This window comes from Triticum urartu, chromosome 6A (genome assembly GCF_056163025.1).
Source record: "Triticum urartu cultivar PI428250 chromosome 6A, HENAU_Tu73, whole genome shotgun sequence".
Lineage (NCBI taxonomy): Eukaryota > Viridiplantae > Streptophyta > Magnoliopsida > Poales > Poaceae > Triticum > Triticum urartu.
The window spans coordinates 542,442,051-542,514,139 of NC_141878.1; the positions used below are offsets into that span (position 1 = coordinate 542,442,051).

At 45.6% G+C, this 72,089-nt stretch overlaps 3 protein-coding genes across 3 annotated transcripts; 1 reads left to right on the forward strand and 2 right to left on the reverse strand.

Moving 5' to 3' along the window:
• Positions 1 to 22,272: 22,272 nt before the first annotated feature.
• Positions 22,273 to 23,166, forward strand: LOC147966178 (uncharacterized). The gene has a single exon (XM_087530744.1). It carries the CDS (start codon positions 22,273 to 22,275, stop codon positions 23,164 to 23,166), a length of 894 nt encoding a protein of 297 aa, XP_087386870.1.
• Positions 23,167 to 37,482: 14,316 nt separating this feature from the next.
• Positions 37,483 to 40,975, reverse strand: LOC125512620 (lysM domain-containing GPI-anchored protein LYP6). Its single transcript, XM_048677720.2, has 5 exons — positions 40,051 to 40,975; positions 39,105 to 39,222; positions 38,846 to 39,007; positions 38,730 to 38,761; positions 37,483 to 38,083 (listed from the first exon to the last, which is right to left on the reverse strand). The coding sequence occupies exons 1-5, from the start codon at positions 40,829 to 40,831 to the stop codon at positions 37,794 to 37,796; spliced, it is 1,383 nt and encodes a 460-aa protein (XP_048533677.1). The 5' UTR covers positions 40,832 to 40,975; the 3' UTR covers positions 37,483 to 37,793.
• Positions 40,976 to 49,973: 8,998 nt separating this feature from the next.
• LOC125512621 (auxin-responsive protein SAUR32-like) lies at positions 49,974 to 50,780 on the reverse strand. The gene has a single exon (XM_048677721.2). The coding sequence runs from the start codon at positions 50,684 to 50,686 to the stop codon at positions 50,309 to 50,311; it is 378 nt and encodes a 125-aa protein (XP_048533678.1). The 5' UTR covers positions 50,687 to 50,780; the 3' UTR covers positions 49,974 to 50,308.
• Positions 50,781 to 72,089: the final 21,309 nt, after the last annotated feature.

The window sequence follows — 72,089 nt, forward strand, 5'->3', positions numbered from 1 at the left end:
ATGCCGCCCATACTGAAAGTGTTATCACTGTATAAACCTTGGAGCAAAATAATAATATCAGGGATACTAAGGTTTCCATAGTTTCCGCGACCAATTAAGCAATGACTAGCAAATAATGCAAAGTAACGTAAAACAGGAAAATGTATGCTAGTGATTCGTGCATCAGAAACCTTCCTAGTTTCCCCTACAGTGATAGTACTAATAAATCCCTCCACATCATCATGATGTGGTTCTTCTGTCTTGCCCCCAAAAGGGACTAAACAAATCCGACAGAAATCATAAAGTGACATCTCCTTATGCTCATCATATAAATGAACTCCACCATAGGTGGTGAGTTCCTAGAATGAAAATGAAACTTTTGCACAAAGGTATTTGTGAGTAAGAGATACTGATCGCATTGGTCGTGGAGGAAAGGGGTGACGCCTGCATTATGAGCCAATTCATGAAAATCTTCATAAATCCCGGCTGCTCTCAAGAAATCCTCGGAAGGCCATTCACACGCCCGAACCTCCGTGGTGCGCGGCAAATTATACTTAGGCTTCGGTGCCTTTTCCTTCAAGCTTTGGCTCGATGAGCCCCTCAATAATCTCCTCATCATTTTCTGAAAAATTCTGAAATTTTTAGTAACTTCAAAATAAAAGTAAACCAAACTCAATAATATTGATAGCAACTACTCCTACAAGTGCCTAGAGCCTATATCATGCATCAAAACTACTTTTGACCATATAAATTTGACATGCAAGCTCAAGAACAGGGTTAAGCAGCAAAAATTTGCAATGAATAAAGCACTAGAACAAAAACTAATTGGACCAATGGAGGAGTCACATACCGAGGAACAATCTCCCCAAGCAGTTTTGCGAGAGGTGCTTTGAGCAAGGATATCGAAAATGGCAGCAAAACGAGCTTGGACTCGGGTTTGAGCTGGTTTTTCGTGTTTGGGGGAGGAAGATGAAGTGTGTGGCTGAAAGAATAAGTGGAGGAGGGCCACCATGGGCCCACAAGGCAGGGGGCGCGCCATAGGGGGGCGCCCTCCACCCTCGTGGCAAGGTGGTTGGCCCCCCTGGTGTGTTCTTTGTTCCATAAATCCTCAAATATTCTATAAAAAATCATATTTAATTTTCAGGGCATTTGGAGAACTTTTATTTTCGAGGTATTTTTATATTGCATGGATAATCAGATAACAGACAGAAAATTATTTATTTTTACTTTATTTTAACTAAATAACAGAAAGTATAGAGAGGGTACAGAAGGTTGTGCTTCTAGTTTCATCCATCTCATGCTCGTCAAAAGGAACCCACTAACAAGGTTGATCAAGTCTTGTTAACAACTCATTCCGATTAACATGAAACCGGAGAAATTTCGAATTACACTAGGTTACCTCAACGGGGATATGCACATCCCAAATAATAAGTATATCATATTTCTTCTTGACAGTAGGAAGAGGAAATTCAAAACCTCCAAATATAATCGATGAAATTTTTCTGATAGAATTGATACTATGAACTTGAGGTTGTTTCCTCGGAAAGTGTACCGTATGCTCATTACCATTAACATGAAAAGTGACATTGCCTTTGTTGCAATCAATAACAGCCCCTGCAGTATTAAGAAAAGGTCTTGCAAGAATAATAAACATACTATCATCCTCGGGAATATCAAGAATAAAAAAGTCCGTTAAAATAGTAACGTTTGCAACCACAACAGGCACATCCTCACAAATACCGATAGGTATAGCAGTTGATTTATCAGCCATTTGCAAAGATATTTCAGTAGGTGTCAACTTATTCAAATCAAGTCTATGATATAAAGAGAGAGGCATAACACTAACACCGGCTCCAAGATCACATAAAGCAGTTTTAACATAGTTTCTTTTAATGGAGCATGGTATAGTAGGTACTCCTGGATCTCCAAGGTTCTTTGGTATTCCACCCTTAAAAGTATAATTAGCGAGCATGGTGGAAATTTTAGCTTTCGGTATCTTTCTTTTATTTGTAATAATATCTTTCATGTACTTAGCGTAAGGATTTGTTTTAAGCATATCAGTTAATCGCATACGCAAAAAGATAGGCCTAATCATTTCAGCAAAGCGCTCAAAATCCTCATCATCCTTTTTCTTGGATGGTTTGGGAGCAAAAGGCATGGGTTTTTGAACCCAAGGCTCTCTTTCTTTACCATGTTTCCTAGCAACAAAGTCTTTCTTATCATAACGTTGATTCTTTGATTGTGGGTTATCAAGATCAACAGCAGGTTCAATTTCTACATCATTATCATTACTAGGTTGAGCATTATTACGAACATCATCATTAACATTTTCATTAGGTTCATGTTCATTACCAGATTGTGTTTCAGCATCAGACATAGATATATCATTTGGATTATCAGGTGGTTCAGCAATAGGTTCACTAGAAATTTGCGCAGTTCTATCATTCTTCTTTTTCTTCCTTTTAGAAGAACTAGGTGCGTCAATATTATTTCTCTGAGAATCTTGCTCAATTCTCTTAGGGTGGACTTCAGGATACAAAGGTTCCTGAGTCATTCTACCAGTTCTAGTAGCCACTTTAACAGCATAATCATTTTTCTTACTATTCATCTCATTGAGCAATTCCTTTTGAGCTTTAAGGACTTGTTCTACTTGAGTGGTAACCATAGAAGCATGTTTGCTAACAAGTTTAAGTTCACCTCTGATATTAGCCATATAGTCACCCAAGTATTTAATCATATCAGCATCTTGTTTTAATTGTCTACCAAAATAAGCATTGAAGTCTTCTTGCTTAGACATAAAATTATCAAACTCATCCAAGCATTGACTAGTAATTTTAGTAGGAGGGATTTCAGCTTTATCATATCTATAGAGAAAATTTACCTTTACTACCTGTGTCGGGTTATCGAGGTCTGGAGGTTCTTCGATAAATAAAGGATGAAGATCATATGTTTCTTCAACAGGCAGTAAATTAAGACCATGTATTTCTTCAATAGGAGGTAAATTCTTAACATCTTCAGCTTTAATACCTTTTTCTTTCATAGATTTCTTTGCCTCTTGCATATCTTCGGGACTGACAAATAGAACTCCTCTCTTCTTTGGAGTTGGTTTAGGAATAGGATCAATAATTGGAGCAGGAGCTGGCTCTGGAGCTGGCTCGGGAGGTGCCCAATTATTTTCATTTGTCAACATATTATTCAATAAGATTTCAGCTTCATCCGGTGTTTTTCCCTGAAAAGAGAACCATCACAACTATCCAGGTAATCTCTGGAAGCATCGGTTAGTCCATTGTAAAAGATATCAAGTATTTCATTTTTCTTAAGAGGATGATCAGGCAAAGCATTAAGTAACTTGAGAAGCCTCCCCCAAGCTTGTGGGAGACTCTCTTCTTTAATTCGCACAAAGTTGTATATTTCCTTTAAAGCAGCTTGTTTCTTATGAGCAGGGAAATATTTAGCAGAGAAGTAATAGATCATATCATGGGGACTACGCACACAACCAGGATCAAGAGAATTAAACCATATCTTAGCATCACCCTTTAATGAGAACGGAATTATTTTAAGGATATAAAAGTAGCGAGATCTCTCATCATTAGTGAACAGGGTGGCTATATCATTTAATTTAGTAAGATGTGCTACAACAGTTTCAGATTCATAGCCATGAAAAGGATCAGATTCAACCAAAGTAATTATATCAGGATCAACAGAGGATTCATAATCCTTATCAGCAACACATATAGGTGAAGTAGCAAAAGCAGGGTCAGGTCTCATCCTAGCATTTAGAGATTGATTATTCCATTTAGCTAATAACCTTTTGAGTTCATATCTATCTTTGCAAGCTAAAATGGCTAAAGAAGCATCTTGATCAAATAAATAACCCTCAGGAATAACAAGTGATTCTTCATTATCACTTTCATCTTCATAATCAGATTCAATATTTTCAATCTCTCTAGCCCTAGCAAGTTGTTCCTCGAGAAAATCACTAAGTGGCATAGTAGTATCAGGCATAGAGGTAGTTTCATCATAAGTATCATGCATAGCAGAAGGAGCATCATCAATAACATGCGACATATCAGAACGAATAGCAGAAGCAGGTGTAGGTGTCGCAAGCTTACTCATAACAGAAGGTGAATCAAGTGCAGAGCTAGATGGCAGTCCCTTACCTCCCCTCATAGTTGAGGGATAGATCTTGGTTTTTGGATCTCTCAAGTTCTTCATAATGATAAGCAGATATAAATCCCAAGTGACTCAAAGTATAGAGCTATGCTCCCCGGCAACGGCGCCAGAAATTAGTCTTGATAACCCACAAGTATAGGGGATCGCAACAGCTTTCGAGGGTAGAGTATTCAACCCAAATTTATTGATTCGACACAAGGGGAGCCAAACAATATTCTCAAGTATTAGCAGCTGAGTTGTCAATTCAACCACACCTGGAAACTTAGTATCTGCAGCAAAGTGTTTAGTAGCAAAGTAATATGATAGTGATGGTAACGGTAACAAAAGAGTAACGAAAGCAAAGTAATGTTTTTGGTATTTTGTAGTGATTGTAACAATAGCAACGGGAAAGTAAATAAGCGTAAACAAGTATATGGAAAGCTCGTAGGCATCGGATCAGTGATGGATAATTATGCCGGATGCGGTTCATCATGTAACAGTCATAACATATGGTGACACAGAACTAGCTCCAATTCGTCAATGTAAAGTAGGCATGTATTCTGAATATAGTCATACGTGCTTATGGAAAAGAACTTGCATGACATCTTTTGTCCTGCCCTCCCGTGGCAGCGGGGTCCTAAGGGAAACTAAGGGATATTAAGGCCTCCTTTTAATAGAGAACCGGAACAAAGCATTAGCACATAGTGAATACATGAACTCCTCAAACTACGGTCATCACCGGTAAGTATCCCGATTATTGTCACTTCGGGGTTAACGGATCATAAAACATAATAGGTGACTATAGACTTGCAAGATAGGATCTAGAACTCTCATATATTGATGAAAACATAATAGGTTCAGATCTGAAATCATGGCACTCGGGCCCTAGTGACAAACATTAAGCATAGCAAAGTCATAGCAACATCAATCTCAGAACATAGTGGATACTAGGGATCAAACCCTAACAAAACTAACTCGATTACATGGTGAATCTCATCCAACCCATCACCGTCCAGCAAGCCTACGATGGAATTACTCATGCACGGCGGTGAGCATCATGAAATTGGTGATGGAGGATGGTTGATGATGACGACGACGAACCCCCCCCCCCTCTCTGGGGCCCCGAACGGACTCCAGATCAGCCCTCCCGAGAGGTTTTAGGGCTTGGCGGCGGCTCCGTATCGTAAAACGCGATGATTTCTTCTCTCCTATTTTTTCTCCCCGAAAGCAGTTATATAGAGTTGGAGTTGGAGTCGGGGGGTCTCCAGGGGGCCCACGAGGTAGGGGGCGCGCCCTAGGGGCGGCACCCTCGTGAGAAGGGTGTGCCCCCCCTGGTCTTCATCTTTGGCGAGGATTTTTTATTATTTATTGTAAGGTATTCCGTGGAGTTTCAGGTCATTCCGAGAACTTGTGTTTTCTGCACATAAAACAACATCATGGCAATTCTGCTGAAAACAGCGTGAGTCCGGGTTAGTTCCATTCAAATCATACAAGTTAGAGTCCAAAACAAGGGCAAAAGTGTTTGGAAAAGTAGATACGACGGAGACGTATCACTTGGACAAGCATCCCACTTATTATTAACCTCTATTGCAAGCATCCGCAACTACAACAAAAGTATTAAGGTAAACCTAACCATAGCATGAAACATTTGGATCCAAATCAGCCCCTTATGAAGCAACGCATAAACTAGGGTTTAAGCTTCTGTCACTCTAGCAACCCATCATCTACTTATTACTTCCCAATTCCTTCCTCTAGGCCCAAATAATGGTGAAGTGTCATGTAGTCGACGTTCACATAACACCACTAGAGGAGAGACAACATACATCTCATCAAAATATCGAATGAATACCAAATTCACATGACTACTAATAGCAAGACTGCTCCCATGTCCTCAGGAACAAACGTAACTACTCATAAAGCATATTCATGTTCATAATCAGAGGGGTATTAATATGCATAAAGGATCTGAACATATGATCTTCCACCAAATAAACCAACTAGCATCAACTACAAGGAGTAATTAACACTACTAGCAACCCACAGGTACCAATCCCAGACTTGGAGACAAGAATTGGATACAAGAGATGAACTAGGGTTTTGAGAGGAGATGGTGCTGGTGAAGATGTTCATGGAGATTGCCCTCTCCCGATGAGAGGAGCGTTGGTGATGACGATGGCGATGATTTCCCCCTCCCGGAGGGAAGTTTCCCCGGCAGAACAGCTCCGCCAGAGCCCTATATTGGCTCCGCCAAGGTTCCGCCTCGTGGCGGTGGAGTCTCGTCCGGAAAGATGGCTTATGATTTTTTTTTCTCATCGAAAGACTCCATATAGCAGAAGATGGCCGTCGGAGGGCCACCAGGGGGCCCACGAGGTAGGGGCGCGCCCCCCACCCTCGTGGGCAGGGTGTGGCCCCCCTGGTGAACTTCTTGCGCTCAGTATTTTTTATATATATTCTGAAAACGTCTTCCGTGAAGTTTCAGGACTTTTGGAGCTGTGCAGAATAGGTCTCTAATATTTGCTCCTTTTCCAGCCCAGAATCCCAGCTACCGGCATTCTCCCTCTTTATGTAAACCTTGTAAAATAAGAGAGAATAGGCATAAGTATTGTGACATAATGTGTAATAACAGCCCATAATGCAATAAATATCGATATAAAAGCATGATGCGAAATGGACGTATCAACTCCCCCAAGCTTAGACCTCGCTTGTCCTCAAGCGAAAGCCGAAATCGAAAAATATGTCCACATGTTTAGAGATAGAGGTGTCGATAAAAATAAAATACGGACATGAGGGCATCATGATCATTCTTAGAACAGCAACTTATATAATTCTTGTCATATGATCTCTTATGCTAAAGTAACAATTCAATCACAATTTCAAGTATGAATCATAAACTTCATTGAAAAACTAACAAACTATAATCTCAGTCATTGGAGCAATTGCAATTTATCATAACATAGGAAAGAGTCAATATAAGAGCTTTTCAGCAAGTCCACATACTCAACTATCATATAGTCTTTCACAATTGCTAACACTCACGCAATACATATGGGTATGAAGTTTTAATCGAACACAGAGAAAGATAGGGGCTTATAGTTTTGCCTCCCAACGTTTTACCTCAAGGGTAATGTCAACAATAATAGTTCATGAAAACTCACATCTAATTAGCCATATATACCAGGATCCTTCCAACATGTTGTGCTTGCCAAAAGATAAAATGTAAAAAGGAAGGGTGAAGATCACCATGACTCTTATGTAAGGTAGGAGATAAAGGTAAAAGATAGGCCCTTCGCAGAGGGAAGCAGAAGTTGTCATGCGCTTTTATGGTTGGATGCACAAAATCTTAATGCGAAAGAACGTCACTTTATATTGCCACTTGTGATATGGACCTTTATTATGCAGTTTGTCGCTTTTATTTCTTCCATATCGCACGATCGTATAAAGCTTATTTCCTCCACACCAATCAATCATACATATTTAGAGAGCAATTTTTATTGTTTGCACCCATGACAACTTACTTGAAGGATCTTACTCAATCCATAGGTAGATATGGTGGACTCTCATGGCAAAACTGGTTTAAGGGTGTTTGGAAGCACAAGTAGTATGTCTACTTGGTGCAAAGGATTTGGCTAGCATGAGGGGGAAAGGCAAGCTCAATCATGTTGGATGATCCAACACGATATAATTTATCTCAGATGTAAGAAAACACAACCCATTACATTGTCCTCCTTGTCCAACTTCAACTCTTTTAGCATGTCATATTTTAATGAGTGCTCACAATCATAAAAGATGTCCAAGATAGTATATTTGTATGTGAAGACCTCTCTTTATTACTTTCTATTAATTGCAATGATGACCAAAACATTGTTTGTCAACTCTCAACAGCTTTTATTCATCATACTTTTTCTATGTGATCTCATTACTCTCCATAAGATCCATATGATCTCTTTGTTTATTTTTATTTCTTTCTCTTTTCTTTTATTCACTTAAGATCACGGCAAAATAATCAAGCCCTTGACTCAACACTAATCTTTATTATATATAGCTCACAGACTCGATTACATAGAAGGATCATAAAGCAAAACTCACAACTGGATCATACTAAAAACTTTTATTCTACTAGATCAAAATATTATCAAAGGGATCGAACTAAGAAAAACGGTAAAGATAAAAGTGATGGTGATACGATACCGGGGCACTCCCCCAAGCTTGGCAATTGCCAAGGGGAGTGCCCATACCCGATGCTCAGTTCTTCTTTGTTGGTGAAGAAGGTGATGGTTTTGTTGATGGCGTAGGCTTCTTCTTAATTTACGCTAGAGGACAGAATTTTGGTCCCTTAGGTCATCGATCTCCTGCTCCAGGCTTATTATATTTTTGCATAGTTCCTGCTTGTTTTCATGTCCCCAGGTTGAGGTAATGGGACTTCATCTTCTTCTGAGCTCGTCTCCTCCCTTCCCTTGGGTTCATAGTCCTCTTCTTCTTCTGTAGTCCAACCACAATGCTCCACATCCCCATAGAACTTAGGATCTGCAAGGTAATCAACCACATAGCTTTCTCCTTTCGAATCTTGGACGACATGTTTCTCTAATCTACAGTAGGACAACTCGAAACAAAGACAAGAGATATTTGCGTGATACAGGAATCAAAACCTTCGGGAGATTATATAATGAATTTTTACCGACCAAAATACGTAATGTGTAAGAAAACGAAGTTCGAAGAGCACACGAGGTGCCCACGAGGTAGGGGCGCGCCCTCCACCCTCGTGGAGCCCTCGTGTCCTTCCCGGACTGCTTCTTATTTTTCTATTTTTCTAAATATTCCAAAACGGAAGAAAATTGTCATTAGAACTGTTTTGGAGTCGGTTTACTTACCGTACCACATACCTATTCCTTTTCGGAGTCTGAAACGTTCCGGAAAGTGTCCCTTATGTATTCCTCCGGGGTTACGGTTTCAATAACATTGGTTTCAACATTTATAGGATTACCTGAGATATAATGTTTAATTCTTTGACCGTTCACTACCTTCGGATTTGTGCCTTCGAAGTTGTTGATTTTTATGGCACCGGAATGATAGACCTCCTCGATAACGTAAGGACCTTCCCATTTAGAGAGAAGTTTTCCTGCAAAAAATCTTAAATGAGAGTTGTATAGCAATACATAGTCACCTACATTAAACTCATGCTTTTGTATCCTTTTGTCATGCCATCTTTTAACTTTTTCTTTAAACAACTTGGCATTTTCATAGGCTTGGGTTCTCCATTCATCAAGTGAGCTAATATCAAATAATCTCTTCTCACCGGCAAGTTTGAAATCATAATTGAGCTCTTTAATAGCCCAATAAGCCTTATGTTCTAGTTCGAGAGGTAAGTGACATGCTTTTCCATAGACCATTTTATACGGAGACATACCCATAGGATTTTTATATGCAGTTCTATAGGCCCATAATGCATCATCAAGTTTCTTGGACCAATTCTTTCTAGATCTATTAACAGTCTTTTGCAAAATTAATTTGAGTTCTCTAGTGCTCAATTCTACTTGACCACTAGATTGTGGGTGATAAGGAGATGCAATTCTATGATTAACATCATATTTAGCAAGCATTTTACGGAAAGCACCATGAATAAAATGTGAACCACCATCAGTCATTAAATATCTAGGGACTCCAAACCTTGGAAAAATAACTTCTTTAAGCATCTTAATAGAGGTGTTATGATCAGCACTACTAGTTGGAATAGCTTCTACCCACTTAGTAACGTAATCAACAGCAACTAAAATATGTGTATATCCATTAGAGGAAGGAAAAGGTCCCATATAATCAAAGCCCCAAACATCAAATGATTCAATAACAAGTGAATAATTCATAGGCATTTCTTGACATCTACTAATATTACCAATTCTTTGAAATTCATCAAAAGACAAGACAAACTTAAGGGCATCCTTGAAGAGAGTAGGCCAATAAAAACCGGATTACAATACCTTATATGCAGTTCTATCTCCAGCGTGGTGTCCTCCATAAGACTCGGAATGACACTTGCGTAGGATATGTTCCTGTTCATGCTCAGGTACACAACGTCTAATAACACCATCTACTCCTTCTTTATAAAGGTGTGGGTCATCCCAAAAGTAATGTCTCAAATCATAGAAGAACTTTTTCTTTTGCTGGTATGTGAAACTAGGTGGTATAAATTTAGCAACAATATAATTAGCATAATCAGCATACCATGGAGCAGTATGAGAAGCATTTATGACATTTAATTGTTCATCAGGAAAACTATCATCAATAGATAGTGGGTCATCAAGAACATTTTCTAACCTAGACAAGTTGTCTGCAACGGGGTTCTCAGCTCCCTTTCTATCAATAATATGCAAATCAAATTTTTGTAGCAAGATAACCCATCTAATAAGTCTAGGTTTAACATCTTTCTTTTTCATAAGATATTTAATAGCAGCATGATCCGTGGGAATAGTTACTTTAGAATCAACAATATAAGGTCTGAACTTATCACAAGCAAATACAACTGCTAAGAATTCTTTTTCAGTAGTAGCATAATTTATCTGAGCATTGTCTAGAGTTTTACTAGCATATTGAATAACATTTAATTTCTTATCAACTCTTTGCCCTAGAACAACACCTACAGCATAATCACTAGCATCACACATAATTTCAAAAGGTAAATTCCAATCAGGTGGATGAACAATAGGTGCAGAGATCAATGCTTTCTTAAGTATTTCAAATGCTTCTACGCAATCATCATCAAAAACAAATGGTATATCTTTTTGTAATAAATTAGTAAGAGGCCGAGAAATTTTTGAGAAGTCCTTAATGAACCTCCTATAAAAACCGGCGTGACCAAGGAAACTTCTTATACCTTTGATGTCCTTGGGACATGGCATCTTTTCAATAGCATCAACCTTGGCTTTATCAACCTCAATACCTCTTTCAGAAACTTTATGCCCCAAGACAATACCTTCATTAACCATAAAGTGGCACTTTTCCCAATTCAAGACAAGATTAGTTTCTTCACATCTCTGCAAAATTCGGTCAAGGTTTCTTAAGCAATCATCAAAAGAGGATCCATAGACGGAAAAATCGTCCATGAAAACTTCACAAATCTTTTCACAAAAGTCAGAGAATATAGCCATCATGCATCTTTGAAAGGTAGCAGGTGCATTACATAAACCAAATGGCATACGTCTATAAGCAAAAGTACCAAAAGGGCAAGTAAAAGTAGTCTTTGATTGATCATTGGCCGACACAGGTATTTGAGAGAAACCAGAATAACCATCTAGAAAGCAAAAAATGTGTATGTTTGGATAATCTTTCTAGCATTTGATCGATAAAAGGTAAGGGGTAATGATCCTTTTTAGTAGCTTTATTTAATTTGCGGAAATCAATTACCATCCTATAACCTGTAATAATTCTTTGCGGGGTCAACTCATCTTTATCATTAGGAACGACAGTAATTCCTCCCTTCTTAGGGACACAACGGACAGGACTTACCCACTGACTATCAGCAATGGGATAAATTATACCTGCCTCAAGAAGCTTTAGTATTTCCTTTCTTACCACTTCATCTTAGGATTCAGCCGTCGTTGATGATCACGAACTGATTTGGCATCTTCCTCTAAATTTGTTTTGTGCTGACCCAGAGAGGGACTAATGCCCTTAAGATCATCAAGAGTATATCCAATAGCAGCACGGTGCTTCTTCAGAGTTTTCAATAATCTCTCTTCTTCATGCTTTGAAAGGTTAGCACTAATAATAACATGATATATATTTTTCTCATCAAGATAAGCATATTTAAGAGTATCAGGTAACGGTTTAAGCTCAAACACGGGATCACCCTTGGGTGGAGGAGGATCCCCTAGGATTTCAACAGGCAAATTGTGTTTCAGGATGGATTCCTGTTTAAAGAATACTTCATCTATTTCCCTTCTTTCATTCATAAACATATCATTTTCATGGTCTAGCAAATATTGTTCTAAAGGATCACTAGGAGGTACGGCAATAGAAGCAAGACCAATAATTTCATCTTTACTAGGCAATTATTCTTCACGGTGTTGTCTATGAAATTTAGAGAAATTAAATTCTTGAGACATATCACCTAAGCCAATAGTAACAACATCCTTTTTGCAATCTATCTTAGCATTAACAGTGTTCAAGAAGTGTCTACCAAATATAATGGGACAAAAGCTATCTTGTGGGAACCAAGAACAAGAAAATCAGCAGGATATTTAGTTTTCCCACACAAGACTTTAACATCTCTAACAATTCCAATTGGTGAAATAGTATCTCTATTGGCAAGTTTAATTGCGACATCAATATCTTCTATCTCAGCAGGTGCAATATCATGCATAATTTCTTTGTATAAGTCATGAGGTATAGCACTAGCACTGGCACCCATATCACCTAAGCCATGATAACAATGATCTCCTATTTTAACAGAAATAATAGGCATGCCTACCAAAGATCTAGGTTTATCTTTAGCACAAGGTTTAGCAATTCTAGCAGTCTCATCACGGAAATGAATAACATGCCCGTCAATATTATCAGACAAGAGATCTTTAACAATAGCAATATTAGGTTCAACTTTAATTTGTTCAGGAGGTGTATAAGTTCTAATATTGCTTTTATGAACCACAGTTGAAGCTTTAGCATGGTCCTTTATCCTAACAGGAAAAGGTGGTTTCTCAACATAAGCAATAGGAATAATAGGATCATTATAAGTGACAATATTTTCTTCAACTTTAATAGGTGCAGCTACTTTTACTTCTATGGGAGGATGATATTTAAACCACTTCTCCCTAGGGAGATCAACATGAGTAGCAAAAGATTCACAGAAAGAAGCTACTATCTCAGAGTCAAGTCCATATTTAGTGCTAAATTTATGGAAAACATCGGTATCCATAAAAGATTTAACACAATCAAACTTAGGTGTCATACCTGACTCCTTACCTTCGTCGAGGTCCCAATCTTCAGAGCTGCGTTTAATTCTTTCCAATAAATCCCATTTGAATTCAATAGTCTTCGTCATAAAAGAGCCAACACAAGAAGTATCGAGCATGGTGCGATTGTTATCAGAAAGCCGAGCATATAAATTTTGAATAATCATTTCTCTTGAGAGCTCATGATTGGGGCATGAATATGACATTGATTTAAGCCTCCTCCAAGCTTGAGCGATGCTTTCTCCTTCGCGAGGCCAAAAATTATATATATAATTGCGATCACGATGAACAAGATGCATAGGATAAAACTTCTGATGAAATTCCAATTTCAATCATTTGTAGTTCCATGACCCCGTATCATCACATAGCCTATACCATGTCAATGTATCTTCCTCCAAAGATAAAGGGAAGACCTTCTTCTTAATAACATCTCCGGGTACACCTGCAAGCTTAAATAATCCACAAACTTCATCCACATATATTAAGTGCTCATCAGGATGCGTTGTTCCGTCTCCTGCAAAAGGATTAGCTAGCAGTTTTTCTATCATACCCGAAGGAATTTCAAAGCAGACATTTTCATTTTCAGTAGGTTCAGTAGGTTGAGGAGCAACTCTTTGCTCTAGTGGTCGGGGTGAAGATACCCCGAACAAGCCCCTCAAAGGATTACTTTCCATAGTAACAAGTGACAGTAAATTTCAGCACACTATATAAATTTTTCCTTACCAAATTCCACCTACCAAAGGCGCTTCACTCCCCGGCAACGGCGCCAGAAAAGAGTCTTGACGACCCACAAGTGTAGGGGATCTATTGTAGTCCTTTCGATAAGTAAGAGTGTCGAACCCAACGAGGAGCAGAAGGAAATGATAAGCGGTTTTCAGCAAGGTATTCTCTGCAAGCACTGAAATAATAGGCAACAGATAGTTTTGTGATAGGATAATTTGTAACGAGTAACAAGTAACAAAAGTAAATAAAGTGCAGCAAGGTGGCCCAATACTTTTTGTAGCAAAGGACAAGCCTAGAAAAACTCTTATATGATGTAAAGCGCTCCCGAGGACACATGGGAATATAGTCAAGCTAGTTTTCATCACATTCATATGATTCGTGTTCGGTACTTTGATAATTTGGTATGTGGGTGGACCGGTGCTTGGGTGCTGCCCTTACTTTGAATAGCATCCCATTTATGATTAACCTTTATTGCAAGGATACGCAACTACAACAAAAGTATTAAGGTAAACCTAACCATAGCATGAAACATATGGATCCAAATCAGCCCCTTACGAAGCAATGCATAAATTAGGGTTTAAGATTCTGTCACTCTAGCAACCCATCATCTACTTATTACTTCCCAATTCCTTCCTCTAGGACCAAATAATGGTGAAGTGTCATGTAGTCGACGTTCACATAACACTACTAGAGGAGAGACAACATACATCTCATCAAAATATCGAACGAATACCAAATTCACATGACTACTAATAGCAAGACTTCTCCCATGTCCTCAGGAACAAACGTAACTACTCACAAAGCATATTGATGTTCATAATCAGAGGGGTATTAATATGCATAAAGGATCTGAACATATGATCTTCCACCAAATAAACCAACTAGCATCAACTACAAGGAGTAATTAACACTACTAGCAACCCACAGGTACCAATCCCGGACTTGGAGACAAGAATTGGATACAAGAGATGAACTAGGGTTTTGAGAGGAGATGGTGCTGGTGAAGATGTTCATGGAGATTGCCCTCTCCCGATGAGAGGAGCATTGGTGATGACGATGGCGATGATTTCCCCCTCCCGGAGGGAAGTTTCCCCGGCAGAATAGCTCCGCCAGAGCCCTATATTGGTTCCGCCAAGGTTCCGCCTCGTGGCGACGGAGTCTCGTCCGGAAAGATGGCTTATGATTTTTTTTCTCATCGAAAGACTCCATATAGAAGAAGATGGCCATCAGAGGGCCACCAGGGGGCCCACGAGGTAGGGGCGCGCCCAGGGGGTAGGGCGCGCCCCCCACCCTCGTGGGCAGGGTGTGGCCCCCCTGGTGAACTTCTTGCGCTCAGTATTTTTTACATATTCTGAAAATGTCTTCCGTGAAGTTTCAGGACTTTTGGAGCTGTGCAGAGTACGTCTCTATTATTTGGTCCTTTTCCAGCCCAGAATCCGAGCTGCTGGCATTCTCCCTCTTTATGTAAACCTTGTAAAATACGAGAGAATAGGCATAAGTATTGTGACATAATGTGTAATAAGAGCCCATAATGCAACAAATATTGATATAAAAGCATGATGCAAAATGAACGTATCACACTTCTCCATGATGGTTTCCTGCCAATGCTCGTGAGTTTCCCACATGGTCTCGTACCGAAAATCTTTTCATCCCAGAGGCATATTAGCCTCGTTAATCTCCAAGAAAATAGGGCAATGGTCCGATGTTGCAGCTGTTAGATGGGACAAGCTTGCTAGCGGAAGCTGAGCTCTCCACTCCGCCGACCCAAGGGCCCTATCTAATCTGACACGAGTAAAAGTGCCGCTGGCCACCCTCTTCTCGAAATTCTAGAAGCGGCCTCTATACCCCAAATCCATCAACATGCACACGTCGATGGTGTCTCAAAAACCCTGAATCTAGGCATTGCTGCGCTGGCCCACCCCTTCATGTTCATCCGGACGTAGGACCTCATTAAAATCACTGATGCAAAGCCATGGCAGAGCACTTAGGCTACTAATATTTTTCAGCACTGTCCATGTTTGGTGTCTCATATGAGTTTGTGCTTCCCCGTAGACACAAGTCAGACCCCATAGATCTTTTCCGGGTCTTGGATCGAGCAATCAATATGGCAAATAGAGTAACCCAAAATCTCCATTTTTATTGGATTGTTCCAGAAAATACCAATGCCTCCACTCCTCCCTTGGCTATCTATAGCGAAACTATTATCATATCCCAAAGTTCCAGCAAGTGCTTCTACCCTACCTCTCTCAGTCTGTGTTTCTACTATACAGAGAATAGGGGGAGGGCAAACTTCTTCGCTAGCTCGCGAAGCTCGTTAACTGTCGCGGCATTGCCCACTTCGCAACAGTTCCAGCATAGGGTATTCATTGCGCCCGGCGACCCTCCAGGTTGGAGGACGCCATTGTGTTGTCTTGAAACTTGGCTGCTAAAGACATCTTTGGAGCACTCTCTAAAACTACATATGTCTTGGCCCGCTTGGGTTCCTGCTTGGAGCTCGGGCTGATCGGCAAGGGCGGCGCTGGGAGCATGAGAGATGTCTCCCCCAGCGTCATACTTGGACCCGCAGGTGCTACCTGCGCCTGGGGGTTTAAAGTTTTATTCTTCTCCATCGGGTTGCCTTTGGTATGCTTGTGGTTGTCATCAACTTCTGTCATTGTGGTGTCCCGAGTCAGGTCTTCTTCGGAGTAAGCAGGCGGCGCTGAGGCTGAGCCCCGCCCGCCTGATTGGTTGGCATGTCCTGCGCCTCTACCTTGGTCGTCACACCCGCCCCTTCCAGCTGCGCGATTCTGGCCAGGGCCTGGGTCAGCCCCTCGAAACCAGTCTGCTCGAAGCTCCTTAAAAACAAGCGCCTATTTTGTGTGAATCCCATCTCCGTGTTCCTTGAACTGGTGCCCTAGGTGGCCGCAAACTGCACACATATCGGGGAGCCTCTCGTACTTGACCTTGAAAATCTGCCTTTCTTCCTTATGAACCAAGCTGACCGCATTCTTTAGGGGGTTAAACACATTGATTCTGACCCACACCCTGTAAAAATTCCACTCAAAATCTTGCGACTTAAGCTCCACATAGATGACCTCCCCCACTTTCCTGGCAAGAGCTTTCAGGAGCGGATAGAATCCATCCGGCAGACCGTGCACTTGCATCCATAGTTCCAAAGTATCCAGCTTCATCAGCGAGGGTTGTGTGAATCCGTCGTGCCCAGCCATGATCACCGCATTACCTTTGCAGTTCCAGGGTCCCTCTTGCATCGCGCGCTCCCAGTCGCCGAGGCAAGCAAATTGCATCGTGTACAAAGTTTCCTCAAGAGGGTGAATCTATATAGGCTGCAGGAGATCCCATGCCGCTCTCATTGTCTTGTAGAATCCTTATTGACTATACTTCTCCGTGTGGACTCGCGCTATGGCCATCCATCTAGTCGTCTCTGGCGGCAGTGGATCTTCTTGTTCCACCACCACATCGTCCATGTCCTCCTCTTGGAGGGCCAACTCGCTCATCAAGGCTTCCAAGTCTCTTGTCCTGGAGTTCGAAGCCTACGCTGCCATGTTGTTCCCTAACCCGAGAAAAGATTCAATCGGGTGTTGTGCGGAACCCTAGCCTAGCCCCAGACCGAAGGAGACTTGCACCAAGGCCGGGACACGCTGAGAGCGCCCCTTGATCGGCCATAGCACAGCCCTACGACGAAGGCGGAGGGAGGTGAAGGAAATATGCCCTAGAGGCAATAATAAAGTTTTTATTTATATTTCCTTATATCATGATAAACGTTTATTATTCATGCTAGAATTGTATTAACTGAAAACTTGATACATGTGTGGATACATAGACAAAACACAGTGTCCCTAGTAAGCCTCTACTAGACTAGCTCGTCAATCAAAGATGGTGAAGTTTCCTAACCATAGACATGTGTTGTCATTGATGAAAGGGATCACATCATTAGGAGAATGATGTGATAGACAAGACCCATCCATTAGCTTAGTATAATGATCGTTTAGTTTTATTGCTCTTGCTTTCTTCATGACTTATACATGTTCCTTTGACTATGAGATTATGCAACTCCCGAATACCGGAGGAACACCTTGTGTGCTATCAAACGTCACAACGTAACTGGGTTTATAAAGATGCTCTACAGGTGTCTCCGATGGTGTTTGTTGAGTTGGCATAGATCGAGATTAGGATTTGTCACTCTGTGTATCGGAGAGGTATCTCTGGGCCCTCTCGATAATGCACATCACTATAAGCCTTGCAAGAAATGTGACTAATGAGTTAGTTATGGGATGATGCATTACAGAACAAGTAAAGAGACTTGTCGATAATGAGATTAAACTAGGTATGAGGATACCGACGATTGAATCTCGGGCAAGTAACATACCGATGACAAAAGGAATGATGTATGTTGTTATGCGGTTTGACCGATAAAGATCTTCGTAGAATATGTAAGATCCAATATGGGCATCCAGGTTCCGCTATTGGTTATTGATCGGAGATGTGTCTCGGTCATGTCTACATAGTTCTCGAACCCGTAGGGTCTGCACGCTTAACGTTCGATGACGATTTGTATTATGAGTTATGTGATTTGATGACTGAAGTTTGTTCGTAGTCCTGGATTAGATCATAGACATGACGAGGAGTCTCGAAATGGTCGAGAGGTAAAGATTCATATATTAGAAGGTTGCATTTGGACATCGGAATGGTTCGGAGTGGTTCGGGCATTTTTCCGGAGTACCGGGAGTTTACCGGAACCCCCCGGGAAAGTTAACGGGCCTTAGTGGGCTTTAATGGAGAGAGGGAAGAAGGGCCACAAGGTGGCGCACGCCTCCCCCCTGCCCAAACTGAATTGGAAAAGGGTGGGGGCGTGGCCCCCCTCCTTCCTTCTCCTTCTCCCCTCCTTCCTTTTCCTCCGGTGGAAGAAAGGAAAAGGGGGGGGCGAATCCTACTTGGACTAGGAGTCCGTGTAGGACTCCCCCCTGGCGCGCTCCTCCTGGCCGGCCTCCTCTCTCCCTCCCTCCTTTATATACATGGTCAGGGGGCACCCTAACAGCACAACAGACAATCTCTTAGCCGTGTGCGGTGCCCCCCTCCACAGTTCAACACCTCGGTCATATCGTCGTAGTGCTTAGGTGAAGCCCTACGCCGGTAACTTCATCATCACCGTCGCCACGCCGTCATGCTAACGGAACTCTCGTTTGTCCTCAACTGGATCAAGAGCTCGAGGGACGTCATCGTGCTGAACGTGTGCTGAACACAGAGGTGACGTACGTTCGGTACTTGGATCATGAAGACATTTGACTACATCAACCGCGTTACTAAACGCTTCCACTTTCGGTCTACGAGGGTACGTGGACACACTCTCCCCTCTCGTTGCTATGCATCTCCTAGATAGATCTTGCGTGATCGTAGTAATTTTTTTGAAATACTGCGTTACCCAACAGTGGCATCCGTGCCAGGTCTATACGTAGATGTTATATGCACGAGTAGAACACAAAGAGTTGTGGGCGATAATAGTCATACTGCTTACCACCAACATCTTACTTTGATTCGACGGTATTGTTGGATGAAGCGGCCCGAACTGACATTACATGACCGCATTCATGAGACTGGTTCTACCGACGTGCTTCGCACATAGATGGTTGGCGGGTGTCTGTTTCTCCAACTTTAGTTGAATCGAGTTTGACTACGGCCGGTCCTTGTTGAAGGTTAAAACAGCACACTTGACGAAAAATCGTTGTGGTTTTGATGCGTAGGTAAGAACGGTTTTTACTAGAAGCCCGTAGCAGCCACGTAAAACTTGCAACAACAAAGCGGAGGACATCTAACTTATTTTTGCAGGGCATGTTGTGATGTGATATGGTCAAGACGTGATAAGATATAAATTGTTGTATGAGATGATCATGTTTTGTAAAATTTATCGGCAACTGGCAGGAGCCTTATGGTTGCCGCTTTATTGTATGAAATGCAATCGCCATGTAATTGCTTTACTTTATCACTAAGAGGTAGCGATAGTCGTAGAAGCAATAGCTGGCGAGACGACAACGATGCTACGATGGAGATCAAGGTGTCAAGCCGGCGACGATGGTGATCATGACGGTGCTTTGGAGATGGAGATCAAAGGCACAAGATGATGATGGCCATATCATATCACTTATTTTGATTGCATGTGATGTTTACCTTTTATGCATCTTATTTTGCTTAGTACAGCGGTAGCATTATAAGATGATCCCTCACTAAATTTGAAGGTATAAGTGTTCTCCCTGAGTATGCACGTGCCAGTGGTTATGCACGTGCCAATTGTATGTCAATCGCCCATGCGCAATTGCGTGCTCGTCATTTTTATGCAACCTTTTTTCTCAAAATTTTGTCATCTGGTCGCTCACACGTTGATCTCACGTAATTGCATGTCCGTCATCCGTGTGTAACTTATTGTTTTACTTAAAATATATTTTATTTTCCTGCGGATCACCTAAAACTAGTTATATACACTAAGAAAGAAGTAAATGGCCCCATACTAGGTATATGCAACATTAGTCTTGTTCCAAATTTTAAAAAAATTGATCAGAAAGTGACCTTCAGTTTTCTACTACCCGCTTCCCCTTTTTTAGCAGTTTTTACGACATGCACCAGGAAGCTCATTTTTAGTTCAACCAGAGATGTTCTTCAATTTATTTTTTTATTATCTTGTGTCAAAATTATGTGCTCAAAGTAATACAACCACACTATATTTCTTTATGCATTATCTTATGTTTCATGGAGACACACTCCACACCTGGGAGCGTTAACACGGACACTGATATATTTGTTAGGCCAAATACAAAAAAAAGTACGACGGTGCGCATGGACACTCCCTCGCCGCCGCCGCCTCCGCCCCCGGGCTCTGTTGGTGCGCACGACGCTGGCTCGCCTCCTCTACCCCTGCATTGCCCCGTCACCATGACTTCCCGCGGGCGCCTGGCCGCGCCTCCTCGGGCTCTTCCCGGCGCTCCGCCGGTCACGGCAACGTTGCTGGCTCCGATGACACGCGCCGCCGTGGCGCCCCTCCGGTGCGGCCCTGGCAGGGTGTGTTGGGTCCGTACCCTATCGTGGGCGTGGGGCCCCGGAGGGCCCCAGTCCACGCACGGTTGTCCTCCGCTGCTACGCTCCATGCCGGGTTGGTCCCCGAGGCGCAGCGTGACCAGGGCCACGACAGGCAGACCGATCAGCGTACTCCTGATCCTCGGCTGCTTTTGACCGGGTCAGGGTCCATTCCTGCCTCCTCGCGTGGATGCTCACCCAGCCCCGTCCGGATCGCCCAATGCACGGGCGACACTGATCTCAGGCCCACCCTGGAGGCTGCCATCCCCCCGACAACGCCTGCCCTTGATGATTCTGCTGCCCCTTCCCCTCCCTTTTGCAGCCTTCCCCCTCGGGTCCTGTGACCAATGAGGCCGCGGGCGATCCCTGCCCGCCCACTCCCGAGGCGCGCGCCAGCCCCATGGACCCCATCTCTGATCCCGTGACGGTGGAAAGTGTGTTTGTCCAATCCTCCGCGGCGCCCGAGGAGGATCTGGCCTGCTCTCTTGGGACCCGTGACCCTCCAACCGCATCTCTTCCTAGGCATGCACCGGCTGCGGCTGAGCTCGCGCCACGTCCTCAAGGCATGCATGCACCGGACCCTTCACCTTCTGCTGCCGCGCCTTCAGGCCCCAACGGTTACTTGGATTCCATTCGAACTGCCTTGGCGCCTATCCTCCCCACCCCACCCACGTGTCGCAAGCGGGGCGCAATCCCGCCTAACTTCACTCCGAGACGGAGTGGGCGCATTGCCGCCGCTGATCGTGGCCTGGATTCCGAGAACAAGGCCAAGCGCATCCTACTTCTACGTTTGGGCCTGCTTAAAGAGGACGAGCCCGTTTCTGCTTCCATTATTCAGCGCTACACCAAGCTATTCGAGGAACCCCTGGCGGTGGATGTCGTGCAGGCGTTCACTGACTTTTATGGTTGGCATGTACCCCCTGAGATGCTAGCGAACCTTCCTTCGCCTAGCATAGCTGTAGTCTAATCGTCCGGCTTGGCTGTGTTCCCTGTGCACCAACCCTTTTCCCGTGTTGAACAACATTAAAATTGTGTTCTCGAACATGCGTGGCCTGAACTGCCGTGCCAGGCGCGCTGCCATCCGCAGTATGGTTTCCTCCGCTGCGCCGTCATCATTTGTCTTCAAGAAACAAAGCTCTCCCTGGTCTCGCCTGATGTCGTTGCCTAGACTCTGGGTCCTGAGTTCGCCGATTACTACTAGCTGCCTACGGATGGTACGCGAGGCGGCATCATCCTTTCTTGGCGAGCGGATCACGTCTCCCTCTCTAACCGTGTTGTTGGCTCCTACCACGCCTCCGCCACTGTGATGCTTGCCTCGGGCGGCCCCCCTTGGTGGATTACGGGTGTCTATGGGCCGCAGGCCGATGCGGATAAACTTGAGTTTCTAGCCGAGCTCCACGATCTTCACTCCATGATGGTCGGCGCTTGGATCATTGGTGGGGATTTTAACATGATTGCGTGCATCGAGGACAAGAACAATGACAGAATTAACCACCGCATGATGAGCCAGTTTCGTCGGCTCATCTCCGACTTGGCTCTCCGTGATATCTACCTTCAGGGTTGGAGATATACCTGGTCAAACGAGCAGGTGATCCCCACCCTCGTTAAGAACGATCGCGTCCTTTGCACCGCGTCTTGGGTGACCTTATACGCGCACTGCTCTCTGCGCTGCCTGGCCTCCGCGGTGTCCGATCACTGCCTGCTCCTACTTGAGTGTTCGCCTCAAACTACCTCAAAGCGGTGCTTTCACTTCGAGAGATTTTGGATCAAGTTGGACGGATTTCACCAGTTGGTTGACGAAGCATGGAACTCTGTCGCCCCCGACGCCGACCCGTTTCGCACCATCTACTTCCGCCTCAAAGCTGCTGCGCACCGGCTGCAGGGCTGGAGTGCGCACACCGTTGGCCATGTTTCCACGCAAATCATGCTTGCCCGTGAGCTCATTCTCCGGTTTGACACCGCCCAGGACTCCCGCCCGCTTGCTCCACATGAGGCTTGGCTGAGGCGCGAGCTCAAACGCGCCTACCTCGGGCTCTCCTCCCTTGAACGCTCGATCGCCCACGAGCGGCCTCGCTTCTGCTGGCTCAAAGCTGGCGATACCAGCATAGCGTTCTTCAAAATCCATGCGGCGCATCGCAGCAAGAAGAATGCCATCTCCTGCTCGCGTGTGGGAGACGCGATCGTGTTCGATGACGAGGCCATGGCTCGGGCAGCCTTCGACCATTTCACTTCCATCATCGGCCGAGCTGCCGCACGCGATTTCAGCCTCAACCTTGGGGCCCTGGACCCATCACTTCGACCTTGCTGAGCTCGATCGGCCGTTCACCGAGGACGAGATTTGGGCTGCTGTGAAATCGCTCCCGCTCGGCAAAGCACCTGGACCGGGTGGGTTCACCGCTGAGTTCCTTCGGGCATGCTGGGGCACTATCGTGGGAGACATTTGTGCCGTTTTTGACAAGATATCCTCGATGAATGGTTGTGGCTTTCAGAAGTTGAACCAGGCTCTGATCACCCTTCTCCCCAAGAAGGCCGATGCTTCCAGCTTGTCTGACTATCACCCCATTAGTCTCATCCACCTAGTTGCGAAGATTTTCGCCAAGGTCCTGTCCCTGCGCCTTGCTCCGAGGATGGCGAGCCTCGTGTCTACAAACCAGAGAGCTTTCATCGCCGGCCGCGGCGTCCACGACAACTTCTTGCCGGTCCAGCAGACGGCGCGGTTGCTGCACAATCTCAAAGCACCTCGGATCCTCCTCAAGCTTGACATTGCTCGTGCTTTTGACACGGTCTCCTGGCCTTTCCTCCTCGGGACGCTCTCACACCTGGGTTTTGGGAGGCGCTGGTGTGCTTGGATCTGCATGCTGCTCTCTACTACGTCCACCCATGTGCTTATCAACGGCAACCCGGGGCCTCCAATCCAGCATGAGCAAGGCTTGTGCCAGGGTGACCCTGTTTCCCCCATGCTATTCGCCATCGTCATCGACACCCTTAACAGCCTGCTCCAACATGTCGTCTCCAAGGGCGTCCTTCAATGGCTCACCAACAGACATGCGGCCTCTAGCATCTCCCTTTTTGCCGATGACGTTGTGCTCTTCTGCCACCCGGACCCGGCCGAGTTGCGCACCATCCGCAAGCTCTTGGACACCTTTGGCAAATGCCTCTGGCCTTTGGACTAGTTTTCCCAAATGCTCGGCTACGCCTATCAGGTGCCCTCCCGAGGTGTTGCCCGACATTGCTTCCACCTTGGCCTGCCCCATCAAGCACTTCCCGATCAAATACCTTGGCTTGCAACTGTCCGTGTGCAAGGCCTCCTCTTCCGACTTGATGCCCCTCCTCGACAAGCTCCTCCTCAAGCTCGCAACGTGGAAGGCCGCGCTGCTCAACTGAGGCGAACGGCTCGCGCTCGTGAGGCATGTCCTCACCGCAATGCCGGCCCACATCCTTATGGCCATGGCTGTCTCCAAACCCATCTTGCGGCGAGTCACCCGCATCATTCGCGACTTCCTCTGGCAAGGATGCAAAGACGCACGCGCTGGCTGTTGCCTCGTTAGCTGGGCCAAGGTCTGCCGCCCTGTTGAGCTGGGCGGTCTCCGCATGCACGACCTACATCGCGCCGGCACCGCGCTGCGCACTAGATGGCTCTGGCTGCAGGCCATGGACCCGACGCGCCCATGGCACCACCTGCGCCTGCCGTATGATCATGAGGTTCAGCAAATCTTCAAAGCTTCTACGGTTTGGACACCTGGCGATGGCAATACTTGCAGGTTCTGGACGGATCACTGGCTCCACGGCCAATCTGTTGCCAAAATCGCCCCCACCCTCGTGGCCATGGTTCCGCGTAGAAGGAAGCGCACGCGCCTCATCAGCGACGGGTTGTGCAACCAGGGTTGGATCTCAGACATCGCCGGCGCCCTTGACCCGTTGGCAATCCTCGAGTACGTCGACCTTTGGCGCCGCCTGCGGTTGGTTTCCCTCTCATCCGCTCCGGACGCACTCTCTTGGCGTTGGTCTTTGACGGGAGTTTACACTGCCAGCACCTGCTACACCGCCCTGTTCGTTGGATCGATTACCGCACCCTTCTGGAAGCCGATCTGGCGTAGCTGGGCACCGCTCAACGTCAAGTTTTTCCTATGGCTAGCTTCTCAAAACCGATGTTGGACTGCCGATCGCCTGGCTCGCCTCGGGCTGCCGCACCCTGCCGCTTGCCTATTCTGTGACCAGGACGATGAAACCCTGCACCACATCCTCACCGGCCGTGTGCTTGCGCGTATCACCTGGCACGAGGCTCTCTCGTGGTGTAGACTACCGATTGCACCACCGGATGGCCAGGCTGAGCTCTTTGAATGGTGGTCCACTTGCACACTGGCCGCTCCATCCTACTTCCGCAAGGGCTTCGCTTCTTTGGTCACCATAACAGCCTGGGCCATCTGGAAGCACCGGAACAACATCGTCTTGTTGGGTCTCGTAGTAATTTCAAAAAAATTCCTACGCTCACGCAAGATCATGTGATGCATAGCAACGAGATGGGAGAGTGTTGTCTACGTACCCACGCAGACCGACTGCGGAAGCGTTGACGCAACATAGAGTAAGTAGTCGTACGTCTTCACGATCCAACCGATCAAGCACCGAAACTACGGCACCTCCGAGTTCGAGCACACGTTCAGCTCGATGACGATCCCCGGACTCCGATCCAGCAAAGTGTCAGGGAAGAGTTTCGTCAGCACGACGGCGTGGTGACGATCTTGATGTATTACAGCAGCAGAGCTTCGCCTAAACTCCGCTACAGTAATATCGAGGACTATGGTGGCTGGGGGCGCCGCACACGGCTAAGGAATAGATCACGTGGATCAACTTGTGTGTTCTTTGGGGTGCCCTGCCTCTGTATATAAAGGAATAGAGGGGGGAGGCTGGCCGGCCACAGGTGGCGCGCCAGGAGAGCCCTACTCCCTCTGGGAGTAGGATTCCCCCCCCCCCCCAATCCTAGTTGGAATAGGATTCCTTGAGGGGGGAAAGAGAGAGAGGGGGCCGGCCACCTCTCCTAGTCCTAATAGGACTAGGGGAAGGGGGGAGGCGCACAGCCACCTTGGGATGCCCCTTTCTCCTTTCCACTAAAGCCCAGTAAGGCCCATATAGCTCCCGGGGGGTTCCGGTAACCTCCCGGTACTCCGGTAAAATCCCGATTTCACCCGGAGCACTTCCGATATCCAAACATAGGCTTCCAATATATCAATCTTTACGTCTCGACCATTTCGAGACTCCTCGTCATGTCCGTGATCACATCCGGGACTCCGAACAACCTTCGGTACATTAAAATGCATAAACTCATAATATAACCGTCATCGTAACCTTAAGCGTGCGGACCCTACGGGTTCGAGAACAATGTAGACATGACCGAGACACGTCTCCGGTCAATAACCAACAGCGGGACCTGGATGCCCATATTGGCTCCTACATATTCTACGAAGATCTTTATCGGTCAGACCGCATAACAACATACGTTGTTCCCTTTGTCATCGGTATGTTACTTGCCCGAGATTCGATCGTCGGTATCCAATACCTAGTTCAATCTCGTTACCGGCAAGTCTCTTTACTCGTTCTGTAATACATCATCCCGCAACTAACTCATTAGTTGCAATTCTTGCAAGGCTTAAGTGATGTGCATTACCCAGAGGGCCCAGAGATACCTCTCCGACAATCGGAGTGACAAATCCTAATCTCGAAATACGCCAACCCAACATGTACCTTTGGAGACACCTGTAGAGCTCCTTTATAATCACCCAGTTACGTTGTGACGTTTGGTAGCACACAAAGTGTTCCTCCGGCAAACGGGAGTTGCATAATCTCATAGTCATAGGAACATGTATAAGTCATGAAGAAAGCAATAGCAACATACTAAACGATCGGGTGCTAAGCTAATGGAATGGGTCATGTCAATCAGATCATTCAACTAATGATGTGATCCCGTTAATCAAATAACAACTCTTTGTCCATGGTTAGGAAACATAACCATCTTTGATTAATGAGCTAGTCAAGTAGAGGCATACTAGTGACACTTTGTTTGTCTATGTATTCACACAAGTATTATGTTTCCGGTTAATACAATTCTAGCATGAATAATAAACATTTATCATGATATAAGGAAATAAATAATAACTTTATTATTGCCTCTAGGGCATATTTCCTTCAGTCTCCCACTTGCACTAGAGTCAATAATCTAGTTCACATCGCCATGTGATTTAACAGCAATAGTTCACATCACCATGTGATTAACACCCATAGTTCACATCGATATGTGATCAACACCCAAAGGGTTTACTAGAGTCAGTAATCTAGTTCACATCGCTATGTGATTAACACCCAAAGAGTACTAAGGTGATCATGTTTTGCTTGTGAGATAATTTTAGTCAACGGGTCTGTCACATTCAGATCCGTAAGTATTTTGCGAATTTCTATGTCAACAATGCTCTGCATGGAGCTACTCTAGCTTATTGCTCCCACTTTCAATATGTATCTAGACCGAGACTTAGAGTCATCCAGATCTGTGTCAAAACTTGCATCGACGTAACTTTTTACGACGAACCTTTTTGTCACCTCCATAATTGAGAAATATTTCCTTATTCCACTAAGGATAATTTTGACCACTGTCCAGTGATCTACTCTTAGATCACTATTGTATTCCCTTGCTTAACAAAGTGTAGGGTATACAATAGATCTGGTACACAGCATGGCATACTTTATAGAACCTATGACTGAGGCATAGGGAATGACTTTCATTCTCTTTCTATCTTCTGCCGCGGTCGGGCTTTGAGTCTTACTCAACTTCACACCTTGTAACACAGGCAAGAAACTTTTTCTTTGACTGTTCCATTTTGAACTACTTCAAAATCTTGTCAAGGTAGGTACTCATTGAAAAACTTATCAAGCGTCTTGATCTATCTCTATAGATCTTGATGCTCAATATGTAAGCAACTTCACCGAGGTCTTTCTTTGAAAAACTCCTTTCAAACACTCCTTTATGCTTTGCAGAATAATTCTACATTATTTCCGATCAACAATATGTCATTCACATATACTTATCAGAAATGCTGTAGTGCTCCCACTCACTTTCTTGTAAATACAGGCTTCACCGCAAGTCTGTATAAAACTATATGCTTTGATCATCTTATCAAAGCGTATATTCCAACTCCGAGATGCTTACACCAGTCCATAGATGGATCGCTGGAGTTTGCACATTTTGTTAACACCTTTAGGATTGACAAAAACTTCTGGTTGCATCATATACAACTCTTCTTTAAGAAATCCATTAAGGATTGCAGTTTTGTTATCCATTTGCCATATTTCATAAAATGCGGCAATTGCTAACATGATTCGGACAGATTTAAGCATAGATACGAGTGAGAAACTCTCATCGTAGTCAACACCTTGAACTTGTCGAAAACATTTTGCGATAATTCTAGCTTTGTAGATAGTAACACTACTATCAGCGCCCGTCTTCCTCTTGAAGATCCATTTATTTTCTATGGCTTGCCGATCATCGGGCAAGTCAACCAAAGTCCATACTTTGTTCTCATACATGGATCCCATCTCAGATTTCATGGCCTCAAGCCATTTTGCGGAATCTGGGCTCATCATCGCTTCCTCATAGTTCGTAGGTTCGTCATGGTCTAGTAACATAACTTCCAGAACAAGATTACCGTACCACTCTGGTGTGGATCTCACTCTGGTTTACCTACGAGATTCGGTAGTAACTTGATCTGAAGTTACATGATCATCATCATTAGCTTCCTCACTAATTGGTGTAGTAGTCACAGGAATAGATTTCTGTGATGAACTACTTTCCAATAAGGGAGAAGGTACAATTACCTTATCAAGTTCTACTTTTCTCCCACTCACTTCTTTCGAGAGAAACTCCTTCTCTAGAAAGGATCCATTCTTTGCAACGAATGTCTTGCCTTCGGATCTGTGATAGAAGGTGTACCCAACTGTCTCCTTTGGGTATCCTATGAAGACATATTTCTCCGATTTGAGTTTGAGCTTATCGAGATGAAACTTTTTCACATAAGCATCGCAACTCCAAACTTTAAGAAACGACAGCTTAGGTTTCTTGCCAAACCATAGTTCATATGGTGTCGTCTCAACGGATTTAGATGGTGCCCTATTTAACGTGAATGCAGCTGTCTCTAATGCATAACCCCAAAGCGATAGTGGTAGATCGGTAAGAGACATCATAGATTGCACTATATCCAATAAAGTACGGTTATGACGTTCGGACACACCATTATGCTGTGGTGTTCCATGTGGCATGAGTTTGTGAAACTATTCCACATTGTTTTAATTGAAGACCAAACTCGTAACTCAAATATTTGTCTCCGCGATCAGATTGTAGAAACTTTATTTTCTTGTCACGATGATTTTCCACTTCACTCTGAAATTCTTTGAACTTTTCAAATGTTTCAGACTTATGTTTCATCAAGTAGATATACCCATATCTGCTCAAATCATCTGTGAAGTTCAGAAAATAACGATACTTGCCGTGAGCCTTAACACTCATCGGACCGCATACATCAGTATGTATTATTTCCAATAAGTCAGTTGCTCGCTCCGGAGAACGGAGTCTTAGTCATCTTGCCCATGAGGCATGGTTCGCAAGCATCAAGTGATTCATAATCAAGTGATTCCAAAATCCCATCACCATGGAGTTTCTTCATGCGCTTTACACCAATATGACCTAAACGGCAGTGCTACAAATAAGTTGCACTATCATTATTAACTTTGCATCTTTTGGTTTCAATATTATGATTATGTGTATCACTACGATCGAGATCCAACGAACTATTTTCATTGGGTGTGTAACCATATAAGGTTTTATTCATGTAAACAGAACAACAATTATTCTCTGACTTTAATGAATAACCTTATTGCAATAAACATGATCAAATCATATTCATGCTCAACGCAAAAACCAAATAACACTTATTTAGGTTCAACACTAATCCTGAAAGTATAGGGGAGTGTGCGATGATGATCATGTCAATCTTGGAACTACTTCCAACACACATCGTCACTTCACCCTTAACTAGTCTCTGTTTATTCTGCAACTCCTGTTTCGAGTTACTAATCTTAGCAACTGAACTAGTATCAAATACTGAGGGGTTGCTATAAACACTAGTAAAGTACACATCAATAACATGTATATCAAATATACTTATGTTCACTTTGCCATCCTTCTTATCCGCCAATCACTTGGGGTAGTTCCACTTCCAGTGACCAGTCCTTTTGCAGTAGAAGCACTTAGTCTCAGGCTTAGGACCAGACTTGGGCTTCTTCACTTGAGCAGCAACTTGCTTGCTGTTCTTCTTGAAGTTCCCTTTCTTCCCTCTTCCCTTTTCTTGAAACTAGTGGTCTTGTCTACCATCAACACTTGATGTTTTCTTGATTTCTACCTTCGTCAATTTCCGCATTACGAAGAGCTTGGGAATCATTTCAGTTATCCCTTGCATATCATAGTTCATCACGAAGTTCTACTAACTTGGTGATGGTGACTAGAGAATTCTGTCAATCACTATCTTATCTGGAAGATTAACTCCCACTTGATTCAAACGATTGTAGTACTCAGACAATCTGGGCACATGCTCGCTAGTTGAGCGATTCTCCTCCATCTTTTAGCTTTAGAACTTGTTGGAGACTTCATATCTCTCAACTCGGGTATTTGCTAGAAATATTAATTTCAACTCCTGGAACATCTCATATGCTCCATGACGTTCAAAACGTCTTTGAAGTCCCGATTCTAAGCCATTAAGCATGGTGCACTAAACTATCAAGTAGTCATCATATTGACCTAGCCAAACGTTCATAACGTCTGCATCTACTCCTGCAATAGGTCTGTCACCTAGCGTTGCATGAAGGACATAATTCTTCTGTGCAGCAATGAGGATAAACCTCAAATCACGGATCCAATCCGCATCATTGCTACTAACATCTTTCAACACAATTTTCTCTAGGAACATATCAAAATAAACACAGGGAAGCAACAACGCGAGCTATTGATCTACAATATAATTTGCAAAATACTACCAGGACTAAGTTCATGATAAATTTAAGTTCAATTAATCATATTACTTAAGAACTCCCACTTAGATAGACATCCCTCTAATCCTCTAAGTGATTACGTGATCCAAATCAACTAAACCATGTCCGATCATCACGTGAGATGGAGTTATTTCATTGGTGAACATCACTATGTTGATCATATCTACTATATGATTCATGCTCGACCTTTCGGTCTCCGTGTTCCGAGGCCATATCTGTATATGCTAGGCTCGTCAAGTTTAACCTAAGTATTCTGCGTGTGCAAAAACTGGCTTGCACCCGTTGTAGATGGACGTAGAGCTTATCACACCCGATCATCATGTGGTGTCTGGGCACGACGAACTTTGGCAACGGTGCATACTCAGGGAGAACACTTCTTGATAATTTAGTGAGAGATCATCTTATAATGCTACCGTCAATCAAAGCAAGATAAGATGCATAAAAGATAAACATCACATGCAATCAATATAAGTGATATGATATGGCCATCATCATCTTGTGCTTGTGATCTCCATCTTCGAAGCACCGTCGTGATCACCATCGTCACCGGCGCGACACCTTGATCTCCATCGTAGCATCGTTGTCGTCTCGCCAATCTTATGCTTCCACGACTATCACTACCGTTTAGTAATAAAGTAAAGCATTACATCGCGATTGCATTGCATACAATAAAACGACAACCATAAGGCTCCTGCCAGTTGCCGATAACTCGGTTACAAAACATGATCATCTCATACAATAAAATTCAGTATCATGTCTTGACCATATCACATCACAACATGCCCTGCAAAAACAAGTTAGACGTCCTCTACTTTGTTGTTGCAAGTTTTACGTGGTTGCTACGGGCTTAAGCAAGAACCAATCTCACCTACGCATCAAAACCACAACGATAGTTTGTCAAATAGACTCCGTTTTAACCTTCACAAGGACCGGGCGTAGCCATACTTGGTTCAACTAAAGTTGGAGAGACAGTCGCCCGCAAGCCACCTGTGTGCAAAGCACGTCGGGGGAACCGGTCTCGCGTAAGCGTACGCGTAATGTTGGTCCGGGTCGTCTCATCCAACAATGCCGCCGAACCAAAGTATGACATGCTAGTAGGCAGTATGACTTATATCGCCCACAACTCACTTGTGTTCTACTCGTGCATATAACATCAACATAAATAACCTAGGCTCGGATGCCACTGTTGGGTTTCGTAGTAATTTCAAAAAAATTCCTACGCTCACGCAAGATCATGTGATGCATAGCAACGAGATGGGAGAGTGTTGTCTACGTACCCACGCAGACCGACTGCAGAAGCGTTGACGCAACGTAGAGTAAGTAGTCGTACGTCTTCACGATCCAACCGATCAAGCACCGAAACTACGGCACCTCCGAGTTCGAGCACACGTTCAGCTCGATGACGATCCCCGGACTCCGATCCAGCAAAGTGTCAGGGAAGAGTTCCGTCAGCACGACGGCGTGGTGACGATCTTGATGTATTACAGCAGCAGAGCTTCGCCTAAACTCCGCTACAGTAATATCGAGGACTATGGTGGCTGGGGGCGCCGCACACGGCTAAGGAATAGATCACGTGGATCAACTTGTGTGTTCTTTGGGGTGCCCTGCCTCTGTATATAAAGGAATAGAGGGTGGAGGCTGGCCGGCCACAGGTGGCGCGCCAGGAGAGCCCTACTCCCTCTGGGAGTAGGATTCCCCCCCCCCCCCAATCCTAGTTGGAATAGGATTCCTTGAGGGGGGAAAGAGAGAGAGGGGGCCGGCCACCTCTCCTAGTCCTAATAGGACTAGGGGAAGGGGGGAGGCGCACAGCCACCTTGGGCTGCCCCTTTCTCCTTTCCACTAAAGCCCAGTAAGGCCCATATAGCTCCCGGGGGGTTCCGGTAACCTCCCGGTACTCCGGTAAAATCCCGATTTCACCCGGAGCACTTCCGATATCCAAACATAGGCTTCCAATATATCAATCTTTATGTCTCGACCATTTCGAGACTCCTCGTCATGTCCGTGATCACATCCGGGACTCCGAACAACCTTCGGTACATTAAAATGCATAAACTCATAATATAACCGTCATCGTAACCTTAAGCGTGCGGACCCTACGGGTTCGAGAACAATGTAGACATGACCGAGACACGTCTCCGGTCAATAACCAACAGCGGGACCTGGATGCCCATATTGGCTCCTACATATTCTACGAAGATCTTTATCGGTCAGACCGCATAACAACATACGTTGTTCCCTTTGTCATCGGTATGTTACTTGCCCGAGATTCGATCGTCGGTATCCAATACCTAGTTCAATCTCGTTACTGGCAAGTCTCTTTACTCGTTCTGTAATACATCATCCCGCAACTAACTCATTAGTTGCAATGCTTGCAAGGCTTAAGTAATGTGCATTACCCAGAGGGCCCAGAGATACCTCTCCGACAATCGGAGTGACAAATCCTAATCTCGAAATACGCCAACCCAACATGTACCTTTGGAGACATCTGTAGAGCTCCTTTATAATCACCCAGTTACGTTGTGACGTTTGGTAGCACACAAAGTGTTCCTCCGACAAACGGGAGTTGCATAATCTCATAGTCATAGGAACATGTATAAGTCATGAAGAAAGCAATAGCAACATACTAAACGATCGGGTGCTAAGCTAATGGAATGGGTCATGTCAATCAGATCATTCAACTAATGATGTGATCCCGTTAATCAAATAACAACTCTCTGTCCATGGTTAGGAAACATAACCATCTTTGATTAATGAGCTAGTCAAGTAGAGGCATACTAGTGACACTTTGTTTGTCTATGTATTCACACAAGTATTATGTTTCCGGTTAATATAATTCTAGCATGAATAATAAACATTTATCATGATATAAGGAAATAAATAATAACTTTATTATTGCCTCTAGGGCATATTTCCTTCACGTCTTTGATGGCATGCAACCTTCCAATGGCGAACTCCTTGCCACGATCAAGGACAAGGCTCGACGCTAGGCTAGAGCCGACGCCCGAGGATTAGATGGGATCATCCCAGTAACCTGATCTCTGTACCCTGGGGCTGAGCAACCCCCTCTCTCTGGCTCACCGGTCGCCCTAATGCCGCCTCCTAGTGTACGGCTATCAGGGTTACCAACAATGTACTCTCTCTCTCTCTCTCTCTCTCTCTCTCTCTCTCTCTCTTCTATCAATGGAATGATACGCCACAGTGCGTATTCGTGAAAAAATACAAAAAAAGTAAGCAACCAAGTAGGAGACAAGACAGCCCAACACACTAAGAAAAAAAGATACGGAAAAAAAGACAGCCCAGCACGAGACAAGCTTTGGGAAGACAAAGCAAAGGAAAATCAGCCCACTAAAGAAAAGCGTCGTACGCCCACATGAACGAAGAGGAAAATCAATCGATCGGGGCAGGCCAATACGCACCATGCTGACGTTAGTCGACTGAGGGCATGTACAATGGTTGATAAGACAGTCTTATCTTAAGTCTTACATGTAATTTAGAGATGACAAAAGAGTATGTCTACAATGGGTTATATCTTAGCTTTATCTTCAATAACTAGCAATTTCTTAAAATATGATGAGAGAAGACAATCCTTTTCTTGCGAGTTCTCCCTCCTCCACCTCATTATTTATCCTACGTGGCACTTTTAAGATAGAACTATTGTACATGCCCTGAGTCCTGGCCATATCTTTTTTTATTTGAGGGGAGACGTGCGCAGTCCTGGAACGTACGGATCGAGTCGGCCTTGTTATTGCTTAGCGGCGCCGATTGATCTATATTGATTGATTTGGTCAAGGACGGATCTGCACAGTTCACCCCTCCGTACGTAAATGAAAGCATGATTTTCGAAATGTTAAACGAGCAATCTCTGAAGAGCATTGAACCTGGTCCAGCAAATTATGTACTGGACCTGGTCTGTTTATGCAGTTATATACTACGAGTACGTGGAGAACACCATTATTATGTTGCTTGACATGTCAGGCGATGTTATAAACACAGCATAATTAAGTGCAATTTATCTGGTACTAAAATAAGCAGTACAAAGTGACGTGATAGGCCTCAATCGGGCTCAGAAATAATTAAACTTCCGATTGTCAAGTAATAAAAGTAATTAAGTGTGAGTTAACTAATTCGGTAGCCCTTCATCATTTGGATAATAATAGTGGTAGATGTTGTCAAGATGACGGATTCGAATATGTTGTTGTTCTATTTTATAACATCCTCGAGAATAATCAATAAAATAGCCACATGCATCTCCTAGATACAAAGGCCGGGGTCATCCTCCTTCTCTAAAAAAACTAATTTGGTAGCCCGAGACCCAAGGAACCAGGAGCCGACCGGTTCATCATTTTTCTTTGAAAGTCACCGGTGCCCGTAACAATTGTTTTAAGTGTTTCTTAATCAACGTAACTACTCTTTTCGTTTAAAATTAACTGTCGCAGAAATGGATGTATCTAGACGTATTTTAATTTTAGGTACATTGATTTTTGAGATAAGTAATTTCGAACGAAGGAAGTATTGTTTAAGTGATCGCCGCATTGTTCTAGGTACTACAAGACGCCGTATGTGCCATGCGACCAGCCCAGTTGCAGACGCACGCGCAGGGACGAAAGCAGGACGTTTCAGTCCGTACGTTTGTGTACGTACGCTCGTAGTTGAGCTCCTTAATTAATACTGTCAGGATTAAGTAAACAAACTGAGTGCGGAGTTGTTTGTTCTTTTATTTATAAAGGATGAGTGCGTAGCTGGTTCACTGAACGTCCCGCCGCTGTCTCCCGTCTTTTAACCCCGGCTCGCCTCATCGCTTTAACCAGGGTGTTTTATTACTTTCGAAAAAACTACTATAAGAGATAGGTAATGGCCACTGGACGATCCCTATCAAAGTATCAAGGACCAAGGAGATAGCGACGCTCCACTGGGAAGAAAAACAATAACGTAACATCAAATGCATGGGTGAAGGAAATATAACTCTGGTTTTTCTTTTGGGAGATGCCAGTCGCCCGAGGACACGTACGTGCGGTGCGGTGCCGGTCAGGTCAAGCGCACAAGCACGGTGGCGGAGTGGAGTGGAGTGTAGTGCAGTCGGGTTGGGCACGTAACAGGCCATCGACGGGACAGGGATCGTGAGTTGTTTTCTCACTCGGGGAGTTGATCGCACTTGGCGTAACCAATACACCACTAGCTAGGCACTAGCTCGTGTGGGCATGTCTGAATTTGTTCATAGCAAAATTGCACGTACTGCTTACCTAGGTTTGTAGCGTTAGGAATATTATACAAAGATGAAAAAAGGGTTACGCAAGAAAAATACAAAGATGAAAAAGGGGGTGGACAACTGTTGACCAGCTTGTGGAGTGAGGGATGGATGGCAACCATTACCAGATGTGGATAGCGACCACGTACGTCCGTGTGGAGGCGGCATCGGCATCTCAAGGCGACAAGCCAAATCACCCCCATCTTCTAACCCAGAGCGTGCTTATCACGCCCTTTAGCATAAGCGGCGAGACATCCTACAGCAGTAAGCGGCATTATTCTCTCCGCAGAAAGCCCGCCCTGCACCGTTGGATATACCTTGCGTGTCGCTGATTTATATTCCGATCTGTAACCACCATGCATTGCATGCATGCGTCGACCGTTCATCGATCGATCGATCTCAGCAGGAAATTTCGTCACAGGATCAATTCGATCGGTTCTGAAGGGGCGTTCACTAGTTCTGGCCAGAGTCAACAGCCATGGTGGGCGGTGTGTCACGTTGTGATCTGCACATTTGCATGGCCACATCAAGCCGGGGAAAGCGGCACGATACGCTGCACATCCCAACCGACGAACGAATCCGCCGGGAATAGTAGGAGCGTAGCGGTAGCTAGGAGGACCACCTCGCCGCCGTATCATCAGGCCGGCCGGCACAAGTGAAATGCCATTGCTTTTTCTGTGCAATCCGATGCCCGTCTCCAGGCCAAACACCGAGCAAGTGTACATTTTGGTACTACGGTTCCATGATGAAAATGTGCTCAGCTGAAAGCTCCATGTTAAAGCGTCAGAAGCTCGATCCGCTAGACAGTGGGGGTGGGGGATTTGGCTGGTCCCAAAGATGAAGTCAAAGCGTCAAAGAGAAGGAGAATAAGAAAATCAAAAGAGAGAGAGAGAGAGAGAGAGAGAGAGAGAGAGAGATCAAGAAAGCAAACAGCACATGCATGACTCCTCTAGAACTGCTTTGTACTGGCGCAATCAGTGCATACACTGAGAATTTATCTTTTCTGATGAAGCAAATGTGATCTTCATGTGTCTGCGCCTCTTGATGGCCCGAGTGCATGCATGTACCTCCTCTTAGGTGCTGGTTAATCAATCAAAACAACAAAGAGTGTGACTAGGTCTCGGTCGACTGAGACTTAACCAAGTCTTAATCAAGTGACATACTGATATATAAGAAAAAAAGAAAAAAACTAAAAAAAATTTCTTTTTACGAATCTCCATGCAAAATCAAAGAAATGTAGCATCGATTGAGACATAACGAAGTTTCAGTCTGACTGAGACTTAGCAAAACTCAAACAATAAAGCTCTCTCGTATCCTTGCCAAAAACATGATCATTATCCGGTGGTCGTCCGCAAAACATATCCTACTAGATGCTGCTTACACACAACAACAACTGGGAGATCTCGTCTCAATGAGATAAAGTCACACGTGAACGTGATGATGCCCCTCGAAAGAACAAGGAGCTGCATACGAAAAACATGGCCATCATCATACTGTCCACTTACCTCGCAAAATGATGTTACTACTACTACCGCTGCTACTACTACCAGTTGTTTACAGTTACAGAAAATACAGCTCAAAAGAATTTCTTGAAGTGGTGCGATTCACACATGGAAGTGCTGGAGAAGAAGGCACAAGATGAACCCGGATAGGATTCGCTGCGGTTTGCTCATCGGAGGCGGTGGTGCCTTTGAGACGCTTCCGGCGGGGCCATGCGTCGGAGAAACCTTGGGGAGCGTGAAGGACCCTCCGTGCTCCGACGACTTCGGCGGGGGCTCCGCCATGACGCCGCCCGCTTCTGCGGGCACGGGCGCGGATAGCGGGGCAAGAGAGGTCGAGTAGTCGCGGTTCACCGTCGTCGGTGGGTCTGTGAGCAGAGGAACTTGGTGCGGTCCTGCACCGTATGAACTGTCAGAAAAAGGAGATATGCGAAGATAAAAACTGGCTGTGATGATCGGATGAGCTAGTAAAATTTAAGAGCATGGAACATAGAACAAAGTGTGTTGTTTCCGGTGTTTCAGTTTGAAGATCTCGTGAGTTTTCAGGTGTGCTGTTTAGAACTGTGTAAACTTTGTTCATGGTTAAAGCTTTACTATATTCATCCAGAAAAAAGATATGTTGGTCACTTCAGAAGTGCAACTGCATGTAACCGCGATGCAATGTGCAACAGAAGTTGTGTGAATTTAGTTGCAACATTTGCTCCTTTTTGTGTGTACTAATGATACAGTTTGGACATTGCCACACAAATTGTGGAGTCTTTCGTATCTACAGATAGATTCTGGGGATACAGTTTGCACACTGCAGTGGATGCTTTGAAAGGGCAGTGTCAGTTGCATGGAGCGTTCGGGTTCAGAACGGAAATTGCCAGGCTTTTTCCTCTAAAATGCAAGCATTTTCGAATTGAAACCTTTTTTTCTAATGCTTATAGTTTGCGCGTAGTCTATCACATAGTTTGTGCAGAGTCTACAATGGAGGAATGGAATGCTGTCACAGCCTTGGATCTGAATCTGAAGACAGAGGATTACAGCAACACGAGTTACCTGGGCATGTCGGTTGAAGACCAGTGTCCAGCCTGCGAATTAAAAGGTAAGATACACCAATCTTGATTGCAGAAAACAGCAATAAACTGAAAAGCGTTCTGAAACACATTGCTTACAGTGTTGTAATAGTCCCATTGACAAAACCTCCATAGCTGCATGAAGAGACATTGCAGCCTGCATTTGTGGCGTGGGTGCTCGCGTTGCCGAGCAGCACATTGCTGTTACTGCACTGCGTGCTCGGGCATGATCCTGACAATGAAGCCGGTGTGCAATATAAACTGGCACAGAAGGAAAGACAGGGGTTACAGCAATGATCCATAATATATTTCGTCAGTAATGGCTTTGTGAACTGACAAGTTGTAAGCTGAATTTTACTTGAGATTGCCCGGCCCACAGCTGCACTGCACACAGTTGCCTGCGGTAAGTGCATAGGTTCCATTTGCCACCAGCAGTCCATGGTCTGAAGCAGTCTTTGGAAATGATGATGCACATGCTGGACATAAAGATAAAGGATGACCATCATCAGAAAAAAGATTAAGCAAATGCTGATGTTCAGAAAAGAGCAAACAAAGGTCTGTTCAGCTGTGGAGTCGCAGAATCAGTAATCGGTAAAAGCAGAGCATACAAAAACAGAGATGCAACTTGAAGAATTGAGTACACTGCGTAATAGGTTGCTTATGTTATCCCATGGATGCACACTTTTGAACCTCAAACATGATTGAAAGGGGATAGATCAGCAATTCATCATATACTGAACAATGTGCTAGTGAATATCTTATTCGCGGCTCGAAGGTCCGTATCAATCACCTGCTATGTACATTTGAGAAAACTTATGCAATGGACCACAATGTCATACTCCCTCCGTCCCGAATTACGCATTTTAGTGTTGGATACTCGCTCTGATCCATATTACTTGTGGATCAGAGGGAGTGCATCCGTATCTAGACAAAGACAAGTAATTTGAGACGGAGGTAGTAATAGTATACAAAAGTATTAACTCCTGACCTGAATGCATGCATTTCGGCCTTTCCCAAGCAGTGATAGTTAACTGAAAGTGCCAAATAAATAAAAACTCTGCTCTACTGTACGTGTCCAACAGTGCCATCATTAACAGAACTTCGGTGGGCACATGACTCTCATAGTTAGAAAACTGAGGCCATTTCATACTACATTCCATTTCAAAGCAATGCAGCATGACGATCTCATCTAGTAAACCGAGATCACTGACACTCCTAGTAAATGAATCAACTAAATCATCCTTGTAAAATGTGTGTGGCATGTGCATGAAAAGAGCAGCAGTTTGATCACGCGTAGTACTTACCTGGCAATGGGATGGCGAGGATGTCGCCCGGCGCGGCGACGGGGCTGCCCATGGCGTTGACGTTCATGACGTCCGTGACGGTGGTCTCGTAGGCGGCCGCGACGGCGGGCACGGTGTCCCCGACCTGCACCACGTAGGAGAGGTACACGGCGGGGAGGTTGCTGTCGGTGGAGTTGAAGCAGACGCAGGGGAGCGGCACGACGAGCCGCTGGCCCGCATCGAGCGGCGCGTCGGCGTCGGCGTCGGCGAGGCCGTTGGCGCCGCGGATCTGGTCGGCGGAGGCGAGCCCCGCGAAGACGACGTCGGCGACGGTGGCGAGCGTGTCGGCGGGGCGCGCGGCGTAGCGGACGGCGACGGACTTGCGGACGCCGTCGGCGCAGGCGCAGCGCGTGGGCACGCGGAGGAAGAGGCCCATGGGCAGGATGCGGTGCGCGGCGCCCGGGGCGGCGAAGTCGAGCGCGTTGGCGGCGAGGAGCGCGGCCGGGTCGGTGGCGAAGAGCGCGGCCACCTCGGAGACCTTCATGTCGGCGTAGAGCGTGTAGCCCAGCAGCGCCGGGCAGGAGTCCGACCCCGAGCACGGCTCGATCGTCGTCTTCGCCTCCGACGCCACCACGACGATCGCGACCATCACGGCCGCGGCGAAGATGGCGGACAGCCCCATCGTCGTTCGTTCCCGAGAGATGCCGCTTGCTTCCTTCCTCGGGCCGTGGAGCTCACTGACGACTGAGGTGAACTGTGCGGCTCGTGACTCTGCGAGAGAGAAGCGTAGTAGTGGCAGCATGCATGTGTAAGCTGCGCAGCCGAGGAAAGCAGAGCAAATCGATGGAGGCGTGGGCTGCTTGTCAGTGGGAGCGGCGGGGCTGGCGCGTCGGTGCTCGTGAGCAATGGCGGGAGGATCAGGGGAGCTTGTTTGCTTTTGGCAGCGCTGGGAATCTGTGCCAAAACCATGGGAGGAGGGAAAGGTGGCAGAGAGACCGCCACTCGGTTGCTTTGCCGTTTGGCTCCATGGCCGGTGGGGCTCGGCGGTCCTCTGGTCCCATGGGTCGGTGATAGACGACGGCTTTGCGCGAGGTTGCCGAGAGCTCCGGTTTTTCTTCATTTTGAAAAGGAAGAGGTAACCATGTAACGGCTCGGTAGCGGAGAGAATGGCGGTGGCTCGCCGGCCGGCAAGCAACCAAATCCGCAAATGTTGCATCCTAAGAGCAACTCCAACGCGCCGCTCAGACAGACCGTGGGCTTGATCGTTTTTAGTCTGTTTGGGTTGGCCGTTCGTGACAGCCAAACCGCCGGTCCATATTTGCCTGTGTGACCGGCTTGACATCGTTTTTTAACAAATATACATAAATTTTTGCATAGTTTCACAAGCAAACAAAAATAGCATAGTTCCACAACCCAAACAAATATATCATAGTTTACAAGCTGAATAAAAATTAAATTGTCTCAAATACATTTAAAAAAAATACATCTACCGGTTACCAACATGAACCCATATATACTCAAACAAATCATCGGACACTCTGTATGCAATCATCCCGATAGCTGCAGTGCATCTTCGGTAAGATGAGAAGCCAATCTTTCCAAGGGCACCCTCCTTGCACTCGAAATACTTATCGTATCCAATCACCCCTTCTCGATTACGGTTGGAAACATGTCTAGCCATACGGAAACGCCGCCGGAATTGGCGACATTTGAACAGTGGGTTGGTTGTGTCAAAGTAGTCCTTCCAAAGAAGGAAATGGTTGCTCTCTCGATTGCAATTCATCGCTGGAGTGTGCCCAAGATCGAGCCCCGAAACAACGGTCGCTACCTATTAAGGTGGTCATGGACCAACACAGCAGCCGCCATATCCTCATCCTCGAATAAGGAATCATCGAAGTCGCTGAGAAAATTGTGGAAAAAGAACTCGTCGGCGGAGTCCATTTGTACCTTGGGGCAAACTGCCGAACAACTTGCGGGCGTCATTGAAGAAGCTGGTCGGCGAAGAGACGCCCTCCTCCCTTGGACTAGGTGGCTAGCCTGGCGGTGATCGACGAGTCTGTGGGCAGAGAAAGAAGTCGGCTGCACGGTGGTCAATGAGTCGGTGGCCAGCACGTCCGCGTCCGCCGCCAACATTGAGGGAAAGTAGAGCTTGGATCCCACGAAGGCCACCGCCAGCGCGTTGCCGGCTTGCACACCTGGTGACTTGCTCGGTTCTTCAGCATAGACCATCGTCAACCCCTGCCTGGGCTCCACTAAAGCGGAGGCGCCCCTTCCCCTTTGGCTGAATCACCCTCTTTGCCACTCCGATGAGTGACGCAGCCGGAAATACGAAAGATACTAGGTAAGACTATACCTCAGGGGCTCTCGGTAGTCCAGTGAGCGGTCTGCCGGACATGGGGAAGACAAAGGGATCCGTCGTGGCCGACCGTAGACTAGTGTAGTGTTGTTGGGGAACGTAGCAGAAATTTAAAAAATTTCTACGCATCACCAAGATCAATCTATGGAGTCATCTAGCAACGAGGAGAAGAGGAGTGCATCTACATACCCTTGTAGATCGCGAGCGGAAGCGTTCAAGAGAACGGGGTTGATGGAGTCGTACTCGTCGTGATCCAAATCACCGATGACCGAGCGCCGAACGGACGACACCTCCGCGTTCAACACACGTACGGTTGGGAGAGACGTCTCCTCCTTCTTGATCCAGCAAGGGGAGAGGAGAGGTTGATGGAGATCCAGCAGCACGACGGCGTGGTGGTGGAAGCAGCGGGATCTCGGCAGGGCTTCTCCAAGCACCAACGAGAGGGAGAGGTGTCATGGAGGGAGAGGGCGGCGCCAGGGACTTGGGTGCGGCTGCCCTCCCTCCCCTCCACTATATATAGGGGCCAGGGGGGCGCCGTCCCCTCTAGATCCCATCTAGATGGGGGGCGGCGGCCAAGGGGGTGGCTTGGCCCCCAAGCCAAGTGGAGGCGCCCTCCACCCCTAGGGTTTCTAACCCTAGGCGCGGGGGGAGGCCCAAGGGGGGCGCACCAGCCCACCAGGGGCTGGTTCCCTTCCCACTTCAGCCCATGGGGCCCTCCGGGATAGGTGTCCCCACCCGGTGGTCCCGGTACAATACCGGTGACCCCGAAACTTTTCCGGTGGCCGAAACTGGTCTTCCTATATATAAATCTTTACCTCCGAACCATTCTGGAACTCCACGTGATGTCCGGGATCTCATCCGGGACTCCGAACAACTTTCGGGTTACCGCATACTAATATCTCTATAACCCTAGCGTCACCGAACCTTAAGTGTGTAGACCCTACGGGTTCGGGAACCATGCAGACATGACCGAGACAACTCTCCGGCCAATAACCAACAACGGGATCTAGATATCCATGTTGGCTCCCACATATTCCACGATGATCTCATCGGATGAACCACGATGTCGAGGATTCAATCAATTCCGTATTCAATTCCCTTTGTCAATCGGTACGTTACTTGCCCGAGATTCGATCGTCGGTATCCCAATACCTCATTCAATCTCGTTACCGGCAAGTCACTTTACTCGTGACATAATGCATGATCCCGTGACCAACTACTTAGTCACACTGAGCTCATTATGATGATGCATTACCGAGTGGGCCCAGAGATACCTCTCCGTCATACAGAGTGACAAATCCCAGTCTCGATTCATGCCAACCCAACAGACACTTTCGGAGATACATATAGTGCACCTTTATAGCCACCCAGTTACGTTGTGACATTTGGTACACCCAAAGCACTCCTACGGTATCCAGGAGTTGCACAATCTCATGGTCTAAGGAAATGATACTTGACACTTAGAAAAGCTCTAGCAGACGAACTACACGATCTTGTGCTATGCTTAGGATTGGGTCTTGTCCATCACATCATTCTCCTAATGATGTGATCCTGTTATCAATGACATCCAATGTCCATGGTCAGGAAACCATAACCATCTATTGATCAACGAGCTAGTCAACTAGAGGCTTACTAGGGACATGTTGTGGTCTATATATTCACACATGTATTACAATTTCCGGATAACACAATTATAGCATGAACAATAGACAATTATCATGAACAAGGAAATATAATAATAACCATTTTATTATTGCCTCTAGGGCATATTTCCAACAGTCTCCCACTTGCACTAGAGTCAATAATCTAGTTACATTGTGATGAATCGAACACCCATAGAGTTCTGGTGTTGATCATGTTTTGCTCGAGGGAGAGGTTTAGTCAACGGATCTACAACATTCAGGTCCGTATGCACTTTACAAATATCTATGTCTCCATTTTGAACATTTTCACGAATGGAGTTGAAGCGACGCTTGATATGCCTGATCTTCCTATGAAACTTGGGCTCCTTGGCAAGGGCAATAGCTCTGGTGTTGTCACAGAAGAGAGTCATCGGGCCCGACACATTTGGAATAACTCCTAGGTCGGTAATGAACTCCTTTACCGAGATTGCTTATTGTGCTGCCTCCGAGGCTGCCATGTACTCCGCTTCACATGTAGATCCCGCCACGACGCTTTGCTTGCAACTGCACCAGCTGACCGCCCCACCATTTAAAATATACACGTATCTGGTTTGTGACTTGGAGTCATCCAGATCTGTGTCGAAGCTAGCATCGACGCAACCCTTTATGACGAGCTCTTCGTCACCTCCATAAACGAGAAACATATCCTTAGTCCTTTCAGGTACTTCAGGATATTCTTGACCGCTGTCCAGTGTTCCATGCCGGGATTACTTTGGTACCTTCCTACCAAACTTACGGCAAGGTTTACATCATGTCTGGTACACAACATGACATACATAATAGACCCTATGGCCGAGGCATAGGGGATGACACTCATCTTTTCTCTATTTTCTGCTGTGGTCGGGCATTGAGACGTGCTCAATCTCGTACCTTGCAACACAGGCAAGAACCCCTTCTTTGACTGATCCATATTGAACTTCTTCAATATCTTGTCAAGGTACATGCTCTGTGAAAGACCAATGAGTCGTCTCGATCTATCTCTATAGATCTTGATGCCTAATATGTAAGCAGCTTCTCCAAGATCCTTCATTGAAAAACACTTGTTCAAGTAGGCCTTTATGCTTTCCAAGAATTCTATATCATTTCCCATCAATAGTATGTCATCCACATACAATATGAGAAATGCTACAGAGCTCTCACTCACTTTCTTGTAAACGCAGACTTCTCCATAAGTCTGCGTAAACCCAAATGATTTGATCATCTCATCAAAACGAATTTTCCAACTCCGAGATGCTTGCACCAGCCCATAGATCGAGCGTTGGAGCTTGCACACCTTGTCGGCATTCTTAGGATCGACAAAACCTTTCGGCTGCATCATATACAATTCTTCCTTAAGGAAACCATTAAGGAATGTCGTTTTGACGTCATTTGCCATATCTCATAATCATAGAATGCGGCGATTGCTAACATGATTCGGACGGACTTCAGCTTCGCTATGGGTGAGAAGGTCTCATCATAGTCAACCCCTTGAACTTGTCGATAACCCTTAGCGACAAGCCGAGCTTTATAGATGGTCACATTACCATCCACGTCTGTCTTCTTAAAGATCCATTTATTTTCTATGGCTCGCTGGTCATCGGGCAAGTCAGTCAAAGTCCATACTTCGTTTTCATACATGGATCCTATCTCGGATTTCATGGCTTCCAGCCATTTGTCGGAATCTGGGCCCGCCATCGCTTCTTCATAGTTTGAAGGTTCACCATTGTCTAACAACATGATTTCCAGGATAGTTTTGCCGTACCACTCTGGTGCAGAACGTGTCCTTGTGGACCTACGAAGTTCAGTAGCAACTTGATCTGAAGTTTCATGATCATCATCATTAACTTCCTCTCTAGTCGGTGCAGGCACCTCATGAACATTTTCCTGAGCTGCGCCACTCTCTGGTTCAAGAGGCAATACTTCATCAAGTTCTACTTTCCTCCCACTTACTTCTTTCGAGAGAAACTCTTTCTCTAGAAAGGATCCATTCTTGGCAACAAAGATCTTGCCTTCGGATCTGAGGTAGAAGGTATACCCAATAGTTTATTTAGGGTATCCTATGAAGACGCATTTTTCCGATTTGGGTTCGAGATTTTCAGGTTGAAGTTTCTTGACATAAGCATCGCATCCCCAAACTTTTAGAAACGACAGCTTAGGTTTCTTCCCAAACCATAATTCATACGGTGTCATCTCAACGGATTTCGACGGAGCCCTATTTAAAGTGAATGCGGCAGTCTCTAAAGCATAGCCCCAAAATGACAGCGGCAGATCGGTAAGAGACATCATAGATCGCACCATATCCAATAGAGTGCGATTACGACGTTCGGACACACCATTACGCTGAGGTGTTCCGGGCGGCGTGAGTTGTGAAACTATTCCACATTTCCTTAAGTGTGTGCCAAATTTGTGACTCAAGTATTGTCCCCCACGATCTGATCGCAAGAACTTGATTTTCCTATCACGTTGATTCTCAACCTCACTCTGAAATTCCTTGAACTTTTCAAAGGTCTCAGACTTGTGTTTCATCAAGTAGACATACTCATATCTACTCAAGTCATCAGTGAGGGTGAGAACATAACGATAGCCACCGCGAGCCTCAACACTCATTGGACCGCACACATCAGTATGTATGATTTCCAATAAGTTGGTTGCTCGCTCCATTGTTCCTGAGAACGGAGTCTTGGTCATTTTTCCCATGAGGCATGGTTCGCACGTGTCAAATGATTCATAATTAAGAGACTCCAAAAGTCCATCTGCATGGAGTTTCTTCATGCGTTTGACACCAATGTGACCAAGGCGGCAGTGCCACAAGTATGTGGGACCGGAGCATTGTTGTATGAAGCTCAAGGTGCAGCAAGTATGGGACAACATGATCGGTTCATAAAAACTTGTTGAACATCCGGTTAATCTCGTTGAGCTGAACTATTATTGTACTAGACACATCTGCATACTATATATGGATGATTTGTCTATTTTCTAACCGAACTTTAATGAATTCCATCGTGTTTGATGAAAATCGTTCGATTAATTGAAATCCGATTTGAAATATATGCGGCTAAAATTGGAAGGTCCGCTCCTACATCTGGGTCGGCGAACTAGTTTTCTCCGATCCGTAAAGGGATGTGGTGTCCGTTTTGGAGATCAGTGTTGGAGATGCCGTAACTTCCCAGGCCGGTCCTAAGATTTTGAGGGCCCCAGGCAAAACTAAAACTTGAGGCCCTTTGCTATATAATTGCCATAACAATAATAATCTATATATGTGTGTGTATATGTCCCCCAAAAAATGTGTACATTTGAAATGTAACAATAACGTCTGGGATCCGTGTCGCAGAGGTTTTGCAAGACATCCTTGAAAATACAAAGTTTGTTTATTGTCAGGCTATACTATAACTACGAAGGAATTTATCACAAGACATCGTTGAGACAAGTGACTAAAAGAGTACTACCTCGGATTGGTTTATTAGTCTTTTTTATATTTTGTGTCAAATTTTGACCTTAAATTTACGTAATAAAATATTAGTACATGTTATAAAATATATATTTTTAATAATATGGCCGCATGCATCTTCCAGATGCAGAGGCCGGAGGCAAGTCTTTTTTTTCCAAAACAAAAGTTATAAAAAATAATATAATTGAAAACTATGTTCAAATACTAATCCAACGATATAATTTTTGGTGACATGTGTTAATATTTTGTTAGTTAAATGTTTAGTCAAAATTTGACACAAAATACAAAGATGACTTATAAAGCAAGACGAAGGTAATAGTTCTTGGACTGACTATTGCGAAGGTTATTATTCTAAATCGAAGTATCAAAGAAATTAAGATGGATGAGCAAATCCATCTGAAGATATGGAAAATATTATTTCACTCTTTAAAAGTTAAATCAATGGTATTGCAATACTGCAGAGTAATACTTATCTACTCTAGCAAATTTGCAAACTAAGAGTAAACTACCCCATTGCACGGGTTCGGCCCCTACGTCGCCCCCCGCACGGGCGACTCGAGTGGCTCCCCAACCCTAGCCGCCGCCGGGGCCTAGCCCATCTTCCTCCCCTCCTCCCGCCGTCGCCGGAGGACGCCGTCGGCTTGCGCCCGGAGGCCGACGGCGGTGGCAGGGGCTCTTCCTCCCTCCCGCGTCTAAAGGGTGGCGGGGCCCCAACATGCGTGGCGGAGCGGCCGATCTAGAAGCGACAACGTTGGCTTCGACGGCGACGGCGGTCGGCCCTACCTCGGGCCACAGGCAGCTGCTGCGGCGGCTGGCCTGGATCGGGCGGCGGCGTGATGCGGTCTTCGGCGACATGTCATCTGGCTTTAGATCGGCGGCGGCGTCGAGGGCCTGGTGGACTGCTTGGCGGCACCCATGGCAGATCTGTTCTTGCCGGTGTAGCCAGTGGTGGTGGTCATCTTCTTCGTCGGTGGTGGCCGGCCAGAAACTTGGTGATCGGATCTCGAGATCCATCATCTAGTCCCGGGTGCGAGTTGGGGAGACATGGTTGCCGATGAAAACCGAGCCGACGGCGGGCGATGTCGACGTTCTACGCCGTTATCTTGATGAAAGCATCGTCGTGTAACTACTGTCGACCCACTCGTGCTGCTCCGGGGAAAATCCTAGGATCTGGTGTTCCAGATCGGACGATGGCGGCACTGCGGTGTCGTTTCTCTCAAGGGAGCATCGTTTGTGGAGCAGCGCTGGAAGTCAGAGGGAGGAGGTGGAGCGGCTTCGTCTTGCATGGAGCTTCGGTGAAGATGTCAAGTCATGCCCGACCGACAGGTGCTACGCTTTGTCATGCCTGGTCGACAGGTGCTACGCACGACAGATCTTCCAAGGATTTCAAGCTGTGTCGGTTGGTGGTACTTGGCAGCATGGCGCTAAGGTGTATCAGTGGCGACCGCGACGTGCTCAGCTGTTTGCGCGCAGGGAGGAGGTGCCGTCGGGCGCCGTGGTGGCTTCGACGATGGCTAGACCGAGCAAGGTTGATGCATCAGTACAGTTCTGAAGATGGAGCGGTGGCAGTTGGCGGCAGCGGCCTCTGAGAGCACGCCGGACCAGTGTGTGCCTTAGACCCGGCAACTGACTAGGTTGGGGTCTCAAGTCTTAGATGTTAGGCTTGGCTGCGATGTCTGTTTGGTATTAGGCTCAGTCTATCTACGCTCCTTCATCAACTGGATAGGCGTAGTAACAATTTGTTGCTTAGACGGCGGCTTTAATCTTACTGTTGTATGACTTTATAAAATTTTGTAAGAATAATTAATAAAATGACCGTATGCATCGTCTAGATGCAGAAGCCAGGGGTCATCCTCCTTTCTAAAAAAAACCCATTGCACGGGTCGATCTGAAAACTACACGCCAAGTCATCCAGAACATCACTCCTCATTTCTATCTGTTCCAGATCTATACCACCAGACCAATATTGTCAAATAGCATAAATAAACTGTTGATGGTACGTACAGAACAGCGCGTGCACGCCGTCGGACTATGTCACTTTGCAGTCAGGGCCTCCTCCTCGACTCCTCGAGCAAGCTCATCTGCGGCGATCTCGGGGTCGGGCGAACTGGCGGCGCTCGTCAGGGGCGTGATGCGCTCTCAAAGATTCTTGGTAGCTTTTACTACTTGGGTCAGGCCCAATGACAGTTTTCTTTAGTGCTAGCCAGTAGGCCTAATGTAGGAATATATATACTTGGGCTGGCTACTAGCGATAGCGATTGGAAGAACAGGTACGAAGCTTCTCGCTGGGTGCGTTGCTGCTGTATGCTCGCTGCGTGCCGTTTTCGAACTTGGGCTACTGCCTACTAGCGATTGGCATTAGCACTGCCGAATTCCAACTTGTTCAATTTGAGTTGGATGTTTGCAAAAAGAAAAACGATAGGGAAGCAGATCAAGTTGTAGTACATGTCCCCCGCAAAAAAAAAGTTGTTAGTATATGTAAACCGGGCTGTAACGACTGTGATCGAATTCAACTGTTAATTATACATCGGTCTGTTAATTAATCTACTAGTACACATGCATGTGCAAGAATCGGAAGAACAACAAGGCCGAAATCATAAGCAATATGGACCATAGACTAATGGGGCCTAGACTAATCGCCTACTGCCTCTCCAGCATCTCCGTATCTCTCTGCCTCTCTATGTACGTGTAGTGTAGATGTGCGTCGTCTCCGGTGCACAGATGGACTCCTCCCCGCACGCGAGCTCCGGTGCCCACAGTCGCCATGCGCGCGCACGCACGAAGGGCCGCCGGGGCTCGATGTTGGATAATCGATCAGGAGGTGACCTTGGCGCGGGTGCACGGGGCGAAGGAGTAGCCGTGCTGCTGCTGGTGGCCGCCGGCCTGCACGTGCACGCGGTGCGAGGAGGAGGAGTGCGAGTGCGCCGTCTCCCGGTCGACGAGCGCGCGGAGGCGGAGGAACTCGTCGACGGAGCAGGGCAGCCAGAGCGGGCCGGCCGAGGTGTAGCCATACGTGTCCCGGGCCGCCTCCAGCAGCCGCTGGAACAGCGGGTGGTAGAGATAGGCGATGGGGATGACGAACCGCCGGAACCCGTCGCCCTGCTGCCCCTGATCCGCCTGGGCCTGGCCGACCCGCACCGCCAGCCACCCCTTCTTCACCTTCCCCCTCTTCTCCGCCTGGTCCCCTTGCATGATGGTGGCAGCTCCCTCGCCGGCGGCCCGACTGCAGCCGCCCTCTCGCCGTCGCTGCTGCTACTGGTGGTCCTAACTCCTAAGAGATGAGACCACTGCTCTATTGCAGCTAGGTAGAGCCAAGGAGCCAATCCAGAGGTGTGTGTGGTGCGGTGAGGTTCGTGGCGCTCGCGGTGGTTTTTATAGGACTTGCACGGTCCGTGCGGCGGTGCGGGCCGGGAGGAGATTGGAAGATTAGATTAGCCACGGGTGCGTGGCGCACTCGTGCGCTGCCTGTAGTACGTACGGCGTCCTTTGCTACGGAACCCCACCCGGCGTCGGGGCTTCTGTGTCGGGTCGGGACGGCGGGTGATGGATCGTGTGCGTCGCTGACAGGCCGGCCCGTCGGAATAATCGGGTTACGGTGTCGGGGTCGCTGGCCGTACCGGGCGATCGTCGCGTGCGCGTCAGGCCTCAGTTGCGGTGAGCGGGATAGCCGGATAGGTACGGCGGAGCAGTGAGAGTGGAAGGTGGAGGGATGGCTACGGTGAGGAGGGGGCACGCTGTCGCCGGGCCCGACCGACGGGGTGGTGCACAGGTCGTACGTACGTCGTCCTTTGGTCCCGGCGCGGCTGGCCCACGACGGCGGACTAGCCGTGTCAGGTGGAATTTTTTTCCGAGTGTGTTCCCGTACGCGACTGCTGCTCCAGGGCCACAAGAGATGTTGATGCATGGGGGCAATTAATTTGTCGGGCTCTCGTCTAGCTTCGCTCATCGCCGAATTGTTGGATCGTAGCTGTTGGAGTGACCCTCTGGGTTAAGTTCTGGTAGTTTTTGTTTGATTTGGTGACCCTCGTGGGCATGCTTCTAGCTGTTCCCGTTGAGGTCTCATGCATACATGGTTTATTTCTCGTGGGCATCGTGTCATCATGATGAGTAGGATGTACTATTTCCTTTTTGTCTAGCAGACATGCTACGTGTATAAACGTAGCTTGTTTCTACTACTATATTAAGAAAAGGAGGGTAGGGTAGGGATTGTTGCTTCTCAAGCCCATCGTGATATCCTTAGTATGTTGTCATTTGAACGAGCTCAGGAAAACGTCATACTACCTCGACCCCCACGCCGCCTCGCTCTGCCGACACGGGGTAGAAACCCTAGCGCCGCCACCGTTCCTCCCACCCACCCCCCACCTCCCCCCCCCCGGGCCAGAGGGCATCCGTTGGGGAAGCCTAGTCCGACCCCAAGGAAGGCGGCGGTGGGGCGCTTTCCCCTGCTGATGAGGCGCATAGTGTAGGGCTACTGCTTGGCGCATCGAGGGGATCTCGAACTTGGCGGTCTGCCCGCCTTGGATCCGCCCCGATGCACGCCCATGGGGGCGAGATGGAGCGGTTGGTGTCGCGCCCGTCCAGCAGCTGGTGCGTGCGCGCCCTGGCTGCGACGTGGAGGTCACTAGTAGAAAAAAGGGCTTTCGTTCGGGCCTGGCCAGTCCATTAGTCTCGGTTCTTTCACGAATCGGGACCAATGGATGCATTTGTCCCGGTTCGTGAGCCCAGGTGGCCGGCCGGGGCCTTGTGGACATTGGTCCCGGGTCGTATGGACCCATTTGTCCCGGTTCCAGGCACGAACCGGGACCAATAGGCCTCGCTCCTGGCCCACAAACATTGGTCCCGGTTTTTGGCTCGAACCGAGACAGAAGGCTGGGCTTTAGTCCCGGTTTCAGCCATGAATCGGGACAAATGAGTTGCCTATATACCCTGTCGCCGCAGCAGAGCACTCCACAGTGCTTTGTTTTTTCTAGCCGGCGAGGAGAGGGCATTTGGGTGCTCTAGCTCATCTCCTATGCACACGAGGTGTTTCATGAAATGCCCAAGCCACGCTAGCTAAGCTTTCTCCTCTCGAAACTCGACCTCCAAGCTCCATTTTCCCCGAGATTTGTCTAGGTTTAGCGGTCCGTCACGTCCCGTCCCCGTCTTCACCGCCATCGATCGCCCGCGCCGATCTCGTCGCCTGCACCACTGTGGTGAGCCTCTTATCTTCTTCTGAAAAAAAAAATTCTTACTTTAAATAGATACTTGTCTAATTTTCTTAGTTTTATTATTGCTTGTTATTATATAGTCCGATGGTTTTGGTATCCGCCCCCGTCGGCCCTCGTCCTGGCTATGATTCGGATGTGGTATATATTATCTTTTATAACTATTTGGTTCATTTATTGTTTATGACAATTATGCCCATCAAGTTGACATAGATTTTATTTATGTAGGAGGTAGTTGAACCGGAAATTCCAACCGACCCTATTGTCGAGAGGTTAAATTTAGTTGAAGGAGAAAACAATTACTTGAAGGAAAAAATAAAAAAATGAGGAGGAGAAGATGATATTGTAGTTGCATGTTGCGGATGTCGTCGATGATCACAAGATCAAGATGGATGCAATGCGGTTGAAGATGAGAAAGATTAGAAAATATGCCATTCATACCGAGGCTTGGTATCATTATGCCGTTGGATCAATTTTTACCTTGGTTGTGATTATGATCGCATTTATTGTTGCATTGAAAGGTTTCACATAGTTTCAATATATGGTTTAACTAGATGCTTTGGAAAGCTATATGTTGTTCAATGAGAACTATGTATGTACTTTGTTTTTAATGTGATGATGAACTTCTATTAATTTGGTCACTTATCCATCCATGAGAGCTATATGTACTAAATTGATGATGTGGCTTTGAATGGTGCATTTTATACACGAAGTGCATCCAGTTTTTGCCGTAAGCGTCTCTACTTTCTTGCACATGCTATGTGAGTGAAATGATGATACCATGCCAACTTTCAACCTTTTCAGAGTTCATTTGTAGTGCTTTTTAATTTCAGGGTCTTATAGCTCAACATAATCAGTAAATGCATGAAAAATAACAAATGAAGTCAGAAAGGGTTGAAAATTGATGATGTGGCTTTGAATGGTGCATTTTGAACACAGAAAAAGTATGGAGTTCAAATAAGTTCAAAAAAATGAAATCCCTTTGTAACAGACGAGTTTCCGTATGAAACCCTGATACTTCGAAAGAGATTGTGCATTTTGTACACGAAGTGCATCCAGTTTTTGCCGTAAGCCTCTCTAATTTCTTACACATGCTATGTGGGTGAAATGATGATATCATGTCAACTTTCAACCTTTTCAGAGATCATTTGTAGTGCTTTTCAATTTCAGGGTCTTATAGCTCAAAATAATCAGTAAATGCATGAAAAATAACAAATGAAGTCAAAAGGGTTGAAAATTGATGATGTGGCTTTGAATGCTGCATTTTGAACACAGAAAAAGTATGGAGTTCAAATAAGTTCAAAAAAAATGAAATCCCTTTGTAACAGACGAGTTTCCGTATGAAACCCTGATACTTCGAAAGAGATTGCCCGTTTTGTACACGAAGTGCATCCAGTTTTTGCCATAAGCCTCTCTACTTTTTTGCACATGCTATGTGGGTGAAATGATGATACCATGCCAACTTTCAACCTTTTCAAAGTTCATTTGTAGTGCATTTCAATCTCAGGGTCTTATAGCTCAAAATAATCAGTAAATGCATGAAAAATAACAAAATGAAGTCAGAAAGGGTTGAAAATTGATGAGGTGGCTTTGAATGGTGCATTTTGAACACAGAAAAAGTATGAAGTTCAAATAAGTTCAAAAAAATGAAAATCCCTTTGTAACATACGAGTTTCTGTATGAAACCCTGATACTTCGAAAGAGATTGTGCATTTTGTACACAAAGTGCATCCAGTTTTTGCCGTAAGCCTCTCTACTTTCTTGCACATGCTTGCTACCTCTTGAGCACTGCGTTGGTTTTCCCCGAAGAGGAAGGGATGATGCAGCAAAGTAGCGTAAATATTTCCTCAGTTTTTTAGAACCAAGGTATCAATCCAGTAGGAGGCTACGCGCGAGTCCCTTGTACCTGCACAAAACAAATAAATCCTCGCAACCAACGCAAATAGGGTTGTCAATCCCTATAAGGCCACTTACGAGAGTGAGATCTGATAGATATGATAAGATAATATTTTTGGTATTTTTATGATAAAGATGCAAAGTAAAACAAAGGCAAAGTAAATAGCAAAGGAAATAACTAAGTAGTAGGAGATTAATATGATAAAGATAGACCCCGGGCCATAGGTTTCACTAGTGGATTCTCTCAAGAGCATAAGTATTCAACGGTGGGTGAACAAATTACTGTTGAGCAATTGACAGAATTGAGCATAGTTATGAGAATATCTAGGTATGATCATGTATACAGGCATCACGTCCGAGACAAGTAGACCGACTCCTGCCTGCATCTACTACTATTACTCCACTCATCAACCGCTATCCAGCATGTATCTAGAGTATTAAGTTAAAAACAGAGTAACGCCTTAAGTAAGATGACATGATGTAGAGGGATAGACTCATGCAATATGAAGAAAACCCCATCTTGTTATCCTCGATGGCAACAATACAATATGTGCCTTGCTGCCCCTACTGTCACTGGGAAAGGACACCGCAAGATTGAACCCAAAGCTAAGCACTTCTCCCATTGCAAGAAAGATCAATCTAGTAGGCCAAACCAAACTGATAATTCGAAGAGACTTGCAAAGATAACCAATCATATATAAAAGAATTCAGAGAAGATTCAAATATTATTCATAGATAAACTTGATCACAAACCCACAATTCATCGGTCTCAACAAACACACCGCAAAAAGAAGATTACATCGAATAGTTTTCCACAAGAGAGGGGGAGAACATTGTATTGAGATCCAAAAAGAGAGAAGAAGCCATCTAGCTACTAACTATGGACCCATAGGTCTGAGGTAAACTACTCACACTTCATCGGAGGGCTATGGTGTTGCTGTAGAAGCCCTCCGTGATCGATGCCCCCTCCGGCGGAGCTCCGGAAAAGGCCCCAAGATGGGATCTCGTGGATACAGAAAGTTACGGCGGTGGAATTAGGTTTTTGGCTCCGTATCTGATCGTTTGGGGGTAAGTAGGTATATATAGGAGGAAGGAGTACGTCGGTGGAGCAACAGGGGGCCCACGAGGGTGGAGGGCGCGCCTAGGGGGGGTAGGCACGCCCCCTACCTCGTGGCCTCCTCTTTTCTTTCTTGACATAGGGTCCAAGTCTCCCGAGTCTTGTTCGTTGAGAAAATCACGTTTCCGAAGGTTTCATTCCGTTTGGACTCCGTTTGATATTCCTTTTCTTCCAAACCCTAAAACAGGCAAAAAACATCAATTCTGGGCTGGGCCTCCGGTTATAGATTAGTCCCAAAAATAATATAAAAGTGGATAATAAAACCCAATAATGTCCAAAACAGTAGATAATATAGCATGGAGCAATCAAAAATTATAGATACGTTGGAGACGTATCAATGCTATGTGGGTGAAATAATGATACCATGCCAACTTTCAACCTTTTCAGAGTTCATTTGTAGTGCTTTTCAATTTCAGGGTCTTATAGCTCAAAATAATCAGCAAATGCATGAAAAATAACGAATTTCAGGGTCTTTCAGTAAAAAGAATTATCATAAAATAAAATAATAAATAATTTGAAACAAAATAATATAAACTTTAATAAAATATATAAGTAGAAATAAAATAAAGTAAAATAAAATTTATGAAACTAAAAATATCAAAGTATTTTCTGTTCAAAACATTATAAGCAACCTCTAAAATTTATGAAACTAAAATTATATAAAATTGATGCAACTAAAATTATCAAAGTATTTTCCGTTCAAAATCATTAAAAGCAAAAAGAATTTTCATAAAGAACTTTTTTTGTTAGAAACTTTAATAGCAAAAATAATTATCATAAAATAAAATAAATAAGTAATTAGAAATAAAATAAAATAAATAAGTATTTTATTGTAAGTAGAAACAAATCGAAAAAATAAAGCAAAAACGAAAAAATAAAAAATTTGCCACCTACTAGGCCACCATGGCGTGAATACGACTATAAACTCATCAATGGGCTATGATTCAGGCCCGCAGAAGGCCTAGTAGGCCCATCAGGCACAACAGTCATAATTAGGCCCGTAAGCATGCAATGGAGAGGAACTCGAGTGTTGTGGCAGTGGGGCTTATAAACCACTGCGCGCCCCTCTCGAGTTACGAGGTGGGACTAAACTCCCACCACCACCCGGCTGTGCAAGGCCTTTGGTCCCGGTTCGTGGCACAAACCGGGACTAAAGGATGCATTGGTTCTGATTCGTGGCACCAACCGGAACCAATGCACCCCCTTTAGTTCCGGTTGGTGCCACCAACCGGGACCAAAGGCCACCGCTTCCCGCCCTTTGGGCTGCTGAAAAGATGCCTTTGGTCCCGGTTGGTGACACCAACCTGGACTAAAGGGTGCATTGGTCACGGTTTGTGCTATGAACCGGAACCAATGCTCTGAGTATATAAGCAGAAGTTGTGAAAATTTTCACTTCTCATCTCGCAGTTCCGCCCCGACGATGGCGACGACATCGACGCCGCCAGGCTGCCGCGCGCCCCCATCCGCCGTCTCCGTCGTCGCCGTCGCCCTGCCCCGACGTCGACGCGCTCTGCCCCGACCTCGCCGTCGCCGAGCCCTGCCTCGACCTCGCCGTCGCGCACGCCGCGCCCTGCCCCGACCTCGTCGCCGCTCGCGTGCACTGTGAGCGCCTCACCGCACCGTTCCCATCCCCTCCCCCTTCTCCACCGCGCCCCAACGCCGCCGCCCGCCCAGACGCCGACGACGAAGCAGGCCCCTGTTCACATATATATATTTTTTGTTCATGTTGTAGTAGTAGTAGTAGATGATGATGATGTATGTATGTTCATATATATGCAAAAGTTGGGATATTTTTTGTTCATAGATTTTTTGGGTGATATTATTGTAGAATATGCAAATGTTTTTATGTTCATATGCAAAGAATATGTCATTTTTTTATAAAAAAATTATGATTTTTTCTGTTGTAATTTTGTTCATAGAATTTTTAGTTTATATATATCTTCGTATGCAAAAGTTAGGATTATTTTAGTTTATATATGTTTAGTTTAGGAAGAAGGAAAAGAAAAAAGAGAAGAAGAGGAGAAATAAATAAGAAGAGGAAAAAAGGAGAAAAAAAGAGGAGAAGAAGAAAGGAATAGAGGAGAAGAAGAACTTCTTCTCCTCTATTCCTTTCTTTTTCTCCTCTTTTTTCTTCTTCTTATTTTTCCTCTTCTTCCTTTTCTTATTTTTTCCATGTATGTATAATTTATGTTCCGATAATTTCAACACGAGGGGGGGTCGATATACCCCCTCCCCGATAACATTATTTTCCCATGTATGTATGTCGTCATTGTCGATATAACCTCCTCCCGCATAACTTCGACATGAGGGGCGGTCGATATATATACCACATCTCGACCGTGATAACTTATACCATGGGAGCACCCCCCGGCCCTCTCGCTCGACCAAAACTCTCGAGGACACCCAAACCCTAGAAAGAAACGATGTCGGTCTCCTACCCCCTCCCGCCGCGCCCCTATCCGATCGACAAACTCTCTTGAGGCCACCCAAATTTACCAAGTTAAAAGAGCATTGTCATCGAGGCCACCCCAAACCCTAGAGAAGCGTTGAGGTCAGGCCACTAATATGATTCCTTATTGTGCTTAGCTAGCTAGTTCAACGTTTGCCACTAATATTTCCATCTGTCATGTTTGAATAATAATTGCCATGTTGTAAATATTTGCAGAAACTATGGATCCGCACCCCCGAGACGAAGCACAAGAAGCGGTGTTGGGGGAGATAATCGCACACAGAAGTGATGCCGTCTTGTCGTTTCTCAACGACACATGCATCGATGGTCTAGAAAGACAGGATGAAGAAGCAGGCTACGACGACGATGATCAAACAATGGAGGAGGAAGGACACCGTGATGACGGCTCCGGTGACCGAATGGAGGGGGAAGGACACCGTGATGACGTCTCCGGTGACCGAACAGAGTCCGTCCAGGTATATATATTAATTAATTAAGCATGTGCTGACTATAGCTAATTGATGCATTAATTGTTTTTGGTATGTACACATATTAACTCTCTTCTTTTTCTTCTTTTCTAGCCCTCCGGTTCGAGCAACACTTCGGTAACGAGACGAGGCCCAAAGAGAAAGTTGCGCTCGGATGAAAGGTACACGATCATCGAAATTGATCGCACTGGCCAACCGATTGAACCCCTCCGGACCAAGCAAAAATTTAATACTCAGTGCGGGGTTCTAGTTAGGGACATGATCCCGATCAGCATCGAGCAATGGTTGAAGCCTAAGGACAAAGACTCTCAGGTGTCTTATGACAGCTATAGGCAGAAAGCTGATCTTTGGACCGCGCTGCAGGAAAATTTTACCTTCCCACCAGAGGAGGATCCGGAGAATCCAGTTAAAAAGCCAATGATCAAGGCTTATGCTCTTAAGAAGATGGCTGAGCTATTCAGGAGGTGGAAGAATGAGCTGAAATCATCGTTTGTCGACCAAGACAAGACTCCAGAATTCATCGGCCGATTTGAGAAGATCAAAGATCAGTGGCCCGCATTTGTCACCAAAAATAAATCTGAGAGAGCAGCGAAGATGTTAGCGACAAACAAGAAAAATGCTCCAAAGAAGAAGCATCACCTTCGCACGGGGTTAGGTGGCTACCTGAAAGCCCGGCCATTGTGGGAAAAGGCTGAGAATGACCTCATTGCTAAAGGGATCGAACCAGAGACACGATGCTGGCCAGACTGTTGCAGGACTTGGTTCTTCGGGGTTGGGGGGAAATTGGACCCTGTAACAGGGAAGTGCGTTTGGACCAACGAGCAGCTGAACACACCCATCGAGAAGCTTCAGGAGTATATCGAAAAGGCGCAGCAAGGGATGTTCGTTCCGTACAGAGAGAGCGACGAGCTCATAGAGGCCCTCGGGAATCCTGAGCACCCCGGACGGACACGAGGCACGCCAGGCTCCCTTTCGTGGAAGGCTGGATTTCCCGACGCAGGCGGTTACAAACGCCATGAGAGGAAGAAGAAAAAGGAGTTGACCCAACTACAGGCGATGCACGCAAGGGCACAAGCGCTAGAGGAACGAGACGAGGCCCGCAGCGCGCGACCTGCCGAAGCTACCCCGCCATCTCAGCGGAGAAGCAGCGTGGCTTCCACGGAGCTTCTTCAAGAGCCTGTCTTCACGGCTCCTGCTAGCTACCCCGTGGATGCTATCACAGAGTCTTAGAATTGCCACCTTATGACGCAGTGGATGGAATTCAAAGTCAAGGCGGCTGTTGGCTCTGTTGCACCTCCTGAACCTGGCGCAACTTTTCACTGCCGGCCGATTCCAGAAGGATATGCTAGGGTGATGGTGGATGAAATCATAGAAGGATTTGAGGACCTCCAGCTTGACCACCCTACGGGGTGATGGGGAGACTCGGCTGGGTTCTTGTCTGAAGACTCCATGCCTATGGCGGAAGGAGCTCATCAACCTTTTGAACTGGACGCCTCCGCCTCCTCCGGCGAGTCAGGGCACTACGCCTCCTCCACCGCCTCCTCCTCCTCCGGAGAGTGATCAGGGCACTTAGCCTCCTTCTCCGGCGTGTGGCGGCACTCCGCCTCCTTCTCCACCTGCGCCGGCGCGCCCGAGTAGCCACCAGCCTCCTTCTCCGGCGCGTGGCGGCACTCCGCCTTCTTCTCCGCTTGCGCCGGCGCGCCCGAGCAGCCACCATCCTCCTCCTTCTCCGCCTCGCCAGCAAGGGCGGAAGAGACCCGCCGCCGCCCCGGCTACTCCGGCGCATCGTAGTCCTTCTCCTCCACCTCGTAAGCAAGCACGAAAGAAGACAGCCGCAGCCGCTCCGTCTGCTTCGGCGTCTAGCACTACAGGTAGAGGCGGGAGGCAATATAGATTCGGTCCACCTCTCAAGCCTCTAGAGAAGTTACCATACGAGAGGACCGTGGAAGAAAACATGAAGATCGTGGAAAAAGAAGCGAAGGACTTCTTTGAAGGGGTGAAAGCAAAGAGACATCCCCCTCCGAAGGAGAAGGTAGACCGGGTGAAAGCAAAGCGCACTATCGATGCCCCGAGGAAACCACCAAAGTCTCCGCTGAAAAACAACCATGAGCGCATTACTGCAAAGGTATATATCAAAGCGGAGCGGTCGGGAAATACTACCAGTGATCGAAGGTTAGCAGAACGACGAGATGGGAAAAAAATTGCCCAGCTCGGCGAACAAGCGGACCAATCGTGCCCCCCGCTCAAAGTGTCTAGCGATATCGTCGCTAATGATCCGGGGATGGTGCCCGGTTATAGCAATCTTGAAGATTACCTGCTCGACAATGTATATTATGATTTCTTGGAGGTGGAAGAACACCAATATCATTACGGGAAGCCTCTTGTCAAAGATGAAAAATCTCTAATAACGATGATGCGAAGCTTCCATGATTGGTACATGAAAACCTATAGAGAGTCCGGGGGGATCAATACTTTGTATCTGAGAGTTAAAGAGGAGCACGACCTCGTTGGAATTGATTTGTTGACTGTTCCATTTAAGGAGTTCTTCCAGTGGTTCAATCAAAAGGCCTCGATAAATTAACGGTCACTTGCTACTGTCTGTAAGTACTACTTCTGTCATTAAGTCTCTATATATAGCTCAGCTCTTTCATTGCATGTATATATGATTATACTCACTATATTATGCAGATTGAAGATCGTCGAGTGCAGAAAAGCAGAAATGTATGATATTGGGTTCATTAACACAAATCTCATAGATAAATTTGAGGTTGAAAAGAACGCCGATGATGATGAGGCCAACTTGCTCAAATCATTGATAGTAAATCAAAACAAAGATAAAATACTCTTTCCTTACAACTTCGAGTGAGTGTTACTGTCTTGTGCATATTCGGTTTCCCTTATTACTCGAGCGAGGTTATAGTAATGTAATTGATGAGTTATGCATGCATGCGCAGCTTCCACTATATTCTCCTGGAGATTAAGCTTGAGCAGGGACTAGTAACCATCTTAGACTCGAGACGAAAATCTCCCGAGACCTATGCGGACATGACTAAAATGCTCGAGAAGTAAGTTCAATCGATCATTATCGCACCATATCGGCAACTTTTTGTTCATTTCCTGATATCAAGTAAGTGTTTTCTTTGTCTCGTAGGGTTTGGAAAGTATTCACCGCACAAGCTCCGGGACTGCCGGGGGAGCTGCGATGGACATACCCGAAAGTAAGTAGTACTAGCTAGCTAGTTCCACACATCTCGATCCCGTTGATTCTAGCTACTTCCATCAATGCCATTTATAATGCTTCATTATCAGTTTGATTGACCTCTATTTCTCGTAAAGTGCTTGCGGCAGGAACAAGGAAATGATTTCTGTGGATACTACGTGTGCGATTTCATCTACAACGCGACTTGCAAAGAAAAGTGGGACTACTCTAAAAGACAATTTGATGTGCGTAAGCAATAATATTCACAATTTCATTTTATTACACCATCATTTCTGCTGAGTTTCATTCATATATATGTATTAACCCCCTTCTTCAAATTAGATGTGGGAGATGCGGAATGAACTCCTACCAGAAGATCGCATGAAAGCAATTCAAGAGGAATAAGCGGGATTCTTTCTTGACCACGTCATCAATAAATCCGGAGAATACCATGTGGAACTTGATTTCAGATGCTAGGGGATTGTAACAGATCTTACATATTGTATATGTATATAGCCAGTAGCGTCGGATAGATAATACGAAAACTTGTTGTTCTACCAATCTCTCGGAGAAGGAGAGGTCGATCACTTCTCTCGGTATGCATGACGAACTTCTGTACTTAATGGTTTTCTTCATTTTCTTACTAGCTAGCGTGTAGAGGGCCTCTCTATACGTATAGTACGTAGCGTCGACCAAGCACGGAGATAAGAGAGGACACTTCTCTCTATTAATTAAATAGCTACCTAGCACAATATATGAAACACCATAATTAACCATACAAAACCCCCAAATCCATCCCCCTTTCAGAAAAAAAACCCTAGCCCCTGAACAGCTGACGCGTGGATGCCTATTGGTCCCGGTTGGTGCCACCAACCGGGACTAAAGGCCCTCCTGCCTGGGCTCGCCACATCGGCCACATGGAGACCCATCTGTCCCGGTTCGTATAAGAACCGGGACTAAAGGCCAAGGGTATTAGTAACGACCCTTTAGTCCCGGTTCCGCAACCGGGACAGATGGGCCTTATGAACCGGGACAAATGGCCCTTTTTCTACTAGTGGGTGTTGGGCGCGGTCAGTGCGGTGTGGAGGCTAGGGCCAACAAAAACCAACATAAGAAGAGGCAAGATCACCATATGCCTAACTCAGGTGGTGCTGCTGCTCTTGGTTTGATGTGAAGGAAATATGCCCTAGAGGCAATAATAAAGTTATTATTTATTTCCTTATTTCATGATAAATGTTTATTATTCATGCTAGAATTGTATTAACCGGAAACATAATACATGTGTGAATACGTAGACAAACAGAGTGTCACTAGTATGCCTCTACTTGACTAGCTCGTTAATCAAAGATGGTTATGTTTCCTAACCATAGACAAAGAGTTGTTATTTGATTAACGGGATCACATCATTAGGAGAATGATGTGATTGACTTGACCCATTCCGTTAGCTTAGCACTTGATCGTTTAGTATGTTGCTATTGCTTTCATCATGACTTATACATGTTCCTATGACTATGAGATTATGCAACTCCCGTTTGCCGGAGGAACACTTTGTGTGCTACCAAACGTCACAACGTAACTTGGTGATTATAAAGGAGCTCTATAGGTGTCTCCAAAGGTACATGTTGGGTTAGCGTATTTCGAGATTAGGATTTGTCACTCCGATTGTCGGAGAGGTATCTCTGGGCCCTCTCGGTAATGCACATCACATAAGCCTTGCAAGCATTGCAACTAATGAGTTAGTTGTGATATGATGTATTACGGAACGAGTAAAGAGACTTGCCGGTAACGAGATTGAACTAGGTATTAAGATACCGACGATCGAATCTCGGGCAAGTAACATACCGATGACAAAGGGAACAACGCATGTTGTTATGCGGTCTGACCGATAAAAGATCTTCGTAGAATATGTAGGAGCCAATATGAGCATCCAGGTTCCGCTATTGGTTATTGACCGGAGACATGTCTCGGTCATGTCTACATTGTTCTCGAACCCGTAGGGTTCGCACGCTTAAGGTTTCGATGGCAATTATATTATGAGTTTATGCATTTTGATGTACCGAAGTTTGTTTGGAGTCCCGGAAGTGATCACGGACATGACGAGGAGTCTCGAAATGGTCGATACATAAAGATTGATATATTGGAAGCCTATATTTGGATATTGGAAGTGTTCCGGGTGAAATCGGGATTTTACCGAAGTACCGGGAGGTTACCGGAACCCCCCGGGAGGTATATGGGCCTTAGTGGGCTTTAGTGGAAGAGAGGAGAGGTGGCCGGGGCTGGGCCGCCCGCCCCTCCCCCCCTAGTCCGAATAGGACAAGGAGAAGGGGGCGGCGCTGAAAGTGCAACTATCCCTAGGTGGTTTTGGTAATTCATAACAACATATAGCTCATTGAGCCAATGCTATTCCAAGATGATTATTTCAGGAAAGCTCAATGATTGGCATGGCATGGATGTGAAAGTGGAACCCTCAAAATGCTAAGGAAAAAGGATTGGCTCAAGCTCAAAAGCTCAAGACTCTTCATTTTATATTTTAGTGATCCAAGATCACATTGAGTCTTTAGGAAAAGCCAATACTATCAAGGAGGGATGAGGTGTTGCTTAATGAGCCTCTTGCTTCATGTGCTTAGTGATATGCTCCAAAAACCCTCAACTACTTTCCCATATCCACATATGACCTAAACCCTAAGCCAAACTCGGTCCTACCCATTCTTCCTATCCGGCGCCACCGAGTTTCACTTGTCATTAGCCACTGCCAAACCCTAGCAATTCGGTTCTACCGATAGGGATCTCGGTCTCACCGAGATGGGATTGCAAACTCTCTGTTTCCCTTTCGTAACTTTTTGGTCTCACCGAAAGAGCGAATCGGTCCCACCAAGATTGCAATGTAAATCCAGTGTTTCCCCTTTGTAACTTTTCGGTCTCACCGAAAGAGCAAATCGGTCCCACCGAGTTTGCCTGACCAACTCTCTGGTTAGCTAATTACCAAATTCGGTCTCACCGAGTTTGTGTAATCGGTCTCACCGAGATTACGTTATGCCCAAACCCTAACCATATCGGTCCTACCGAGTTGCATGTCAGTCCCACCGAAAATCTCTAACGGTCACTAGGTTTACATTTTCGGTCCGACCGAGTTTGTTGATTCGGTCCCACCGAGATTGAAAAACTGTGTAAAGGTCGGATTTTGTGTGGAGGCTATATATACCCCTCCACCTCCTCTTCATTCGAAGAGAGAGCCATCAGAACACATATACCATTCCAACTCATATGTTCTGAGAGAGAACCACCTACTCATGTGTTGAGACCAAGATATTCCATTCCTACCATATGAATCTTGATCTCTAGCCTTCCCAAGTTGCTTTCCACTCAAATCTTCTTTCCACCAAATCCAAATCCTATGAGAGAGAGTTGAGTGTTGGGGAGACTATCATTTGAAGCACAAGAGCAAGGAGTTCATTACCTACACACCATTTGTTACTTCTTGGAGAGTGGTGTCTCCTAGATTGGCTAGGTGTCACTTGGGAGCCTCCGACAAGATTGTGGAGTTGAACCAAGAAGTTTGTAAGGGCAAGGAGATCGCCTACTTCGTGAAGATCTACCGCTAGTGAGGCAAGTCCTGTGTGGGCGATGGCCATGGTGGGATAGACAAGGTTGCTTCTTCGTGGACCCTTTATGGGTGGTTGCTTCTTCGTGGACCCTTTGTGGGTGGTTGCTTCTTCGTGGACCCTTCGTGGGTGGAGCCCTGTGTGGACTCACGCAACCATTACCCTTTGTGGGTGGAGCCCTGTGTGGACTCGCGCAACCATTACCCTTTGTGGGTGGAGCCCTGTGTGGACTCTCGCAACCGTTACCCTTTGTGGGTTGAAGTCTCCATCAACGTGGATGTAGGATAGCACCACCTATCCGAACCACGGGAAAAACATCCGTGTCTCCAATTGCGTTTGAATTCTCCAAACCCTTCCCTTTACATTCTTGCAAGTTGCATGCTTTACTTTCCGCTGCCAATATACTCTTTGCATGCTTGCTTGAATTATGTGATGATTGCTTGACTTGTCTTAAAATAGCTAAAATCTGCCAAGAACTAAAATTGGGAAAATGTTAAGTTTTTATTTGGTCAAGTAGTCTAATCACCCCCCTCTAGACATACTTTCGATCCTACAAGTGGTATCAGAGCTTTGGTCTCCATTTGCTTTGATATCCATAGCTTTGGTGGTCATAGCCTTGGTTTCACAACCTAGTAGAGTATGGCGTCTAGCGAGGGAAATTACCACCGTAGAGGTCCCTACTTTGATGGTACAAATTTTGCTAGTTGGAAGCATAAAATGAAAATGCATATTCTTGGACATAACCCCGCCGTTTGGGCTATTGTGTGTGTTGGTTTGCAAGGTGACTTCTTTGATGGGAGAGAACCAAACCGTGAAGCTACCGCGGATGAGTTGAAGATTTGCAATACAATGCTCAAGCTTGTGATATTCTCTTCAACGGATTGTGCCCCGAAGAATTCAACAAAATCAGCCGTCTTGAGAATGGAAAGGAAATTTGGGACACTTTGATTGGTATGCACGAAGGTACCGACTCCGTCAAGGAATCCAAGTTGGATGTGCTTCAAAGCCAACTTGACAAGTTCAAGATGAAGGATGGTGAAGGTGTCGCTGAAATGTACTCTAGGCTTGCTCTCATCACAAATGAGATTGCCGGCTTAGGAAGTGAAGAGATGACCGACAGATTCATCATCAAGAAGATTCTAAGAGCCTTGGATGGAAAATATGATACCGTGTGCACATTGATCCAAATGATGCCCAATTACAAAGATCTCAAGCCAATGGAGGTGATTGGAAGAATTGTTGCTCATGAGATGTCACTTAAGGATAAAGAGGAACTTCACAACAAATCAAGTGGTGCCTATAAAGCCTCATGTGAAGCCACTACATCATCAAGTGAGAAACAAGACTTCAATGAAGAATTGAGCTTAATGGTGAAGAACTTCAACAAGTTCTACAAGAGTAGAAGCAAAGATAGAAGCTTCAAGTCAAGGTCCTACAATGACAAAAGATCTTCTAGTCGAGAGCGAAACTGCTACAGTTGTGGAAGACCCGGACACTATTCCAATGAGTGTACGGCTCCCTATAAGAGAAGTGAAGATTCTCCAAAAAGAAGAAGCAAAGAATCACCACCAAGAGAGAGGAGGTGTAGAGATGATCGTTATGAACGAAGATACTCACGGGGAAGCAAGGATTCGGAAAGGAAGGAAAAATCATCAAGGAGCTACACTAGACGAAGACATCAAGCTCATGTTGGTGAATAGGTATCCGGCTCCGACTCCGACAGCCACTCCGAGAGAAGTTATCACTCCGACTCCGAAGATACTCAAGATGAAGGTGTTGCCGGTCTAGCACTTGTGTCAACCAACTCCTACGACATATTTGACTCACCAAATGAAGGAATTGGAAGATGCTTCATGGCCAATGGTCCTAAGGTAACACACCCCGAGTATGTTGATTTCAATAGTGATGAAGATGACTTGTTAGGTGATGATTTGCTTGTTGACAACTCTAGTGATGAATACTATGATGAAACGTCAATTAAACATGCTAATCAAGATAAAACGAATGACAATGATAAGGAGAAGATTGAGGCTCTAACTAAAGAACTAAACACTCTTAAGTTAGCTCATGAAACTATCTTCGAAGATCATCAAGAACTTTTAAGAGCTCATGAGAAATTACGCTTTGAAAAGCTCAATCTTGAGCAAGAGCATGAGTTCTTAAAAGCAATCAATGATGATCTCCGCAAGAAAAGCTCTTCTTACATTGCCAAGCGTTTACTCTTATCCACTTACATGCCTCAAGTCAAGTCTAGTAACAAGAACAAGAAAGATTCTTCCTCTAGCAGTAACAATGATCATGCTAAATCCAATATTGTTGCTTCTAGTAGTTCTCTTGATTCCAATAATGATTCTCTTAGCCAAGTTACACTTGAGCAAGAGAATAGTTTATGAAGGGAATTATAGAGAAAGGAGTGTACAAAAGCCTTGCCGGGAGTAAGCAATTCAAGGAAATTGTGCGCAAGCAAGGAATGCACCGGAAGAATCAAGGTGTTAGTTTTGAACGAAAGTTCAATGCCAATGGAGTTGAGTGGGAAGAAGATCAATACCCCAAGACAAAGTTTGTTCCTCAACAAGAGAAGTATGATACCTCTTTCAAGGGGACACAAGCTCAAGATGATCTTCCACCACAAGACTACAAGCAAAAAGGCAAGGACAAGCTTCAAGAGGAAATTGACGCATTTGAAGAAGTTCCTAAGACCTTAGTCAAGTGGATTCCCAAGACTACTTCAAGTTCCACTTCATCAAGTACAACTACAACTCCAAGGATTCCCATCAAGATGATGTGGATCCAAAAGAAGAAGAACTAGAGAGTTCTTGAGGGTGACTCCTCCAACATACTTCACTCTTATCATTTTGGCAAGACTAAGTGCAATCAACTTCCACATCTTGCACTAGTTCAAGGAGTCACAAACCCTCTTGTTGGTAAGACAAGGGACAAGGTAACCTAAAAGTTTTCATGGACATCATCTTTTGTGTGCAACACTCTATGTCTATGGATATCCTTGTTTGTTCCTTGTGGGACTAACCCATGTAGGTATTGAAAGTGCAATTCACTCAAATGGATAGCTCCAAGTGATCTACATCAACATTGAGCATCCACATCTTCGACATCTACATGAAGTCATCATCGACAAAACCCAAGGTTAGTTCATCCCTCTTAGGGGGGATATCACATCTAGGGGGAGCTTTACTCTAAGACTTGAGCTAAAGCAACTCTAAAGATGTGAACACAACAATGCTTTATGTAAAAGTGGTAACCCCACTTGAGCTTAAACGATGAGTATGACCTATGATCAAGTGCTCTCACTTGACTCCTAAGTCAATATACTGATATATAGATGACCTTGTCATCGCAAATTGCTTGATAGATACTAGAATTGGTTGTGCATGCCTTGCCACATATTTCATTTGCCATCTTATTGTGTGAGCATGCTGGTTGCATATTTTACTCATTCGAGGACATCCACTTGTTGTTTTGATTGTTTGGTTTTATTTTCTTTTGCCAAGTGGATGGACAAGAATGCCTAAGTACCTCCTCTAGCTATCTATGCTTTTCTCGTCTCAAACTCTATTCATGCTGCATCACAAAATTTGATCAAGTCAGATTCGAACCACTCTGTGTGAGGAGCGCTCGGAGTCCCCGATTCGTCATAGACTTAAACTTCCAAAACCTCTTTATGATTCCCGGTCTGACCGATACCCCACTTTCGGTCCTACCGAGATCATTAAGTTGATCTAGGTTTTCGATCTCGGTGCAACCGATTTGAACATTTCGGTCACACCGAGTTTCAGTAACTGCCTGCAGTTATGAATCTCGGTGCCACCGAGTTGTTCCACTCGGTCACACCGACAGGGTCGGGCTATATATAGTCACGGGCAAAATTTGGAAATTTCTCCGAACCCCCTTCGCCCGCGCGATAGCCTGCTCCGCGTGGTCTCTGGATCGTCTTCTCGCCGCCAGCCGCCTCCAGTCGCTGGTCTCCGTCGCCGTCAACGGGAATTCTGCCCCACCGTTGCCGCCGTAGCGAGTCTCCGCCGAACTAGGGGTCAGCAGTCAGAGCTTGCAGCATGTCTGATCAAAGTGACAGCCAAAACATGTCAGAGCAGCAGGTGCACATGAGTGAGGGCACTAGTCCCTCCAGCTCTTCAGATGAGGGCAGCAGGAGCACCCCTAGCAACTTGCCAAAAGCCGCCACCAGACAGAGGAAGAAGAGAACTTCTGATTCCGAAGATGAAGATTATGTGGCAGAGGGAGAGGCCACATCAAAGAGAGTTGAGCCAGCTCAAGGCACAAAGCCAGGGCTGAAAATCAAAAGGCCAGCAGGCAGGCAGCCCATGTCAAAGGCAAGAGCTTCAACTGAGAAGCCTGCACCTAAAGAGCCAGTTGCTGCTGAGGGAAAGAAAAGAAAGGAAAGGGTCAAGAAGACCGTAGCCAGAGTGCTAGGAAAGGCTTCCATCATGGAAGAGGAAGAGGAAGAAGAGGTAGCTGCACCAGCACCCAAGGCACCCAAGCTGATGGGTGATGCCATAAGATCAGGGGCTACTGCATCTAAGCCCAAAGCTGCCTCCAAGCCAAAACCAAAAAGGAATACAAGGAGCATTCCTGCAGCTGAGAAGAACAAGGCCCCAGTGCCTGAGACTGTTGCTGAAGAAGAGGATGAAGAGCAAGTTCTGAGAAAGCTCAAGCCCAAGATCCCAGACCACAACGATGCACATCCTGTGGCTGAGGACATGAAGCTCAGGAGAGATTCAGGGCTGAGGAAGTGGAGAGAAGCAGACCCGTATGCTTCAAGGAGGAGGACTGCTGTTGACTACAGGTTCCACACTAAGGAACAGCAGGACTTCTATGAGACAGTGCTGCTTGATAAGAAGCCAATAGTCTGTGATATGAGATGGGTTGACTGGCAGTACATCAAGGACAATGAGGAGCACTATCCTGGAGTGCAAGACAGCTTCATAGCTTGTGGAGTAGCTGACTTTGTTGGGCAGAAGCTCACAAAGTGGAATGAGGAGCTTATAATGTAGTTCTACTCCACATCACATTTTTATTCAGATGGGAGGATCACATGGATGTCTGAGGGTACAAGGTACCAATCCACAGTTGCTGAGTGGGCACAGATCATTAATGCCCCAGAGGAGCATGATGATGACTTGGACATATATGCCAAGAAGAAGATGGACCATAACTCTATGTCCAATATGTATAAGGAAATTCCCAATGAAGCTCTTGACACCTTCAAATTTGGGTCTGTGCATTACCTTCTGTCAGGGCTGCCAACTATCAATTGGATCTTGAGGCACACCTTATTGCCCAAGTCTGGAGATCACAAGATGATCAGAGGCCATGCTATCAACTTGCTACATGTAGTTGACGTGCCTTAGAAGTTTAAGGTGATGAGCCTCATAGTGGAAACTATCAAAAGGACTGCAGCAGATCAGAAGAGGAGTTGCGGATATGCCCCTCAGATCCAGGAGCTCATTAACTCCAAGATGGGCACGGGCATATATTTATTGGACAAGGGACACCTGCCCATCCGTCCAGATTTTGAGGACAATCAAGTTGTCATGACTGAGAACGAGCCATCATCTGCCCAGGCATACGCAAAGAAGGAGAAGGCAAGGAAGGAGAAAGCTGCCAAGATGCCAACTCAAGAGGAGGCATCTGATTATTTCTTGAAGACCAAACAAGAGCAGCTTGGTTACCTGATTGCATCCACCCTGCGGATTGAGCAAGGACTAGCCACCCTAACTCAAAACCAGGCAAGCCTAGAGAGAATCATGGAACAAAAGTTCTATGACTTGGATGTCAAGGTAACGGAGATGCAGACTGCAGTGGAGCAGCTCCAAGATGATATGCAGGAGAGGAGAGGCAGGACTACCACTCATGCCTTTGCCAGAGTGCAACGAGGTCCGAGGTCGTCTGCCGTGCCAGTTGCTGACACAAGAGCCACCACCTCAGCACCAGCTACAGCCTCAGTTCCACCAGCTCTAGCATCTACTTCAGCTCCCACTCCAGCGTCTACTTCAGCGTCTACAGAAGCCTTCGTCCTTGGAGTGATCCGGACTCCACCACCTCCAGAAGATCAAGCCTGAGCGTCGATCTAGTACTATGCATTTTCTAGGAACTTTTTGGTAACTTGTTGCCAAAGGGGGAGAAAAATGTATAGATCATAGGCTTCGAGAGAGAGAGAGTGTTGCTTTTCTCTCTTGCTTTATTTGGTGGTTTTTCAAACTTGTTTGCTTTTGAGTGCTTGAGATACTACGTCATTATTTGTGAGACATTGATGATCATGTGTTTGATCATAAGCTACACTTAATGCTTGCTTAATGCTATTATCTTATCTATCTTATGTGATCTTTCACTATTCTTGGTGATGACTGCATGTATTTCATTCTTATCATTTTAAGCGCTCCACCAAGATGTATGTGACATGGAAGAGTAACCCATGACTCTAACTCCTTGTGCATTTGCAGTCCAAAGCAAATTTTAAATATGCACAAATTTAGGGGGAGCTCTTACTAATCACATACTTCTCAAAGCGACGATATATTTCATGCTTATTATCATTTATCGAAGCTTTGATCTATATGTTGTCATCGATTACCAAAAAGGGGGAGATTGAAAGTGCAACTATCCC

Excerpts from the sequence above, each read along its gene's own strand:
- LOC147966178 (XM_087530744.1), top strand. The coding sequence starts at position 22,273 with ATGGTCGGCGCTTGGATCATTGGTGGGGATTTTAACATGATTGCGTGC.
- LOC125512620 (XM_048677720.2), bottom strand. The coding sequence starts at position 40,831 with ATGCTGCCACTACTACGCTTCTCTCTCGCAGAGTCACGAGCCGCACAG. Across the intron at positions 39,223-40,050 it reads CCTCGCCATCCCATTGCCAG|CATGTGCATCATCATTTCCA; the intron begins GTAAGTACTACG and ends CTTTATGTCCAG. Across the intron at positions 39,008-39,104 it reads TGTGGGCCGGGCAATCTCAA|TTTATATTGCACACCGGCTT; the intron begins GTAAAATTCAGC and ends CTTCTGTGCCAG.
- LOC125512621 (XM_048677721.2), bottom strand. The coding sequence starts at position 50,686 with ATGCAAGGGGACCAGGCGGAGAAGAGGGGGAAGGTGAAGAAGGGGTGG.